Raw genomic sequence first — 62,195 nt, 5'->3', positions numbered from 1 at the left:
GTTCTAATTTCCTACTAACAAAAACTGGCTGCAATATGGGGCCAATCTTATTACTTAGGTCGTTAAATTGCCTGCGAACCGCATTGGCAGCTACTTGATCCTTAAAAGGAAGGATAATTCTGATCTTACGACGATTGTGAATCAGCAATGCGTTGTTTACTATTTCTCATGTGATCTGTGCGATGCAGATTATGTCGGCTATACAGCCAGACACCTTTTTCAACGCGTTGCTGAGCACAAGAACTCGGCAATTGGCAAACATTTTCTTGAAGCTCACGGGAGCAAACACCTATTGAATCAGGGCCATTTTAACATCTTGAGAAAGTGTCAGAGCAAATTCGATTGTTTGGTATTTGAAATGCTGTACATCAAGAAACTTAAGCCTTGCTTGAACACTCAAACGGACTCTATACGTGCGAAACTTTTTGTTTAACCGGTAGCATTCTTCAATGCTACTATTTTAATTAATATCTATTGTCCATTTTTATATTTATAGCCGCAATCTTGCATTTTTAATTTCACTTGATAATGATGTAATGTACATCGAAACGTCGTGTTTTTTAACCTTTTTATAATGTTTTTACGAAACGTTTTATCGCAATTTTTTATAGTCAAATTTTTAATAAAAGAGGTAAAAAAAAACCCATGACACTTCCCCTTTAATAAATGCTAAAGAAATTCAAAAATTTATGCTTAATCTTAAGTTATCTAGCAATTTCTTGAAGAATTGAAGAGTGTTCTGCGAAAAGGGCATACATTGTATAACACATGTGTAGCCATTAGAAGGATAACACAAAACAATTACTCTAAATTTTGCCACTGTATGGCCACTGCTGTAAACCTTTAATCCCTAATATCAAAGAACCAATTCTCCTATCCTGCCCCCACACTTTTCTTATAAAATTACTGGGGATAAGTTATTAAAATATCAAGAAAATTCACCTTGGGCAATTAGCATGCCCTTAATTCTCATGACCTCAGGGGTTGAATAAGCATTGATATTACAAGGTGTTAGGAGAAATTTTATGTTCATCACTGTTAGGGCATAGGTTAATGCATTGGCTGTTAAATCTAAGTGTATAAATCCTTTGAAATTCAGCTTTTGGACAAAAAGCAAATTAAACACACACACACAAAAATCCACAGTACATGTGAAAACTAGGAAAAATTTGGATAGCTTTTTCAATTTGTTGGTAAAGGAACCAAATCACATAATTATATATTGTACGCCCTTTTGATGCTATTATATTCTTAAATTATTCAGAGTTGGTTTATATGAGACTTATGTCCTTATGTTAGAATCAATGCTGAGTATAATTGTCATGATTACAAAATAATATTGAAAGATGACCTGGAACTTGTTGATGTAATAACTGAAATGCAAGCTCCGCCACAAGGACGTCTGCAAGCCGAACCTGAAACTGACAGATATCAACCCAGACAGCTGGGAAAAGCTTGCAGATGACAAAGATGGCTGGCGTCTTGCTGTACCTGATGGTGTCAGGAGTGGAGAGGAGAAGAGGAACCTCCAGCTGGAGGACAAACGGACAAAAAGTAAAGAGAGACAGCAAACCGTGGACTCAAACCAGCCATCCAACTTTGCGTGCAACAATTGTGTCAGAGACTGCCATGCTAGGATTGGACTGTTTAGCCACATCCGGCGCTGCTCTCAACAGAAAGACTGACCCAACAGGGCACACACCATTGTCTCGCGAGACTGAAGGATGGGCTACTACAGAACTCAACATGTCATGAGGAACTAGGATGATTGCAAGGAGCAACCTAGGCTTGAACAACCAACCCTCCAATCTTCTCAGTGACCATCTGATCGAAACTCAACACACCAACTTCTACACATCCTTGTTTCTACATGCCTAGTAGTAAGGGGCTTAGTTTAAAGTTGATCAATGCAAAAGAGTACATAAATCAACAGCCATCTTACCCAGCCCTTGGCTATCCTCTGTTACAACTCTCTCAAATATCACAGACACCATCTGTCTGACGGTTGCTGCGGCAGTCGTACAGATTGTTGCATCTTTGGTAAAGTATAATTTGAAACACAACACCATGGCCTTGTCAGGGGAAGAAAATAAAATAAAAGACAACAAAATTAATGTTTTTAAAAACATCAAAGAAACATCTACACAAATTGTCAAGCATGGGAAAAAGACAAATATCTGAGACCTAACAGAAAAATTTGAATTCAGGATTTCCCATACACCAGTCGTGATCAAACACTTTATTAACTACCTACTGTAGATTGAGTTACATGTACAAGGAGACTTGCAGTGAGCTGGGCGGTTGCAAACTACAGTAAATTTGAACATCTTATTAGGATAACAGGGTTAATTTCTAAAAAAACTGTGGTGCTGTGTTAGTGGGGAGTAGAAACAAATACATGTTTGGTTTTATCACGAGAGTTGATCAGGTAAATTGGCCACTGTAAAGAGATTTGAGTGCTGATGTTTCAATTGTTAGCCAAGACTTGCTACAAGTCGACCTCGCGAGTTGGGCGAGCAGAGCAAGCTTTTTCAACCTTGCGAGTTTGGCGATCAGAGCAAGCTATTTAATGAGCTTTTTTAGACCTCGCGCGAGAGACGAAGTCGCGAGAGGTCGAGCGACAAAGTAATAAACCGGACGAAGGACTTTTTTGAAAGTCGAGTGTTAGCCCTACAGGTGTACATCAGAGAGAATGATATGCTGTGATGAAGGGCTAACACTTGAAATATCAGTACTCGAATCTCTTTACGGTGGCCAATTTACTAGTTACATCGTATTCAACTCTGTTAATAAACCAAACATTTCGTACATCTTATTAGGATCAGCGTTCTATATAAGAAGGGTAGACAACTCTGCCATTTTTTACACAGATTATTGACACTACACTGTACAATCTTTTATTGGCTACATTTCATTGAAGACAATTTTTAAAAATAAATGTCATTTTTCATAAACGTTGCAAAACTATACTAATTTATGTAAATAGTATGCTAACTCAATAATACACCATGTCAAGTTTGCATTCAATAAGAAAGACTTCTGACAAAAACCATAAGTTCATCTGCAACAATATCGTTCTCGAAATCATTCCCTTAAAAACCTGAATTAATTATTTACCCAAATCATACAACTCAATACTGACCTTCCCAAGACTTTCTCCATGAACAATATTTGAGGTTGTGATGAGAAGAATAATGGTTTGAAGGATTCTTAGCTCTTCTAACCCTCCTTCCATCAACTGCCATAGTGCACTAATAAGGTTACCAGATGACGACTGTAAAAAAGATAAAATTAATATTTTATTGGAAAACATGGCTCACTCTCATGAATGACTGATGGCTGTATTTTTTAGTGATATGTTGTAAACCCATTTGGGATCATGATCTAAAAGACTAAATAAATTTAACTGAAATGTACATGTATTGCATTGTATTTAACAAATCAACGGCAGTTTTCTATGGTCTCTTATAGCCCATAAAATTATGTCATAAATGTTCAAAACTCAAGCGGTAGAGCAAGTGGTTTCACTGCCAAGTTTTGAACATTTTAATTTGTGGCGTCATTTTATGGTCTATAAGAGTATAGCCCATAGAAAACAGCCATCAATTTGTTTTTTAAAATAACATGGAAAGATTACTAGTGAAATTGGCTTTATTTTCCATTGAGAAAGTGCTGCGTTACACTTGACATCATTTTTATTGTCTGTACTTTTATAGACAATAGCTACGAAACAATCAGCACGCAGGAATTTTGACAGTCACAGTTATTGTAAAATATGTATTGTTTTGCTATTCCAACAACCAGTGCTAGCAAGAGTTATCTTCAGAAACTATAGAAATGTCAACAACATCAAGTTCATCTCAGTCTAATATCTGTAGTTCTGGATCCTAAACAACTTAGAACTGAGGTAAAATTAGAAGGATTTGTATGGAGTCATTGGAGCATAATATTGTCATCATCTCACCCCAAATAATCATTGCAATAAGATGCTGATTTTTGGCAAGTAGGGATTTTTCATCATGCTCTTTCCGCCAGAACATCTTAATAAATCCCACAATTTCACAAAATTCAAACATTTGTGACATCACACTTTAGTACTATATTTTTCTCAATGTAAATAATCAATAGAGAGGATAAGAATGACATTTACAGGGAACGGCAAACATGAGAAACACCCTGTATGACCATATTACCATGTTTATCCTATATTTGCCGTTTGCTGTTTTCAGATTTTCAGTGTCAAATCAAGTAGTTTTGTGTTAGCATCATTTAAAGCCAGAATTAGTTTAATCTACAGTCAACTCCCGATAACACGAACCTTCAAGGGAAATTGAAAAAGGTTTGAGTTATCGGGAGTTCGAGTTATCGAGGGTAAAATTATATAGAAAATGACCTGAAAGGAAAGGAAAATTGGTTCGAGTTAGCGCGAGGTTCGAGTTAGCGAGGGTTCAAGTTATCGAGAGTCGACTGTATTCTCATCTTTGACATTTCTGTACTCTTTATTTCAAGAAAACATAAACGCGAATCTCATGTTTACCATTTGCTGTAAATGCGATGCTTAGTCTCTCTAATGAACAGTGTACCAACCTCAGACAATGCTTCATTAGTTATGAGCCTTTGTAGAGCTGTCAGCGAGATCTGCACCACGCGAAGACTCTTTGTATCACAACCAAGTAAGAAAGGCTGGACTATCTCAGTTTCCTCTGCAACCACTGATGTGCAAGATAATATCAAACCATTAAAAGTACATAAAATAATTATCCCAACACATCCAAGGAACTAAGAGAATTTTCTCATAAACAGAGTCAGACACAAGTTAGACAAAATGTATGCCCCAGTCCTTCCTTACCGCAACCTACAACTATTCAAATGAAAGCTACTGAGCAGTACTTTCCTGTGGTGCTGTTTATTATGCTGTACAAGGTGGTTCAAACTTTGAGTTAGTGGATGAAATCCTAAAGTGTGGCCATTCAAATGAAAGCTATTGAGCAGTACTTTCCTGTGGTGGTGTTCATTATGCTGTACAAGGTGGTTCTTACTTTTGAGTCTGTAGATGAAATCCTAAAGTGTGACCATTCAAATGAAAGCTACTGAGCAGTATTTTCCTGTGGTGCTGTTTATTATGCTGTACAACATGTTTCTAACTTTTGAGTCTGTGAATGAAATCCATTCAAATGAAAGCTACTGAGCTGTAATTATCCCGTGGTGCTATTCTATTTAACAATTAGATTATGAGCTTGAAATTTCTATCGCGTGATAACTGATGAGAGCAAAGCCCAAATCAACTATCATGGGATAGAAATCGAGAGCGAATAATCTAATTGTTTTAGTAAAAATCTACTACATGTAGTCGTTCAAAACTTAACAAGACAGGTTCCATTTTCATTTTATGATATAAATAGGTCACACCACGCGTGGATAAATCTACTCACTATCTACAACAGAATAGACAGTGAGTAACATAGCCAAGAAGAGAACACCATTCATGATAGAACGCAAGTAGATTTATAGTACTAGGTGTTTCTAATTGTTGAGTCTGTGGATGAAATCCTGAAGTGTGACCATTCATATGAAAGCTACTGGGCAGTACATTCCTGTATGTGGTGCTGTTCATAATGCTGTACAAGGTGGTTCTAACTTTTGAGCCTGTGGATGAAATCCTAAAGTGTGACCATTCAAATGAAAGTTACAGCTGTACTGAACAGTATTTTCCTGTGGTGCTGTTTATTATGCTGTACAAGGTGTTTCTAACTTTTGAGTCTGTGGATGAAATCCTAAAGTGTGACCATTCAAATTAAAGCTACTGAGCAGCATCTTCCTGTGGTGCTGTCCATGTGTCAATTTTCTGACATTAAAGCAACGCTGTTTAAAATGTACTTTATGTGAATTATTTCATACGACAGCTGATATCAAAAATTTGCATTTTAAAGCCTACATATAGGGGAAAATGTTCGATTATTTACCCTTGTTGATTTTTAAGTTTCTTGTTTTGGCAGCACTGATAGTTCTGAGGCGTAAAATCCCCGCTTCTGCCGCCTGAAATAATCAATAAAAATTTATGAGTAGAAAACGCAAAAAAGTGCGACGATCATCAAAATGAGTTACATGATCAAATATATACGATCATCTGGACAATATATATACTAACACAATTTGTTAATATTCAACGGTTTTACCATTATTCTAGTATTTAGTTTTAAAGCACGGCATTTTAGTAACGAACAAAAGACTGTTTTGAAAGCATCAAACACACCCCTCACCTCTTTAACTGGTTGGAATTTTCGTCTCGTTTCGTTCGACAAAGCTCGAAGGTCAGCTTGTACGGCATCAATAAACTTTTTAGACCGTTCATCCAGTCCTCGCGACATGTCTAAAACAATTAACACCGGACAGTACAATAATCTAAGATTCTGTATCTTCTAGGGTTGTGAATATTTGAAGCCATTTGGAGTTTGTTTTGATTCGAATTTTCAAGAGTATTGAATGATCGGACAATGGGAGTAAGCCGCCATATTGGATAGCTGATGTGGCTCGTACCAGACTTCTGTATGTGAGTTAGGTAGAATCAAGAAGGACTGAGAATAGGGACAAAAATTTGGGACATGAAGGGGGGTTCTTTTCAAGAATTGAAAAGGAACATAAGTAAGGGGAGGGGGAAGGGGCAGAAAGGAAAGGAAGGCTTTTCTCTCCCTTTCCCCAGTCCCCCTCCCTCCTCAGGAAAGCAACAAAAAGCACCACAAGATATATTTTGACAGGAGTGGATTGAGCGTTGTTTTGGCGTTGTCTGTAGTCGAGCTTTGCCTTCAAAAGTTTCTTAGAAATATGTATTCGCAACACCAAAACTTCGCGAATTTCATGGAGAATCGTTTGACTGTATGTCTTCCATAGAGCTACTGTTCTCCCTGAACAAATTTTCATGATTAAAACTGTTACAAAAAGCGTGAAAATCTGATGTAGGTTACTGTATTTTAGCTCATGCCTCCGCGTGCGTCGTATATTTTTTAAGACACACTTGAGTTCCGTGCAAATTTGCCAATTATTAAAATTTCCATACAAAATAAGCTTAAGTTACTGAATTTCGATATTAGCTTCTTCATGCTTCAGTCCCTTCCCTGACAATTCAAGTCGGGAACTACTGAAACTTAAGCATTTCCTGAAGTAATCTGTCACTCATCAAAAATATTTCTTGCGTGACTTTAACTTCCTGTTATTCTGAGAGCTGTAACTGTTACGACTTCTTATCGTTCCAGAGTTCGTTACGGGTCGAAAGAGTTAGCCTGAAAAATACCACACTCAAAATTCTCGACCTTGGAAAAAGTCTTCCCCATGCGACATGAAAACGACTGCTACGACAGCAAGATTTTCCTACGTAATCGGCCGCGTTGCATATAACCATGGCAATTTCTAACGTTTATTTTTATTGAATGGTTTCAGCTGTTCTGCGACCGGACGTTTGTGGTTTAGCCATCGAAAGTTCTTGCGAGATTATAAATAAAAAGTGAAAGAACTCTTTTCAAATATAACGGGACGCCAATAACGTCTGTCTGTCAACTTTGGAAACTTGTCTCGACTTTGGAAACTTATTTCAACGTTGGAAACTTACTTCAGTTTTGGGAAACATTTCATTTGCGAAAGAAAAAAAAAAGACTCTGAGATATCAAAACAGGTGGTCATTAAAGGAAATTTCATTCTCAGAGAAGAATTAATTATTAACATACTTGTGCCAAATTTAAACAGTTTTTAATAGTATTAGACCAGCTCGCGATTTCTATGAAAATTTCCCGCGGACTTGACAGAAACGTTGGCGGAAACTGAAAGCAACACTTTTCGCTTCCCTACACGGAGTTGACGAATCCGTCCGCCTCTAGGAATAAACTCGTGTTGTACATTGCCGTGCCCGTAAATGTCGAGAAATTATCACATATACTATACCGTGTTACAAACTACATTGTATCCAATCGTTCAGATAGCTACGCGGTACTGGATAGTTCGCGCTGCTTTTAGTTTCTGCAGCCTGAATGTCTAGAACTGGCAGCGAACTGTACAGAGAAATGTTGACCTCGAATGCCAGCGTGAACGGAAGGAAAGCCTTGTAAGGGTAAATTAAAAGAGCCCAGGATTGCAGGAACCAAAATACATTTTGGCCTTTTCTGTTGACGGGAAGGGGAGAGATAGTACATTGCATTGGTCCGAATCAACAACATTTTTATTACGTTTAGACATGCCGAGGTTAAAATTTCACGTCCATTTGATTTGGCGCACTACAAATCCTCTCTCGTGGAGTATTATTACGCTGATTCCGTATTTTTATTTAATTATTTACCGAGCTTTGTTCTCAAATAATATTACTTAAACGAATTGTAACTACTCGAATAGGATTTCATTCACAGACTCAAAAGTAGAACCACCTCAGTTGTACAGCAAAGTACGGCTTCAGCACCACAGGAACTAGTACTGCTCAATGGCCTAAACGACGAGAGCTCCTTCATACTCAAGATTATAGAAAAGAGCAAAGGGAGAGTTGGGTCCAATACGACAAATTTAAACTATCTTATGGGATATTTTCCACAAGGAAATTTAATGAAAGATGAAGAACTGACTACAGGGTGATCCAGGTTCCCTTCCAAATTTTCCATTCCATTCCAATTTTTCATCGAAGGCCATCTCATGAATGTCAAGATATATTTCACATGTAATGATTTGACTGCGGTGTAAAATACTATAGATATTTTTGCCCACAGACGCACAGTTAAATTGCTTTGCCACAGGTGACGAAGGTAAGAATTTACATTTTTCAAAACCGTGTGTCACGCTATGTTGACGCATTTGCGGTTTTACTCCACAAAAATAACCTGCTTGCTTGTGATTTTAAGACAACTGAGAATGCAGTAGTTATTTGTTTTGAAACTAAACAATTCTCCAGGACAACTAAAAGCTTGAATTCCGCGGTTGTGTTAATTATTCAGGGTTACAAAAGGGCTGAATGTTTGATGGAAATCTTCAATTGTCACCATTCAAATGAAAGCTACTGAGCAGTACTTCCCAACTCTGCTATATTTTGCAAGAAATATAATTATTCCGTTTTTTGGATTACTGGCATTGGGCATAAAAGACTTGAATTTAAGCTCCAGGGACTGGCTCTCATTGTGTACATGTAATTGATATATCAGGTTGCTACAAAAATGTCTGACGCCATAGTTGGTTACCACAGATAGTTTGAAAATAGTCTGACAAAAAGCAGACTAACAAGATTTTCAAAGAAAATTCCCTCTAAAGGGAATATATTTTGTTCTGTTTCAATTGCTTCCTTTTTCCTGTGTTATGTTATTAATTATTAAGGTACCCGCGTTGAAAATATTAAAACTATATTAGCCTGCTTGCCGGAACAACCAATTAATGAGCTGCCAATAGGAGAGGTTCCTTGTCACTCACTAAACACAGATTCGATTTCCAAAAAAAAAAAAATGGCGCAATTATCTAAAATGTTTAATTCCCTAGAAATTCGAGCGATTCCTCGCATCAAACAATCTTAAGAATCGACTATGACAATATTGAAATCAATTCACTATTCTAAGCACGCTTCAGTTGATTTTCAATTTAATTTGGGCTTCTATATGCAAACACAGAAAGGGGAAGTAATTTAAATGCGTGACATGACGACTTCCTGTCGAAACAATAGCACTTCCGCCCACGCTAGCGCATACATTTGCTGACATGAAACAGGAAGTTTTAATCGGGTAAATAAAACGAACTCTGCTCAGCTTAAACGGCGTCATTTGTGTTTCGATACTCAGCTACGCGTCTGAAACTACGAGAGACTATCATTGTACAGGTAGGATTTCTGCGATTTTATAATTTTATGGTTTTTTATGTCAGTTAACTTGTGCACGCTAGCATGATTCAAATATCGTGACATTTTGGATGTTCGTGAGTGAAAATTATAATAAATGATCGCGAGAGGAGCAAATTTGTAAACTTAAACCTTGGTGAATCATGACGTGTATTTTAAAATTTTAGTTAAGTTTAAAACTTTGAAGCCAAAAGTTCAAAATGATGCAGTTACAGACGAGGTTAGGTCGAAGTTTATTCGTCTGCGATTTTGCAGCGGGAACTAGTCGACTTCTCGGAAATCTTGTAGCATTTTCCCCACATTTGCCGAATTTCTACAGAAAGCTATTTGGAAACATTCCAAAACGAACGGCGTGAAAGTACTGCTCTGAAAGTTGAATTCAATTGGCTCATTTTAAGCATTTAATCCACAAAAACTAAAAAGCGAGAGCCACCTTAACTTGAGCAACACAAGCCAGCACAATCATCACACAAGTGGTACTTTTACAATAGCTTTTATTTGACTTCAACCACCGTTTAACGTTTAAACAGACTCCCACATTTCATCACTTCAATACGTGACTATGAAAGGAAAGGCTAAAACGAAATCAATGAAAATTAAACAGAGTGGCTCAAATCGAAAGATCGAACCGGAATACATAGAAACTTCAAACGTTACCATCTAGTTGTCAGCTGAAGGAGATGTTAAAAATGTCTTCATATGATTCATTTTATTCAGAATCGAAAATAGAAACCTCTTTAAATGTCGGTTCTCGAAGTTAAATATCAGTGTTTTGGAAAATTTAGGTCTCTTCCTAAACTCTGGGAAGGGCTGATGAACATTCGGGAAGGCCGGAAGTCTTAACGGTAGCAAGGAACTGCATGCGTGCGGGGGTCACGAGAAATCTAACCTGTCCAATTTTCGAGATCTGAAGTCCACATTTCTGGGAAAGATTTACTGAATGCGATCTAGATAATTGCAAAGCTTCCAGGTAACTTTGTGAAAGGGACTCAAATAACAGATTGACTCAACAAATTTCAAGTTCCGCAATAAAGGATGACTAGCATCTTGTCCGTATTTTCAATGTATTTAAATTTTGAAATTCTTTCCCCTCGACTGAGTTTCCCACTGATCGCGAGGACTGTTTCAGTTTTCCAAAGACATGCTGGTATCTTCGGGACATTTTTATACTCAAACGAACCTTTCCAATATGATTTTATTTTCACCAAACATTTCGACCGGATTGCTTTGAATCGAGAAGGAAGCGATCGACTTTTATTGTTATTGCATAACAGATGTCAACGCAGGCTATGAAGTTCCTTCCGCTTTAGGTCGATTTTAACAATTGAACATTTTGCCACAAAACAACAACCCACGCGTGCAATGTAAATAGCAACGTAGTTACTGATGTAAACTCAAGGTACATATGCGACAGAAGACGTCATTAAGTGAAAATCAAATTCTGCTCACATTCGTAAAGAAGTAAGTTGTTGAAATGTTCATGCACAAACTCAAAAGTCAGAACCACGTTCCATGGCGTAACAGCAACACAGGAATTACTGCTCAGTAACTTTCATTTGAATGGTCACACTTAACAATTTCATCCACAGACACTTCAAACATTGATAGAACCACCTTTCAATTCACAGCATTATAAACCGTCGATTCAGAGACTTTTGAAAAGTTGACTGGAAACCGTAATTTAACTCTTTGCATTGGAAACCGAAGACTGCCTTGCCATCAGTAGCTGATGAAGGATTAATTCGTTCCTCTCTAAGTCGCAAGTACATATACATCAGCAAATGAAACAAATCTTACTGCTGTCTTATCTTGGCTTGAAAACTTAAAATTTACAAGCGGATTTACCTTTATGATCCTCATTTATTTTTGTTACAGAACAGGATATACAAAACTACTTTTGAGGAAGCAAATATCATGGAGTTTGGTAAGTCTTAGCCCATGTAATTATACTTCAGACAATTTAACATTCCCATTAATTTTCGTGTGCTGAAAATACGCAGTGAATCGACAGACCCGAGCAAAATGTTGCCATGTATTGTTTTTACGAGTATATCAGTAGCGTTTTTTCATCACGAAAATTTCACAAATTAAGACTAGCGTAAAATTGTAAGCGAAAAAAGTGTACGTGATAAAGCGACCTGTTCTCCTGCAATTAATATGCAAAAGTATTTTTAAGGATGATTCACAACTGTCAAAGATATGACCCTTAAACCAGTAAAAATAGAAATTCGTCATTATTTTTAATATATTTACTAAGATAAATATATACCGTAGAAGTACAAGACGGTATTCAAACAAGCTATCATAAAAAGACAACTCAATAAAGATTATTATTATTTTTATTATTATTATTATTATTATTATTATTATTATTATTATTATTATTATTATTATTATTGAAATGATTGAAAATGGGAAATGACAAATAGTTAGCACTGATTAAATATCTTTGGGAAAAAAACGCATTTTTTTTCGGTTTCTGACAAAGTGGAAAGACATCGGAACATCTGTATACTCCGCGCCCTCGCAAATTACTTCATCAAAGGAAATTTCTTGCCTTCCAATTTGTGTGATTTTTAAATTTAATAAAATATTACTTCAAAGTAATGTATAAAAATCATTTCTTTAAGTATTAACAAAAGCGCTCAACCACTTCCAAAATTTCACGATTCATTGCCACCGGAACATTTCAGGGAGCTTTCAAATTCTCAAAATGACGTTTTAGCGAAAATTTCCTGTTAGAAGCTGTATCCTTTATTGCTTTAGCACTCAAGTGATGTTTATTTTAAGCTATCCTATTTTTTTATCGAAAACCTTCCTATTAAGTGAAGCACGTTTCCCCTTTCAACAGAACACCTGCGAAAACCTTCCAAAACCGCAGTGCATCTTTGGGAGTTTCTGCTCGACCTCCTATTGGATGAGAAGAGTGGTCACGTGATTTGCTGGATCAACCGCGAGAAAGGAGAGTTCAAACTGAAGAACCAAGAGGAAGTTGCGAGAAGATGGGGGAACTTGAAGCACAGGCCAGGAATGAATTATGACAAACTAAGTCGAGCCTTAAGATATTACTACCAGAAAGGAATCATTAAAAAGGTATAAATTGTTGAATAGTTTTTACACAAAACTAGTAATAATCAAATATTAGATTATCTCGATCCCAGGCTCTTTGCCAAATTGATGATGAAGTCATCTGCCCCTACGCAGTCTGCGGGGGATGGCACATACGCGTCCCACGATCCATTCATTCGTTGATCAATCGACTGTCACATACATTCTCGACTGCACTGACGCAATTAGGATTGCGTTCTTTCTACGTCGAACGCAATTACTAGGCCACAAAACGATATTCCTCTTCTGCCGCCATTTTGTAAGTTCGTTTGCCGCAAAACTCCATAAGATATCGAAAACACCAAAATGTCGGCCATGTTGTTCTCTGAGTATACCCAGGATTCATGGTAGTGTTTGCTGACCAGATTCGTGAAGGCCCATTTCATGTGAACGAATTCATGATTATGTGATCATCATCGGATGATAATAATGGTGAACTTGGAGTGAGTTAAATGAACTGAAATTAATGCGGAGGCGACTTACAAACCTGTGATAGTCCAAAAATGGCGTAAACTGGATCCTATTTGTTGTGAAAGTTATTAATGTCCTATGTTGATTTCGTTTTATTCCAGGTTAGTGGCCAAAGGCTCGCTTACAAGTTCGTCAAACCACCTTTAGGTCAACAACCAAGTGGCTCCACATCACAAGATGTTCCCGCCAAAACAAGCAACCCGACACCAACCAAGACAACTGCCACAGAAGAAGATACGAAGAAGGCCGAGGTACCACCAAAGGAGATTGAGACCAAAGAAATGGCGGTCATTCCCGCGGTGCCTTGCGTGCGAACCAGCACCATCACGTTGCCCCAGACAACAGTCAGCAGCTCTTCGATGGGTATTCGAATCATTCCCGCGCCATTGGTCAGTCCAAGTCACATGACCTATCCTGTTTCTATTTACCCGTATGTGGTTCCTTACGTCATTCCAGCATGTCGCCAGATTGGGATCATCAAGTCATAAGCAACAAATTACAGCTGATTGGACAGTGTGCAGTGTGTACTGTGACGTCATTTCCTTACAAAATCTTTTGTTTGGCATCACTCTAAATTTATCAATCCTGATGACCATTATCGTTCTCACATTTAATTTTACTAGGTTGCAAATTTTGAGGGGACTAATTTGAACTTTGAATGCAATATTTTCTTTTGATAAACGTCAAATCACATCCTTTTGTTTAATCAAATCCAAGAGCGTTAAATTGGATTTCGTCACGATATTATCATTTTCATCATAGTTATGTAATATTTAGAGTTAGTAAATCTCACTAGCATAAATACGTTTTAATCGCTTTGGTGCGAAAGCCGAAGCAGTAAAAGAGATATCTTGAGAGAAATGTTTAAATATTACATTGTAAAAACGACCTATTAAGCTGTTATGTAATACTAATTATGACGCGGCCTGAAAAAAGTAAAATTAATAGAAGTTAAAACTGCACGCGAATTTTAAATCGAAGATGATAGCGACATTCTTTAATAATGAGACCCACGTTCAATTTTTACAAAAATCACCAACAACAACGCAAACGCAAAAACAAGGAGAGAAAAAAATTGCTGCAGTTAACGCCGCTCAGTCAGAGTAGCTTTCGTAACACTAAACTTAAGGGCATCACCCTCGATTTTTAACAATAGAGGCTTTAAGAAATCACGACGGCAACACCAACGAAAACTTTACTTGAAAATATAGATTTGCATTACTTTACTACAGCTTCTCGATTATTCCAATTCGTTCAACTTCGTACAATGTGGTCGAACTATCCAGTAACAGAACAGGTGGGAACAGAGAATAAAAAATTTCCGTCATGTGCTCACGTTCTCCACAAAACCTTGTTTGGCCGAAAACGGCGAAGAAAATGAACCAATTTTTAACGCACGCGCAGGGCCTTAAATTTCCGTTAAATCCTATTGTTCTGTGACGTTCTCGTTGACGACGCCGTAGTAGCTTCTTAAACTCCCTATTAAATGAAGACATTGGAAACTTAAAAACTTTTTTTTCGTGTTTTTATATTGTTGCAGAAACAAGAGTGGACGTTTTGAAAAATTCCTCTCGCGGAAACACTCACTGAAAGCTTCTCTTTCGTGTTTCTAATCCTATCAAACTTCTTCGAGTGTTTCTTTTAAATTCAGATTCTTCTTAATCGCCCAAGGAAAATTTACAGTGATTGTTTAAAATTGTTAGCAGAAGACTTTGCACCAATGGGAGCGCCCGATATAAGGACATAACTTATTAGGCTTTGAACCAATGAGAACGTGCGATAGAAAGAAATATATAACTTATTTTATAGGCTCAAAACCAAATTTTCTGAGGAATTATGTGAACTCATTATCTGAGTGTCATTTTGTTTATTTTCGCAGGTAAAACTGTAAACAGTTGCTGCTTATATTACACGACGAGTGTCTTTGAAAATGATATTGAAATTAGCTACTGTAAGAACATTTTTGTGGTAGTCGTTATTTTAGTAAAATACATTATTAAAAAGCGTGAAATATTTGACCAGGGAAGCTAAGTAGAAAATGTGTGAAATAAAATGAGTTCCTATTTTGTATATAATTTTATTTAGATGCTTATTCGTTGTAAATAAAGACATGCACAACCGCTCTTTAGTGATTTCTTGAATTAAGAACGACTTGTTTGAATTGCAACGAGATGGCTCAAAACCAATGGCGAAGCGCTTAAAATTTGACTAAAAGCGGGAGAATGAAGCCCTTAAAATTTGACTTGCAAGAAGAGAGTTTGAAGGTGAAACGCTTCAAGTTTGACTTACAAGGGGAGGGCGAAACCCTAAAAATTGTTTACAAGAGGAGAGTGAATTAAATTTGGCTAAGTCTTGGGTCATTTACTTCCCTTGCTGTAGTGATAAATGTGCAAGAAATCTTGAATTAGGTTTTGTCAGAAATCAGTTTGAGATCTTCGGGTAATGTTCGGAAATGTTTCTGGTGGTTTTCGGCAATCTTCGGTGGTCCCGGATAATCCCGAGTTCAAATATAACAGATGGAGAAGGAGATGCTGGAAAGTCTAACAGTCTAATTGTACGAATTGCATCCACTCTTCGCTAAAGTGCAAAAATACCAAAATACCATATTTTCTCAAACAAACATCCTGGATGTGTATTTCAAAACGCGTATTGTGCGTCTTCATCAGTCAGTAAGTTATTAGCATGAATAGCACTAAGGGAAAATGGGGCCAAGAATTCTAACATCGCAACTGACATAAAGGCAGAACAGTTAGCTATATTACAAGCGTGCCTGATTAGTTGTATTTGGGCGACCGTGAAACACTCGGGACCTCCCGACCCAAATCGAATCGGGGAAATTGAACCTGCGTTCACCACCCTCCCCCCTCTCTGGGCGCTTATTTAATTTTGGGCCCATGAGGGTGGGCGCTTATTCGAGGTAGGCGCTTATTCGAGTGGGGGCGGATGTGGGCGCTTATTATTTCCCCAACATTTTCACCAAGCGAGGACATTTTTAGGCGGAATAACAAAACAAGGGATAATAAGTTTATTTCTCACCAGCAAGACAAAACAAAGCGCAAAAGCTAACATGAACAAGCCATAAACAATATTGAAGTTCATTGCCTACCGTATCTAAAACCAATTTTGGACCACTGACAACTGACTCTCCGCAGACTTTAAGCTGGACTTGTACAAAAATTTTTTTGTTGGGAGGGGGTGGGGTGGGCGCTTATAGGCTACAGAAAAGACAATCACGCATCATACAGTGAAAGGAAGATAAAAAGAGCGCAAAGAACTTTTATTTCGAGGATTAGGTTGAGTCTCTATGGTTGATCATTGCAACCGACTTTCACTTTCATAAGTGTCTTACTGAGTGCTTACTGGCCGGATTCTGCTCGGCTTTGCTGCTTATACTAATTTGTTTTACCTTAATTCTGAATCCATAACCACAATACTCGATATAATATCTAATCTCCACATGGTTTAAATATCTTGAAAATCTGGCCATAGATCTTTTGCTTCAGTTCAGCCTCCAAACTTTATAACAGTCAGAGTCTTAGCCCAGGCAAAAAGCTCCCTTTCTATTTCATCATTTACCGCCAATTATTGGTTGGAATCGTCTATAATTATTTAAGTAACCTATTCATCCCGAGTTATAAAGACCATATGATTATCTTCTGGATGTTATTGCAAAGCGAAATCAGCAAGATCTAGCAATGTTTCGTGAATGTTTTTAATAAAGTAATTATTCCACTCACGCTTGTAGGATATGAGATGATAGATAGCCAACCACCTGAACCAACGCGCCTCGTTGGCTATCTATCCATGTCATCACGCCACTCGCGGAATAATTGTTAAACATTTTGGCCTCTATCTAATTAATAGTATGCTTAGTTATAATTTGAGCAATTTTTTTTATTTTTATCTTACGTTCGATGTACACTCGGCTTCATTGTGAATAAGTGTAAGCTTTATAAATTCTGTACCTAATAAAGTATCCCCCTCATCCATCTATCTACCTTCGCATTTTGCACTGTTTCTTTTCTGTATTTTGCCAAACAAAATTTAGGATGTTTGAACTTGACCGTCGTCACGGTCTTGTACAGTTGAATGGACAAAGTGAGCATTTCCTTATCCACTTAAACTCAGCAGCAGTTTTCTTCCGGTGAGCCGACCTGTTGTATAAACAATATAGACGAGCGGACGCGTTGCCAGCGCAACATCACGTATCAGCGATTAACAGCTACGCAAAGATGCAATCTCCTTGCCCTTCGGTTTTTTTTTTCACTCTGTCTGTCTATCTCCGTTATATAACTCTCCATCATATACAGTCCACAGAATACCTTTTGCCGATTATTATTTTTTAATACTCGACTTCCATGTCAGTCCTGGTAAAACAGTTTAGTAAAGTTACTGATTGGATCATGGAACCTCAAAGTGTCAATCAACCATCGACTATCTATCCCGGGAATCTATATAAGATTACTTAATTGACGCAATAGCTGCCTAAATGATCAATTCAGTCCTGGACATGGAAAGGCAAGTTAAGTTGAGAATGCGGCTTTCCCAATAAGACATGCGCAACGACCCGCGTCTTATGCTTGATGTACCTTGAGTCAGAGTAACGAACCCATGATGAGATTGCTAAAACAGATCTCTCCTGCGATGAGCACATTATGAATAATGATTTATTGTGTCCAACAAGCACAAACATAAATTAAACTATCAAACCAATAAGGCTTGACGGGATGACCGTCCCATCTTTCTGGTTTTAAGTCAAGCCCGCGAGGAGAGTAGTTGTTATGATAGAACAAACTTTGTTTGTTCTCACAGCCGGCGAGAAAACAAGGGAGCACAGAAGAAAGTACAAAGAGAGGTGCCCTCCGCGCGTCGCGCACGTATCCTCGTGGGATGTAATTCTCGAGCACGCTCGCTTGGTGCTATCCCTAAGAATGTTTAGGCGGAGCTGGCATTTTACATGCCGGCTGTTATCTTGTGCGTGCACGTGACTCGTAATCTAACAGCCGGCATGTAAAAACCCAGCTCAGGGAAGCCGACAGTTTTAATGTCCATAAAATTCTCCTTCCAAGCCAACATGGCGTTTTCTTGCAGTATTTACGTCAGAGAGGTAAAATGGCGCACTGGGGGAACATGTACAGTATAATTAAAAAGAACGCTGCAGCCAATACAAGAGCAAAATTACAAACTGTTTGGCTGTCTTACGACAAAGGAAGGTCTTTCCGCAGGTTGAATTGCCGGAGGGCGTTCTTTTGTCTGGGACAAAATAATTGACAATAACTATATATCGCTCCTTGAAACCTCCAGAAATTTCTGATAAGATAACAGTCCCACTGAACAGAAAACAAGCAAAACCACTGATGACCGGCGCTGATTTGTTGCAAAGAAGGTACAATGGTAGTAGCTTTTATTTGAATAGTAGTGCTTTAGGATTTCACCCGCAGACTTAACTGACTTAGAAACAAGTTATATCGGCCCAATGAACAGCACATTTGCTTTCATTTGCATATGGTCACACTTTAGGATTTCATCCACAGACTCACAATTAGAACCATCTTGTGCGGCATAATAAACAGCACCGCGGAAAAGGATTGCTCAGTAGCTTTCATTTGAATGACCTAAACGGTTGGGGATGAGCAGTAACATAAAAAACTGACTGCTTTGTTGCTTTCATTTGAACGTTCACACTTTTGGATTTCATTTACGGTAGACTCGCTCTTCCATCCGCAGCATATTAAATTGTATCGCATGAAAGAACTGCTCAGTGGCTTTCATTTAGGTGCTCTCATGATCACTCAAAGCCTTTATCCACAGACTCAAAAGTCAGAACAACATTATGAGGCTCAAGTAAGTTGAATCCAAGAATTCACAATTGAAAAAAATTCGAGTTAGAGCTTCAACATTCACACAAAAGTCGTGGCTTCATGACACAAGTCCGAGGTCATTCCATCAATCGCCTTATAAATCAGTCAAATTAAGTTGACCGCGCTTTTTTACATCTGAAAGGCAAACATCATTAGCTGAAAGGTACTTATGGCCGGAAGTGGATCTTATTTTCCGGTTCCTCAGCCATTTAGGGAAAGCGAGTTCTTGAAACTTCGTCAGCCAACCGTTGCCACGAAACGGTCTCTATGTGGTTTATAACTTACCAATGAACGCTGGTTATATGATAAAGGCCTGGACCTTCAGTTAATATAGATAGTACAGGCGGTACATCTGTCTCACGCCTCTAGCTCTGTATTCTTTCTGCAAAGAATAACTTCATAGACTCTGCTGAAGAGACGTTGAGGAAGGAAATTCGTTGAGGTAAGGTTAACTAAGGTTCCGCTTACTGATAAGGTTGCATAACAAGTTGGATTGGCTTTAATATGGCACGAGCTCAAAACGTGGCTTCTCGTAAAGTTCACGAGTCTCTCTTCAAAAGATTGAATACATGTGACAGAGGGAAAGTCAAAGACCTTATAGAAAATCGGATGCAACATTCTCTCGATTTGTGATATTTTAATTTTGTGATAATATTGTTCTGGAACAACACAGTGTGACCCGATTTAAATGAATAGCTGCTGAGAGAGTTCTTTAATTCCTGATTCCCTGTTAATTACGGTCAATACGGCTGAGATGACTCTAACTTTTGAGAGCAACCCTAATTAGAACTTTTGAGATGAATTAAAGCTAGAGGACTTTTCTGTGGCGTTTTTCATTGTTGTGTAGAGGGTAGTTTCTAAGTTTCGATTAGATTTTTGTGCCGGCACGTAATTATATTCTAGCATGGTGTGACCATTCAAATGAAAGCCGACTCGACTATTCTGAGCAGTACTTTCCTGCGGTGCTGTTTATTATACTGTACAAGGTGGTTCTAACATTTACGTCTGTGCCAACCATTCAAATGTAAGCTACTGAGCAGTACTTTCCCGTAATGCTGTTTACTATGCTGTACAAGCGTGTGGTCCTAGCTATTGAGTCTGTGGTTGAAATCTTAAAGTGTGACCATTCAAATGAAAGCTACTGAGTAGTACTTTCCCGTGGTGCTGTTTATTATGCTGTACAGGCGAGTGTTTCTAACTTTTGAGTCTGTAGATGAAATCCTAAAGTGTGACCATTCAAATAAAAGCTACTGAGCAGTACCGTGCGGTTTATAATGCTGTACAAGGTGGTTGTAACTTTTGAGTCTGTGGATGAAATCCTCAAGTATGACCATTCAAATGAAAGCTACTGAGCAGTACTTTCCTGTGGTGCTGTTTATTATGCTGTACAAGGTGGTTGTAACTTTTGAGTCTGTGGATGAAACCCTTAAGTGTGACCATTCAAATGAAAGCTTCTGAGCAGTACAAGGTGGTCCCAACTTTTCAGTCTGTCCCCATTCCGGCATGAAATTAAAGCTTGTGAGCAGCACTTTCCTTCAGGCAGTTCCTTAGTGTCGGATGCTATGACATCCGGAATTCTTTTTGAAACTTGCGTGAATAAAGCAGCACGCCCACGTTGTGTTGTTTAGCGAGTTTCTTAATTTTAATTCGTGTAATAATTTATTTGGAGCGAACAAGTGCATGCGTCACTACAATAAAAATGAAGCGTAAGTCACCTTAACTTTGAGCGAAAGGTATATGTATTACTGATTCTTGAAACACCATCATATTCTTCTAAGAAAAATTATCGATAAGTATTGTAATCAGAAGGGAGAAATTATCGTTAGAGCTTTGGATACTGACGGAATATTAAAGATTGAACTCTTTTTGCTCCAAAACTGACGGAAAGCTACCAGTTTAATCAAGAAGGCCGACCACTGAGTCATCATGAAACACGTTTTTTGTATCAACATCATTTTTATTTTTGCAAATAAGTTATTTTGGACAAACATAAATTAAAAGTGTACTAAAAGAGTGCCAACATCATCTATAATTGTGATGAAAGAAACTGTCTAACTTGCTACTAAAAGCAGCTGATAATGTTGGGCTTGTTATAGCTTGTGTTCAAATGTACATGTACTATTAAGACCAGTTGGCACAATTAAATGTTCCCTTTGCAAGCGTGGCTTGAAAGAATGGTCAAACTTTTGCTTTATGAGAAGGTTTGAAACAAAGTAAAAATGACGTTTTCAATCCTTAAAAAACAGGCAAAAACAACATTTACAAGTAATTGCGTGGAAAATATGACAAGTAAACCGCCTTGCCTTGACAATTCACCTTTTTCAAATGGCATGATGTTTATCAACCTGCCAACAGTAAAACTTTGTTGACTTTCTTCAGGACAGGTCATTCTCATATGACAATTGCAATTTTAAATTAGTTATACATAAACACTGAAACTTGGAAAGGTTTCCTTGGCCGACCACACAGTTCAAACAAATATGTATTTACCGAATAAAGACAGTTTCGACAACCGGGACCTGAGAAACTTGAAGTTGTCAACAGCGAGACTACAGCGTCATACGGAGAGAACACGAACGCTTGCTATTGGATCTCATAAGAAGCTGTGAGGCCAGGAACTTATCAACTAACTCTTAATCATAAAAATTACCGTAAAAAGTCAACTGAACGACTGCATCCGGTTACGGGTGCTGTTTCAACAAAATAATGACTTACGTAACTACTTCCTGTGTTAATCAGCAGGGGCATTGCCAACTGAAGATAACATTTTGCCTCGTCATATTTAAATGTAATACTATAAAGCCGGTGGAATGCAAATGACATCATTTTCCCGGGGTTTAGATAATTAGAATTACACGTCTGATCAGATTATTTTACAGACAGACCGAAAGGCAAAGAACAGAAGATGTGCAGAGCCAAATAAACAGTGAGACTTACATCGCCATTTTAGGAGCCTCACGAGAAGCCGCGATGATTAGCCAACACTTGTGAGGCATCGGCGTTTAGACCAAAACTCATTGCACCAGGTGGATTGAGAAACGTTTCGCCGCCCTATGCGACTGTAAAAGTTGGTCATTTAGTTTTCAGAAGTTCGCGAGAAGGCTTACAAAACTTCTGTCTGTACATGCAAAACCTGTAATTCCTCTTTGTCAATCACTCTGTCGACCAACTTTTCTCAAAGTGTAAAAGAAAGGAAAAGGTTGCAGTTAACTGCCATTATCATCTCCAAGTTTTAATATGATTTGTGACGTTTTCAAAAGCAACTTGAAAAAGTATAATTAATCAAAAGGATAGGTGGGACTACTACACAGAGAGGAGGGGTGGGGATGGGGCAATTGAGCCGTTGAATCCAGTCTAGCAGTAGGGGTGGGGAGGGAGGCAATTGAGCCGTCGAATTCAGTTTAGAAGTACTTTATAACGAATAGGTCACGCTATTTGTTTTTCAAATCACGCCTTCCCTCTTTCTAAGTCAAATAAAGTGAGATATTAACTTATTTAGGTTATTTTTTTTAAAAAAATGTGAACTTCTCAATTAAATCAGTTAAGGCTGTTTTTACAGCCAGCTCTCTTGCAAAGGAGGTAAGTTAAAACTACCAAGATTAAAGAATTCTGTCAAGGTTGGTGCAGAATATTCTTCACGGCTCACTCAGTACAAGACACCATTGTCTTAGATTAAAAAAAACAAAACAAAACAAAACAGGCAATTAGATTAACTAAATAGAAAAATCGGTTTATAAATGAAAGAAGAAAAGAAAATTATGCTTAAAGGTTTTAGGATTACGAAATCGACCTGGTGTTAGAGAGCATAACGGAAGCACATATTGGGTGGGTCGTCATTTGCGTCACAATACTTCCGCTACATGAAAGCATTAATTTTCTGTGCGTAGCTAGTGCACTGATAGCTGGCATTTTCTGAAAAGTATATAAAAAGGACTCGCTGTTTGAAAGCTAGCATATTAAAATTTGACTTGTCATTGCAAACTAGTCCAAGTTAGACGATAAAAAGAGGAGTTTTGCGTTTAAAAGTGGGTGACATTTTTTGCAGAGTTTCCTGAGTGGGTGGTAACACCGGCAGAGGTGTCGTTAGTAAAGAGTTCATAAGTGGGCGATCGACTGCAAGGACCTTTGAGGTAGGTGCAATCAAATTAACTCTTTATACCTTTTACTGGCTACAAATACTACCTTTATGTTACTTTCTGTTTAATTTTAAGTATTACAAAGTGCGAGCGTTTGCATAAACAGCGCTCCGATCTGTCTCAGTCACTGTTCAAGAAGACCAATTTAAAAATACTCAGCGTTCGTAAATTCTTGAGTGTTTAATGAATTCATATTTAGTTTGAGTTTTGAAGATTAAGACTCATAAAAAATTTTCTCAAAATAATCTCCTATGAGGAAGCTGTATCTAGCTTTAAAACACAAATTATGACTGCCGAAACACTATGCATGTTTGGTTGAAAATTTTTTCGTGTTTAAGCTTTGCTTGTACTTAGTCGAATTCAACGTGATTTTTCTTAATTTTAAATAGCTTCGATTTAGAATGAACAGGATATAAAAGTAATAATAAATGAATTAAACTATAGTTAAGCTAAGAGGAGAAATGTACAGCGCAGAGGTAAAAGCATTTGCTTCCTAAACGGAACGAAGAAACCCGGTTCCTGATACTCCGACCTCTGGGGCGCCATCAGTGTCAGTTCGTTCAAGGTACAAGTAACGACCCAGGCTGGTCGCAGAAAGTAATTTGGTGATTTAAGCTTTAATTTTGACTTATTTTCGGTTGCTGAGGTAAGCCTTCAACTATTATGGGGCAAAACGAGCACTGAATATAAAAAGAAATTATGTAAACTCATTTTACTAATTGGTAAAAAATAGTAACGAATTTCCTTAGGCCTCGACTGATTTTAACTACCATTTCTAATTCCACATGCTTGAGGATTTCATCAGTCCACCTTGTACAGTAATGCCAAAATACAGGGAAACGTAGGCCAAATATAAAGCTTTCGTTTTGAATAGTTGTAGAATATGAAGCTTTCGTTTCGAATAGTTCGAGCCGGGAATATCCACAGATTCAAATATGCGAACCATCATAGTACCATAATGAACTAAAGACATCAGAAATTAAACTATTCAAAGCTTTAAAGGTCAAACTTCAGAATTTTATCTCACAGATTCAGAAGTTAGAACTATCTTGTACAACATAATAAACAACACCACAGGAAAGTACTGCTCAGTAGCTTTCATTTGAATGGCCACACTTTAGGATCAGGTCATCCACAAGTTCAAAAGTACCTCAGTCGATTTTCGGTGCGGGAGCACCCAGCAAGCCAGAAGATTTATCAGTCTGCCTCTTTGGCTGAATTTTTAGGTCGCAGAAACGTTTAGGGGGCAAGTCCCTATTCCTCGAACTTTTGAGCTGCGGTTTGCCAGCTGACCTTAAATTCGCTCTCTTAACGACATTTAAAGAAATTAATATTTCTTCCTCTAAAGGTTTAGGTGACAAAATATCATAGAAAAGGCTAGTTTTTCTTCACAATTTAATCCAAATTTCTTAGGCTTTCTGAACACTAAAGATATGCACCGATTAAACGTGGACTGATCAATGGTTGCGCTCTCAGAATCCCTCAGTGCGCGCTTCGCAGACTCAAGACGCGTTCGAGCTCTCTAATATAACCTCAAGAAGTAGTAACGGCAAGAAGGTATTGCTAAATTTTGGGTTTAGATTTTCCCGAACACTAACCTAACCCTAATTTGTACGAACCACGAGCTTGTATTCGGCGACTCAAAGCTAGAAACTGCAAGGCAATGCTTCACTGATTTGTCAGTACAAGAATGTTGGCCAGTTGTAGCAGGCGCTTCCGAGAAACTCCTCGATCTGTTACGCTTGCAAACAGAAATCTTCGGAACAACCCAGCAATGTGAATTCAAGGGAGTTTCATTTTTAAGTGGTTTATTCAGTTGAGAAAAAGAGGAGTCCTGCAGAATTGCATTGAGTATATCCCGTTAGAATACATGTTCCACAGTGAAAGACATTTTCTTTCTCATCATCATCATCATCATCATCATCATCATCATCATATCTTTATTCACCCTCGGATTTTTTAGAGTAGCTTATGCAGCTAATATCTCCAAGCACTTACCCACCCAACCATGAGAGTATACACACAAAGACCATACCACATCACCGGGAACTACCTCCCCTACTCTTTTTCTAACAGTGAGTGGGTTCTTTAACGTCCCTCAGAGTTATTTACAAAATCCTGAAAACATCACTGAATTATTAGGGAGGTGAAGCGACGTCTAACGTCGGCAAAACGTCACTAGCAAACATGACTTTATATGAACACCTCCTCCATTATTCCAACTCGTTCAACTTGTTCAAAGTGGCCGAACTATCCAAGAACTGAATCAGTGTGAACTGCATTCAAATTAAGAAAGAAAATGAAATAAAATTAAAATCCTTGTGCTCACGTTCTCCCGAGAAAATCTTGAATGTGGTCATTCCTCGATGTTGTTTTGAATAAGCCGGGAAAGAAATCTACTAAAATTTATGGCGATAGGTGGTTTTGCTCATTAAAAAAAATCTATTGTGACTGAATGTTGTGGCGTTCTCAGTCGGCCGTTGCCGTCGTTGCGGCTTAAGGTTCCCCTAATGTTCAAGAACTACGTGAGTACATATAAGTGGCTAAAATAAATCTTTAAGGTAGCTTTAATTTTAAAGTCTTTCAATTCAGGAGTCAAGTGAGTTTGACCTGATTAGTGATGGCTGTAATATTGGCCAAAAATGTAACTACCAGCTGAGAAATATTTAAACGGCGTACATCTGAACTGGCAATCGTGATAGCCAAGAGATGACTTACTAATTTTAACTGATCGCTGATGAAAAATCCAACTGATAGGCAGAGAAATACAGCGTATTTTATCTGCAGCTCAGGATAGTTTCATGATCGGCCGAAGGACGACTAGAATTTTACTGGATCAACTGAGATTTCATCCGATTTCCAATGGTCTCTCTCCGCTCCATGGTCGAAACTCCTTAAGATTTAGTTTGATCAGCAACTTTTTATCAGTTCTTCTAAACGAGAAATTTTAGAAGGTCTTCAACAGAGAGCCAGTTCAGAGGGTGCTTAAGTCAAATATGTTGCCTGGAAAGTTTCAAAAATTAACTATATTTCAGTCTGTGTCCTTTGTTTTTGTAACTTCAACTTGCATTTTACTACACCAATTTGGATTTTTTTCAGCTTTCTTCATTATCAACTGACTACAATTTCTACTTATGATAACACACCGATGTCTTCTGCCCCCGTTCTGTGCATCTTGAATCAATTATAAGCTCTAACTTGAATGGCAATGCGAAATTCATTTATTGATGAAGTTACGAATAAAGGACAAACCGCGAAGGATGTTTATGAGCATTTTAACCGAAATTCAAAAAGGTGGTGCAGGTAGACTTTAACCAAAATGACCCATATGCAATCGTTTCAATCATGTCGTCTTTAGCTCTTGTTGTACATGTGGTCCCATCCATGCTTTTTTTTTTTTTTTTTTTTTTTTTTTTTTTTTTTTTTAAGGGTTAGGGTTCAGAATTTCTTTTGTGCCGAGTTTTCTACGGTTGAAAGCGGTTACTGTGGTCTTATTCCAGTGGGGGACCCAACAAGACTATTGAAGATTTGAGAAGATGTTGCTTTCCGTTTTCCAAGATCGTTTTAAGCTAACGCCTAATAACAGCTTATTAAATCTTTGTATGGTAGCATATCCATCGATCTGTTCAAATTCTTTCCGGGCTGAATTTTTAACTCGCGGAAAATTTTAAAGAACAAATAGCCTCTTCTTTGAATTTTCAAGGGCTCGTCTAAAATGCTAGCTGGAGTCGATTTCGCTCTCTTAACGACATTTTGTCGTCCCCTTAAGACCAAAATCCATTAATATTTCCATGTTGTTTTAGAAAGTTTTAAGAGACAAAACATTTCCGTTGCTTGGCACCGATCGGAATTCTGACCTACAGAACAATTAAGCGTTGATGAGTTTTGACTAATCTTGTACGTCTCGGTATGAGGTTTTGAGTTATGTATGTTACATTGTTCCTTAATATAGGGATATCATATATGACGTAAGCGAAATACTTCAACCGGAATTACGTGCCAAAGATTTCATGTAAGGTGACTCGCTCCCATTAGCTAGCTTCCTGTGCAAACGTCATTTGATCTTGCCTGGAGAACTGCTGATGATAGAACAGAATGGCGTGATGTGACAGACCTTTGCTATCGACTCGACTTTGCATAAAATACTCATTCAATTCAAAATGTTATCCTTGATTAATGTCACGCCATCTCCTGCCCATCAACCCTCACAATCCCGATGTTTGTTAGGAGGATCTGTGGCGAATTAGTTAAACGTTCTGAATCCCGAGAGCTAGAGCCCTCTGTTTCTCGATCCAAGACCTCACCGACAAAGAAACCCGGAGGGCTCTGGGGACGATATTGAATTAGAGTTTCAGGACATAGCAGCCTCGTTTCCAGGGTAACCTTCGTTACCGTAACGAGGCTCGTTTCGCGGTGGTAGAGTTCTCAGTTCTCGTGTAGTCAGACAAACCTCTTTGTAGCTTGGCTCTACGCCTTGTCTCTGCAGATAAGAATATCTAAAATTCAATACACGGCGTGGGGAAAAAATAAAAACAAAACAGACAAACAAACAGACCAACAATACGACGCACGTGCCACGAAACGAGATAGCAGTGTCTACAAATCATGTAGATCTCGACTATAGTAGATGATAGGATGTCTGTTTGTCGTACTAGCTAATTATCGCGACTTCCTGTAGTTGAATTAGTGTTGAATTCCTCAACGTACGTGCAAACGTTAGAGGTCATTGATCAAATCCGGGGGGAGAGGGAAAGGGAAGAATTCGAAGAAAGTGAGGTACGCTTTGGTACTCGACTGATGGCTATATCGCCACAGTCTCTTTCAAATTTGTTCTGTTTCAAATTCTTCTGTTTCAAATATACCCACAAAAATGTTTATGGTTCTTCTACACGAACTAAAATGCATCGAATCACGTCGTAAAATTAAAAAAAATTCTTTTGCTCCAATTGTCATTTTCACTGTTTTGTCTGAAGATTCAACCTAATCCCCATACATAATCAGATGGTCTGGCTGCATTGCTGGAAAGCCGATTATATGCTAATTAGATTTTAAAGTCTACCGTCAACTCTTATTTAAAATGTTGTAAAGAGATAAAGAATTTAACTAGCTTGTATTTCAAATCCAACTGGGGGAAACTTCAGACTTTTTCCTACCTGCTTAATTTACGCATGGTAGTACCAACCCTCCCCTCCCCCTTCCCCTTCCCCTGGTAACTGCACGTCATAAATTATCACAATTGAAGCTGAGGAAATACGTTTAGGAAGAGCTGAAGTTATGACGTTATTGCAAACTTTAAATAAGAATTTATTTTTAATTAGAAAGAAATTTCTCGATGGAAATTTCTTTGGTTGCAAATTAAAGTTAGCTTGTATAGACGATGAAACAATCTTGACAATTCAAGTTTTTAATTAGTGATATAAATAAAAACGAACTTGATGAAAACTTTGTCAGTTGATTTGTTCCGTTAGGGTTAGGGTTATTCTTTCATGAAATTTAAACTCACTTTTGCATCGCGTTTTTGATATTGGCAGTAGGCCAATGCATTTCCGTATGTACATGTATCTATTACCTTTAGATTTAAACATTGCGAGTATAAATCGCTCCATGCAATGAAATGCTATGCAACTTTGCTTTATCGAGTTTCCGTCACTGTGAGAAAATGGAACAGCAAAGAAACTGCTTTTAGCCTGAGCAGGCGAATGATGATTTACCCCAGAACTTTCTGATGAAAGTTTAATGAGTCAGGAACGGAACGGTATTTATTTCCTGTATTAGTCTCATCCATCATATCACATCACTTGTTCTGTAAAACGTTTTTTCCGTTTCGCCACTAAAATGTCCAAAAAACTATGTACTATTACGCTGATTACTGCGTATCCAAATCTCATTCATTTTCGTAACTCCTAAAATGTTGTCCTTTTGTTATTCCATTACAAACCACATGTTATATGTGATGAGTATTCCACCCCCGGATAACAACAAAAGAATAAGTGCTGATATCATACAAAAGTGGCTGACTCAGTGGTATATCAATTGGAAAAAAATAGAATGAATCTCCAACTCCCTAGTCTCACTAAGAATTGAGTTAGAAAAAACTCGTTAAGGCCTATATATGTGTAATATCACTGAAGTATAAATATTTGCGAGTTTTAAATTAAACAAGGAAATTTTATATCAAGTTATTAACCCCACGGTGAAACGGAAGCACGGATAGTCACGTCCGAACTCTGCACAAGGTAATTGTATATGAGCTTAGCTTAATTATGCATCAGAGAAGTTCAACAAAGCCATGACTTGAGCTGCGTTTAGGTGGTGCTCAAAGAGATAGCGCAACGGAAGAAAACAGCTGGGCGGTAGGCGTGTTGGAACAATTTCACTCAGGTATACAGTAATTTGTATTTAGTTGACGATTGTATTCGTATAATTTTTCGTAGTCTTTTGGTCTGCCTTGCGCGGCCGTTTTCTTGGCGCGAAATCAATGCTTTCGTAAATACAATGACCCGCGAAGCTATAACACGCTTACTTGATGTATCACAATCTAAATTTTAACCTAAAATTTGCCAGTAGACTGACATTGTTTTCGAAGGTCCGCAGTTAAGTGGCGCTGTGTGCTGTTGAAACGTAGGTACGTTTCTTAATCGCCTCCTTCAAAATACCTGAGACGTTAAACGTCTGAATGATCACAGTGTATCAGGTGTATCGTGATTCAACTGTGAAAACGTTTAAGAATTTTTCCTGAACACGACAAAGTCGATATTTTTAACGCAAGTCGTTCGTGCATAGACCTGTTTTTCATTCTCATAATGGGCCAAATCTAAGCGGCATTTATTTTTAATTGCAAAGTGTACATGTCGAAATTTAAACAATAGTGGGAAGGAGATACTGCGGAATAGCTAACACTGGTTTGTCACTGATCCACGAAATATCATAAACTGCACAACAGTAAAGTGTTGCTACGGTGCAATTAAATGGTTACTCTAAAGGGTTTGAACACAGAGCCAAAGTTAACCAACGACGTTGTGCAGCTCAATAAAGCGAGTAGTATTGTTGAGTAGCTTTCATACTGCACAGATGATTATAATTAGGCACCGCGGGAAAGTACTGCATGCTCAGGTCTCGTAGCCTTAAATGCTTTGTATTTGTGAATACTCACACAATGAGCTGCGTCATCCATAGACTCAAAAGCCTGAGAGCCAGTGTACATAAGCGAATCATCGTTATGGGTGCCTCTAAACTGATAATTAAAAATCACTGGCGATTCGCGCTGGACTTCACACGAAACACTTCATCGTTCAATCGTGCACCTCTGTCCGTTGAGTTGGTTCCACTTGAAAATGTTGTCAAGTATGAACATTTTGACAAGTCCAGTGCATGTAAAATAAGTTGATGAAATACATCTATCTTGAACAGAAAGTAATCCATGTAATCATGTAAATGTCGAAGAAACTCGTGAACGTCAATTCTCAGGTACAACTCTAGCTATGCAATGATGACAATTTTTAACTAACACGAATCAAGACATGTAGAACTAGATGAGTAGGTGTCAGTAGAGTTGATTGCACTTGTTTCCAGAAGTTTAATTTTCCAGATAATTTTAAAATAATTTCAAACTCGCAAAGTGCCAGTTTTGTACCAAATGATCAGCAATATTTTTGCACTGATTTCTAAGGACTATCTTGAGAACATCAAAGAATCCCAAACTGTCAAATAACAGAATGATAGCATATATAACTACAATAAAATGATTCACAAATGGAGTAAAGATACTGAACAATCTTGAACAACGCTGAAACTATAAATAGTTATAAAAAGTTATAAATGACTTGGAAGACATCATTTGGACATTTCCGAAAAGATGACCGCGACAGATGCCACGTCTTGACCTTGATCGATCATGAATGTTGCCCAGTTGAGTTGATCTTGCCAACATGAGCTATGAGGGACTACTCCACAGTCCAGAAGCACTGCTTAATAAGAAATCTACCTCCAATTGTATTTTCATATTAGGAGGTTCCAATAAAACTGATACTTGCTATCATTGCACCATGCACAGTCTTTATGAGGACGAAGGCCCAAACCTTATAAACGGCTTGGTTCTTCTTACTATCGTTTCTTGTCAGTTAAAAAAGCGAGATACGAATTATAACTGACAAAGGATTAAAACAAGAAGAACAAAATCGTGGTAATCTGGTAAGTCGATCATTTATGCATCAGCAAACGTGCACCGGATTTAGAAGTTCTGAGTATGCTTTGAGTTATTGATGCAGAGGCGTTTGCATAACAAGGGGGAACCATGATGTTTCGTTTGAGAGGAACACCAATCAGTTTCATTAAAAGCAAAATGTTTAATCTTTCGTTATTTGTTTTCCAGTAGATCATTTGAGAATATAGTAAAAGACATATTTGTCCAGCATAGCACAGTTCATTCTGCTCCGATTCTTCAGCTTAACTATGATATTGGAGTCACAGCGGACAATTTCAACAAACCGGAATCTCATCTCCTCTGACTACAATTGAAGGGTGCTGTTAGCTTCCCAAGAATCCTAATTACCTTCGTTATTTCTTAATTGAATTTAAGCGGAATATTTCTCTCTCAGGCTCGCTAAAGACAAGGAATTGATGCATTTTCCCATGCAAAGTTTGAGGTGACATTTCGCCAAAGAAATTGCAGGCATCTAAATTGTCACCTGAATTTCCAAGGCAATTGATTCATGAGAGCCCTGCATGGTTAACTAAACTGTTTTCTAATTCCAGGTTCCCTAACTGAGGAGATCAAACAGCTGCGTTGAATTCGTGCAATACTGAAAGAAGATAGCGATGTCTGGTAAGTCTGGAAAGAGTTAATTCTCAAATCATCAGAACATTTGACAGAGTTTATTCTCAAATCAACAGAACATTTGATGTGAATCAAAACGAATGTACAATTCTTCGAGGGTATTTGACTTCAGCTACAGCATTGTCACTCATCCCAAAATCCTTTCAGTTTGAGGAAGTCTTCCTCTAATACCTAATTTATAAATAAACATTGTCGACTGAGACTGTTATTCGAAACATTTCCTCTCTTTGACTGATCTGATGCATTACTGATAAAACTAAAAGGCTTTGACGTCTCTCATAATAATATTGGTGACGAAAATGTATCTATAGATGAACCAGAGATTTGCTGAAAGAGAAAACCTACCACCGCCGTGACCGACAAGCGTTTTAACACCAAAAAGTGAGAAACTAACATTTTCTAAGTTAACGTGATAAAATGGCTTTGCCATATCCATCTAATGATTTTGTTGGTTGTTCTTTAAACTTATTATTGTTATTATTTTGGAAGCCGTCCCTTAAGCTTGAAACCCCCAACTCGCCTTAAGAATCGACTCACTGACATGAGTTTTGAGAAGGAGAAATGTCACGTCGAACGTTCGACGCAATATGGCCATCCTTTCATTTCGATGACTTACATTTCGAAGAGATAACGATGTCGTTTTGTGCGAGGTGCAGCCTGCTAGGATTTTTCAGAAAGGCAATAAGATTTACTTTATATGATTATATGATTTATTTTTCCCCATAGTGTTCATCCATTTATAACTTTACGAGTATCCCTTGAAAACTACGGTCTGAATACAATATTGCTATTGCGGAACAAATGGAAGAACGCCTTTTGTAAGCAATGCTAAGAAGCCCGACGAAGAACAATGCAACATACCGCGATCATAAATATTGGAAAAGGACAACAATGTTTCCAATTGTCCGGGATGGTTTTGCGTCATTTGTCCAGGATGGTTTTGCGTCATATAGTTCATCAGTGGCCGGATACTTTCGAAAATTTTTATTTTAACCAAAACTCGGTTTCCTGAGGACATGTAAACTTGCATGTTTTTCTTTCACAAATGGTTGCATGGTCCTACTAGGATTTAATCGCCTACTTCAAGACTACTAGTTGCATGCGAGATTTAACTGGGAAGTTTTAATCCCAGCCTCGAGGGTTCAGAACTTGATTCGATGTGAAGGTACGCTGAATAAAGTATTTCTATATTCTGAGACCGTGGAAGAATTGCTAGAGTGCGACATTACGAATTAAAGCTACTATAAGCAGTGCTCAACTGAATGGTTGTTCAAAATGGCTCTGACTTTCAGTTGAGTCTGTTAACGAAATATCCCAAGGTGTGACCATTCACATGAACGCTACTGAGCAGCACTTTCCTGAGGTGCTGTTTATTATGCTGCAACTGCAGGCGGTTCTAACTTTGAGTCTGCTGACGAGATCCTAAAGTGTGAACATTCAAATGAAAGCTACTGAGCAGTACTTCCCTGTGGTGCTGTTTATTATGCTGTACAAGGTGGTTCTAACTTTTAAGTCTGTAGATGAATCACCCTAAAGAAAGCTACTTGGCTGAAGTGCTGTTTATTATGCTCTACAATTGCAAGCTGCTTCCTCTGTGGATGAAATCCTAAAATGTGTTACTCTCTACCTCCTTTACAAACAAGTCACAATCCAATCTCCACAAAGTTCCTCTGTCTACAGTGCCATCTTATTTTTCTAGGTGGTAGTTACACGGCATAAAGCCTACCTCCCAGCAAAGGCTTCTTCTTCAGGATCAGTTTAGACGCAATGAACGTAAAGTTTTGTAAATAAGCCTCAATTTAAACGTCGCTATTTCGTCGCCCTAAACTGGCAAAATTCTCAGAAAATCGGCCAACAAATACACAAAAAAGTTATTAATATACTTTACTTTATTGAGGTATGGCTAAAGTCCAACATCTATACCAGAGTGTAGATGAGATTGTCAGATGATGTGTCGTTTGAATTTGACGCGAATTTATCCAACATCATCATAAGTGAGCCTATTAAACAGTTGCAAAGGCTTTCTTTTGCCTTGGGTTTTTTATTAATTTCACACCGTTCGTTCAGCTAAAGAAAAGATTGTACAGAAACAACTAAAAAACAGTTAAAGAAAATCTGCTTTCTAGAATCCATTGCTGTGCCCTCAAATCAGTGTACATCATTCAAGACAACAAAACTTTCGATTTGAGCACGAGGGTATCCAACGAGAACATTTATTAAAATAAGCAATTTGTCTCCTGTATTCCTAGATCATTTGTGGCTTTTCAAAAGGCAAAAATTAATTGGTGTTAACTAGTTAACATAGTTTGAGCTGTGCGGATTCTTTACTGAACAATTGTCATTGTAGAAAGTCAGATTTTAGGGACCGACGGTGGATTTCCGAGCTGCGGTTGGCTTTACGAAAATGTTAGCCGGCCTTATTTCGAACTTAAAACGACATATTTCCTCCCCCAGAAAGTAAGGGGATTAGCTAATTTCAGCGTTAAGCCAGTCTGAACCGCCACTTTCAGAGGTAAAGAAAACGCGAGATTTTCTTCACAATTATTTCCGAATTTCTGAATACCTTCCGCGCGAACACATCATGACAGATATTTCACCGAAGCGAGCGAAACGTTTGATGCCCTTCTTTTAACATAATTATAGCGAAGGAAACATTGAGCTAATTATCTTAAACTAATAATATAGTTTTGACTGATAGACAAAATTCATTTAGAGTTAACTTACATTAAATATATTATCATGTACAAATGACTGGCTAAAAGTAACAGCTATAGAGAGCAAATATTGTCTACAGTTATGTCGTTGACTAAGAAATATAAGTAGCTAGAGTAATGAGACAAGATGGCAAGAATGAAACTATGACTGATACTGAAAGAAATAAGCTTTGTTTTTGAATTAGGAGAGTTAGTCAAAACTACTATACTCGAACAGGGCCCACCGAACCACAAAATATGTGGTGGCCTATGCCTGCAGCCCCTTCCTCAACCTCCAAAGATGTCACTGTGTTTCAGTATTCCATCGTAATCCCTCGAACCAGCAGTGAAAAATGACAGTGAGCTTCAAACCTCACTAGCTTTTCTTGTTTATCTAGCAATGCTGACTCTTGCTAGCTGAATAATTCTGTGCCAACTCAAATTTTAAAGCCAATAACATTTTGTCGGTAATGTTCATGAGATGGGTGGTGTCTTCAATAACCCTTTACCCCAGACAAGGCGGGTCCTCTTCGAACAAACTTGTTATAAAAAATTCCCTAATCACTCGAGAGGCGTTTCTAAAGCGGTGTGTCTGTACGTCTTATTCTACAGAACAGAAGACTGACCCCACAGCAAAACGGAAAGAAGGTCGAATCAACAACACCCTGCATTTGTGGGAGTTTCTCCTCGAGTTGCTTGAGGACGAGAGATACACTCCGCTGATATCATGGACAAGAAAGGAGGAGGGTGAATTCAAGATTAAGAGGCAAGAAGATGTCGCACGCAAATGGGGGAGGCTAAAACAGCGAGCGAGTATGAACTATGATAAACTGAGCAGATCCTTGAGATATTATTATCACAAAGGGATTATTAAGAAGGTGAGTCATAGTTCCAAAGCCCTTCTCGATTTCCTAATACACAGGGGACATATTTTGCGAGCTCTAATTCCCTCCAAGGTCTATTAACTATCCGAGCACTTTTCTTCCTTGTCTTAGGAATGTTACAGGATAGGCCCGCCACAAAAGCTTTTCAATCTTAAAGGGGGAAAGCGGGAATTTGGTGTTATATCAAAAACTCCAAACCGTTCTTTCTATCAACAGAAACCTAAAAGTATTGTAAATGTGTTGTAAACTATCACCCCAGTATAATAATTAAGACTATCGATGAGTGTCTCTGGCTCTGGCCACAGATGGACTGTGTTAGAATGAACTGCAACTTGAAAAAAAGTTAGACTAACTGTTTTCAAGTTCTCGCGTTTTCGTCCCCATAATGCACTAGAGCAGGTCATCAGTAGTTCCTTTCAAGACTTCAGTTGATTTCTTTTTCTCTGTGTTCTAGAATTATTTTGTAACCAACTGAAGGTGTTGTCGCACCATTCTCATCACAAAAGGTCAAAATCCTCGTGATACTTCCCCGTTTAAGATAAATCTTAATTTGGTTAATGGTGACCACTTGTTGAACAGTATACCTTCTTTCATGTTGTTCATTGTGCTGTTTAAAGTGTATGGTTCCAACTTTTGGATCTTTGTACGGATAAAATCCTAAAGTATGTCACAATCGAAAGGGATTGAGAAGTACTTTCCTGTATCACTTGTTACTATGCTCTAAAAAAGTTGTCTCTAGGTTTTGAGCCAGATGATGAAATTCTAAAGAGTGATTCATTTCTAGTAAGCAATACTTGCCGGTTGAGGGGTTTGTCCGAGCTTTTCGACCGTCGATGAAGTCCTAAAAAAAATAAATAGTGTATGGCCAATAATTCAAATGAAAGCTACTGAGCAGTACTTTCCTGTGGTGCTGTTCATTATGCTGTACAAGGTGGTTCTAACTTTTGAGTCTGTGGGTGAAATCTTAGAGTGTGACCATTCAAATGAAAGCTACTGAGCAGTACTTTCCTGTGGTGCTGTTTATGATGCTGTACAAGGCGGTTCTAACTTTTGAGTCTGTGGGTGAAATCCTTAAGTGTGACCGTTCAAATAAAAGCTACTGAGAAGTACTTTCCTGTGGTGCTGTCTATTATGCTGTACAAGGTTTTCCTAGCTGTTGAGTCTTTGGATGGAATCCGCAAGTGTGACCATTCAAATGAAAGCTACTGAGCAGTGCTTTTCTTTGGTGCTGTTTATTATGCTGTACAAGGTGGTTCTAACTTTTGAGTCTGTGGGTGAAATCCTTAAGCGTGACCGTTCAAATAAAAGCTACTGAGAAGTACTTTCCTGTGGTGCTGTTTATTATGCTGTACAAGGTTTTCCTAGCTGTTGAGTCTTTGGATGGAATCCGCAAGTGTGACCATTCAAATGAAAGCTACTGAGCAGTACTTTCCTGTGGTGCTGTTCATTATGCTGTATACGGTGGTTCTGGCTAACGTTTTAGTCTGTAGATGAAATCTTGAACTGTTTCCATGTGTCATTTAGCAATACTTTCTTTCAAAGGCTCTTTCCCAGTCAATATTTTAATAAGTCAGAACATCTGGCTCTTGGAAGATTGGAACTTAATAGTCGTCTTGGGTCTTAATCGTGTGCTTGGAATTTTGAGAGGTGCGAAGTAAAAGGGGAAACAGACTATGGACATCCCATAGAGCACCGCGACCTAAGTAAAAACTATCGCACTTCCCATAAACCACCATGATCAAGGAATAACTGAGAACACGCCGAATCTCCTATGGTTTTATTCGTTTTCTGGTCCTTTACACTGTATAAAATGAGATTTTTAAATTTGGGACTTTCTTGAACGACAGGTGGAAGCTCTTTCAATTAGGTAGAAGGAAAATATCCAATTGTAGTGAAACCCCGATACAGTGGAACCTCGATTTTACGATAGGGCAAGGGGGCAGCAAAATAGTATCGTTAAATCAGATATCGTTGTAAACGAACTCCCGATTTAACGATTTGGCGGTAAAGCAACCAAAAATATCGTTGTATCGGGATATGGCTCACAATTAATTTTTCAAAGTGCAATCAATAAAATTTATAAGTCTCCGCAACTTGATACCTGAACTGTATGTATTTTATTTAATTGCAATGGGCAAATGAATCACAAATGCAACAACGAAACACAACATAACGTCCTTCCACACTATGCGCAGTGCATATTAGCTCTGAGAATGTTGTATGCACCTACTCTTTAACGTATACAAAAGTAAAAGTTAGGAATCAAAAAGCCATCGAAGTTGAACAAGCTAAGAGAACTACTGAAAGACAGGGAAGACAAGCATGATAAAGCGGCTTAGACAGAGTATAAATAACCCATAGTATGACAAGCTGTTGACAGAAAAGCCAGCGTTAGACCCTACTGTATCTAAATAAAACTTTGTATAATTGCTAGGTGTTTGTCACTCTTTTACGGTATGTGATTTTAATTATATCGTTGTAACGGGAAAAACCTTTACGCCTGGGTTATTAGATTTCTATCGTTATATATACCGGGAATATCTTTGAACCGAATATTGTTAAATCGGGATTCTGCTCCAGGGACAGCTTTTCAACTTGGGTCTAGCTTTGTAAAAACGGTCCCGAATCCTTCGATTGGTAAATTTGACCACTATGGCTGGATGACTAATTGGTGTACACCCTGATTCTCCATTGTTAGAAGAAGGAATCCTATGCCTGATCGAAATATCTGTATCATTAATATCGACCTCAATCAACGCACCAATTTTCTTCACAGTTTCATTTGTATCCTCCAGATGTCATAGGGACTCCTCTTATTTCTAGACATTCGAGCTTGATCGTCAATGGCGGAGTCGTAAATCGCTGATCTCTTTCTTCATTTTAGCAGAATTACTTCTCAAGCGATCGCATTCTTGAGCAAGAGTCTTCGTTTCTTTCTCTGGGCCATCCATCTTCACTTTCATTGTTTCAAAAGATGTATTGAAGAAGGTCATCGATTCCTCCTAAGTCTTCAACTTTGCGTCCAAGAAGGAGAGAAGATGGCCGTAAGTTTGGATTCTAAGATTTCATCCAAAATAGATCTCAACATCGCCTCCATTTAGTTTTATCTTGCTCCATCTTATCAGTTTACCATTCTGGTACAATAGGTAATCAGGAAAGAACGAAAAATCACGAAGAAAATTAACTATATTGAAGAGTAAAATGAACAGAGTTGAGAAATACACGCCATGCTCGCATGACAACCGCTGAAGATTCTCAAAGATTCTCTCCATACAATATATTGTAACTTTTGCCAGGACACAGAATGTTGATCATTAAATGGAGGATATCGTTAGATCGACGATCATAAAATCGGGGTTCCACTGTATAACAGACCCTGTTTAACTAAGTCCCCGGTACGATATTCTTCAGCCCAGCCAAAGTCACAATAAAATGTATGGAACGGAACCCGGTATAACGAACCCCGGGGTAACGGAATGCCCGCATGATGAAGTCCCCGGTACACCCGGTATAAGGAACGATACTCTCCAGCCAAAGTTTCATTATAACGAACGACAATGCTCAATTCAGTCCGGGCAAATTACAGTTAAATGTATTGAACAGAACTCCGATATTATGAGATTCCCTTACATTGAACACGATCCAGAAGCATCTTTTCCGACTTAACGAATGCTAATAACGGATTTAAGTGCTTCCCAGCACTTGTAATTTGATGAATCATGACTACCACACTTTATGATTGGATATTATAATAATGGCATCAAAGGAAATGCCTAAACGTTGGTAAACAAGTTATTGTCATTTTTTTCGACTTACCTTGGGAGCATATGATAATAAGATTAAACAGTTTACAGTTTAAAATATAACGTGTTAAAAACATCCCTAATTTTAGCTTTAAGTGAATATAACTCAAAATCGAGCTCTGGGATTCTCATGTTTGACTATCGAATTGTGATCAGCGTGTTAAGACGAACGCTTTGCAAATAAAAACAGTCGGAGGAATTGGCTCAGAGCCACCTTAAGTTATCTAGTTTTACTGATTCAACTTTCGAATTCCTACACGCTCTCCGCTTGACCCTGGCAAACCCGTGTACTAATCAGTCATCTGCCAATGTCATAACAACCTTCGGTGACTTTCTCTTGTCTACATTTTGTGCCAACAGGTTCAAGGCCAAAGACTTGTCTACAAATTTGACAAGCTTCCTTACGTGTACAAACCAGTTAAGTACAACTGGCCTTGGAAACTCCCCAGTGAGGAGAAAGACGAAAAACCGGTCAAACGAGGCAAAAGTTCGCATTCCAAGGAAAAACACCAGTCCGCGATGCCTGAGTGGAGACTTCCAAGCTCTGAAGGACACGTCAAACCAGCTATAACGGACACTGTTACACCTCCAGTTTCCAAGGCAACGCCTTGGCCCGTGTTGTCTGCATGGAAAATCCCTGTCTCGAAACAAGACCTCAAACAAGTACGAGTTAAACCGGATAATGTTCCACCTCTGGTTCCCATAGCAACACCAGTAACCGTCGTGCCTGCAATGAATCCCGGGACTCGATCTCCCGTTCTCTCTGAAAGTGTTCCAAGATACCCTCAATATCAATCCGCATTTAGCAGCGTCAGTTGTTCTTCCCAGCGTCCTTCGCAGGTGATGTGCCGCAGCAAGATTATATTTCCGCCATGCAGTTGTATGAGGCCAGCGGTGTGTGGTGTACGCATGATCTCTGACGTGAAGTCAATCCCTGTTAGAGTGATCACGAGATTTGTGTGACTTTTATAGTTCCATTTAATTTTGTTGTGTAAAAACACTTTGCAACTTCAATATTACAATTTCTTGCGTACATGAAATCGCAAAAACGTTGACAAATCGGACATATTTTTTGGAGGATTTCTTACACTTTACGCTTAATCGAAAAACAAACAAAAACAAAAACACAAATCGTGTATTGTAAAGATCCAATTTAAATACTTACACTGCTATTTGATAAAATTAAAAAACCTTTTCGTCATGTACAGTTCCGGGGGTATTAACATGTATATTCTCATCACCATTTTGCGTCTGTTTTTTATGGTATTTGTTGGGAGAATGTTCTCAAACATCAAGGGTCAGCTATTAAAAGACAGTTTAGACGGTGTTTAACAGAACCACGTTCTAAGCCATTTTCAATTTTGCCAACAATCCGATTTCTAAACATTGTCTACTGCCGACGGTAACAAGAAGGTAAAAATCCCAGACTAGAAAACTATTTATCTACTTAAAATAAACCAGTTATAACCAGATTTGGAGGCCAACTGATTGTCTAAGCCGCGGCCTAAGTTAGACTCTGTTTAAATAACTGGCCCCAAGACTTTTCATCTTCGCTGGTCATGTCCCTTTTCTCTGTTTGATCCGCAAAAAGTTGTAGTGGGGAGAAATTGGATGCTAATCATCATTGGGGTTTATAGGTTTGTGCGTCAAAGACAAGACGTCGTTATTTTAAGACTGCAAGCATTTCCTTTGATTGATAATGGCGAACGTGAGCTGAAAAAGACCTCAAAAATAGTTTCTCCTTCAGATAACTGTTTGAGGTACACACATGCAGGCCCGCGAGAAAAATGCCTGCTTAGCCCGGAAGGGAGGGTGGGGTGAGGGGGGGAGGGCATTCAACAAGGTTTCCTACGTATCGAAGAGGTACTGAAAGTTCGAGAGAGCAAACCATTCGAGGGGAGACTTGCCCTCTCGGCTTTCAAGGCTGTTTTTGTTCCAAAAGGAAGCTCAAACATTCATTTACAGGCATGAAAGCGCGGTTAATTTTCTTTTGCGTTTCTTTTTTCGCTTTATAACCACGTGAAATAAAGGTGTCTGTCTGTCTGTATGTCTTGCCCGTTACTGATCGTCTTAAACGCCCTTTAGCTTTCATTAGTTTTCCCTTCTTCATTAGAAAGCGGCCAACCATCAAGGCTTTATAACCACATCAATGGCCCAGTTAACGTGTAACTGAAAAGCTAGGGGTAGCTGCCTCGTACCCAGGCGTCTCTCTAGCTTTTGTTGAATTGGTGCTCATGGTATTGTGGGACTATGTCGCGTGTTTCCTATCAAGCCCTACGCCCCTGTTTTCCCGCTCTTTTTGAGACAATTCTTTGGCCAATGGGGACGAGGCTGAGCTGTAGCTGAGTCTCCCACGCAGACGTCACGCAACACTCAGTTTTAGAGAAGTAGTGTTCATTCATTCATTCATTCTTCTTTCATTCATTCATTCATTCATTCATTCATTCATTCATTCATTCACCCAGCACATAGAATAAGTATGACAAAACTGCGTCTGGGGTTCATACCTTGCGAATACAAACTGGGAAATACGAAAACAGAGGTGCACCAATCCCAGTAGAAGGAAAAAGGTGTCTAGTCTGCAATAGAGGCTATAAAGGGAGGACGAACGGCACTTCTTGATGTATTGCCTTGAGCTGCATTCTCTCGTTTCAATAAACGATGTTTTTTTCAAAAACCTAAATGATGAGAATAAGATACGGTATTTATTTACCCTAGAAAATGAAACCACTTCAAAAATAGTGGGTAAATACACATATGTAATGTTTCAGAAGGGAAAAGATATCCTCAATTCAAAATATAATTAAATATAATAATTTTATACCAATTGTATTAGAAGTTATCGTATGATCTTTTAGTTAATTAGTTATTCTAGTAGATATCATAACCTTTATTGTAACAAGACCAATACCTCCCTTTGGGGAGTAAGGCGCAATAAAGAATTACTGTTACTGTTACTGTTACTGTTACTGTTACTGTTACTGTTACTGTTACTGTTACTGTTACTGTTACTGTTACTGTTACTCACTCACTCCCTCCCTTCCTCCCTCCCTCCCTCCCTCCCTCCCTCACTTACTCACTCACTCCCTCCATCCCTCCCTCCCTCCCTCACTCACTCACTCACTCACTCACTCACTCACTCACTCACTCACTCACTCACTCACTCACTCACTCACTCACTCACTCACTCACTCAATCACTCACTCATTCACTCACTTACTCACTCACTCACTCACTCACTCACTCACTCACCCATTCATTCATTCACTCACTCACTCACTCACTCACTCACTCACTCACTCACTCAGTCACTCACTCACTCACTCACTCACTCACTCGCTCGCTCACTCGCTCGTTCGTTCGTTCGTTCGTTCGTTCGTTCGTTCGTTCGTTCGTTCGTTCATTCATTCATTCATTCGTTCATTTATTTATTTACTTACTTACTTATTTACTTACTTATTTATGACTTCTCCTTTACTCTGCCCTCATCCCCTTAGAACTAAGCTGATGCGTCCATACATTACGAAATACATTTTCCTTGATTCATCCTCCGATTACGTATTGATTACAACGTCTCGGCTTAACCCGAATGAACACGAAGTTTTTCTCACGCACAACACGCTGTTTTCAACTATGAAAACTGGTTTAAAATTTCAAAAGCAAGCGGGACGGTTTTTGTGGAACCCCTCTGCCCCTCGAATTAATATGAACGGCTGATATTCCTAATGATAATTTTCGATGTTCGCCTTCTCTGCACAACAGATATACTGCGATTACGCATCATTATTGATTTTATCGAAGGTCAGATCTGGTCATTGATGAGCGCGCGATCTTGGCACGAGACCGCCAAAACTGTCTAACACCCAATACTGTCACGTAGTATCAGCCTTGCAGTTTGTGTTACAGTTTATTTTTGGCTTATTAGGTCTCTTGTAGATCCTACGTCAACTGACAGCATTATCGTTCGCGGTCCTTTGCAGTTTTCACGTCTAACACCCAAGCAACGCGCTTACGTCATGCCGGCGTGTATCACGCACGTGCTCATACACGTGTTTCACAGTTATGACGCGAGCGGAAGACGAATTCTACTCGTCTGTAAACAAGTTTACGTGAACTTGACATTCAATAAAGTTAGAACTTCCTACCCTGGTATGCATAACAACCCCTTTCACTATTCCACAATAAACCTACCTCACTTAAAGGAATGCAAGCCATTAGGTTTAAAATATCCTTCGTGGGCAGAGGGAAGCCACAGATAGAGGCGAACGGTATGGTTGACTGAGGCCCTTCGCCGGAGGCGACTGAACGGTCAGTGTTTAATGACTTTGTGTAAAACGCTATTGATCATGCAACTACTTAAGTTATTTTCTTGTCTGAATTTGTGCTACTTTGAATCATTTCAAGAACTTGTTCAACTGTGTCAAATTTTGAAGAGATTTCAACCTCTTGTGTCAATCCTTTGGCTTGCTGACCTAATGCGCTCTCTTCAACTCTGTAACAGTTTCAGAGAGTTTCAATCTGTTCATTGTTGAGAGAAGCGAACAAAGTTCAAATTAACTCTTCACTCGTCTGAGCGCCAAACCTCCCGCGGTCTCAAAGACACTCATCGACTCTCAAAGAGTTTAATCTACTCAAGAGTAGATCTCCAGGACTGAATTCAAACGCCCGCCTTCTCTCCCAGTTTGAAACCAAACTCTATCATCATTGACTCACATGCCCACAAAACGATTTATTATTTTATTTTTTTTTTTTTTTTTCTCGCTTGGTGGAAACGAGAAAAGACATCTTTCAAGATGAGTTGTTTATTTATTAGTCGCATATACATAAATGTACATGTCAAGAAGAGTTTTTGCCTATCTTTTAAAATAATTAAAAGGGAAGTCAAAATTGAACAAGTTTACACCTTTAGACTGTTTGGTTAGTTCTGGAGCATGCATTTGGTTGCTTAACCCATATGACAAAACTTTTTAAAGTTGGTTTCCGACAGAGTTACATGACAGTCTAGCTTTATAGCATTAACTAGCATTGTTGTCTGTCTTGCTTCATAACATAATTCCAGTTCCATTTTATGTGAGGGATGATTTGGATAAAATATGACAAGACATTTTTCAAAGTACGCCGTTCTTTGTATTCTGAATGATAAGCAAGAAAACCAAATATTAAAGTTTTGTGAAGTCAATCAAAACGTTTGATATCCTTGCAACTCATATAGTTTTTATTAATCGGTTCAGCAAGTTTAGAATCACCTGACCAGCATATTTGCTTTCCAATATTCAGTCAGTAATATTGGATTAACAGATCAACTTCATTCCATAAGGTCTGACATTGACACTTAACATGGGATTATCTCATTCAAGACCTTACTGAACATCATTATTATTACGAAGCATAAAACGTCATCCGACGAAGGAACGTTGTATATCGGAAAGGTTTTATATTATAAGGTCTTTAAAGCTATCAGAACAAAATGTTTGAATGCAGAAGAAAACACAGACCACAATTTCAGATTAGAACTAAATCGAATGTTTTCTGTTTCACTGTCTCATACAGCATTAAATCTGAAGTTCTCTGACTGATTGGACAAGTGTTTGTATCCCATTCTCTAATCTACCTTTCCAACAGCTGCAGTTTCCGATTCTACGATTTTAAAGAGTAGCCAATGCCCAACTATACTACTCGTCCGCTCTGCGACCTATTTCAGGGTATCAGGGACGATTTTACCTCGAGAAGATATTTTCTTGTAGCAAATATGCGACAGATTGTCAGTACAATTCTTCCTACACTTTGATTCTCAAGAAGCTAGCATTTTACAAAACCCTCAAGGAAGGATGTCTAGCTAGTTAGCTTAGTAAATCTTCGGCTTGGAAACTAGAGAACGTCTTTGCCCAACTTACAGATGTAACCAAATCGAAGATGAAACTCGCTTTTCTTTTCTACTGAAAATGTTACTCAACTATCGGGGGTAAGTTTAATGATAACATACAGACGCATTAAACAATTATCAATCACAGGAAAATTTCTGAAGATCTGATGAACGAACTTTAATAGCTATGACATAAATATGCAGTAAATCAAAACCACTTCATCTTGTTGAGTTACGTGTAAAGTAATTATCAATCGTCACTGGCGTACTGTAGGTTCATAGTTTAGCTTTTTCGCTACTGTAATACTTCATGTCTTTTCGGTCATGAAAAACCCTACTTGTTGATCTTCGAGTCTTCCATAGTGTGTGACTCTAGCTTTCGATTCTCCTCTTTTGTCAGAAGATATTCCCTAGTAACAATTATCCCATTTATCCGATACGACTCTTTCAATTCTGGGATTCTCTAGCCGATGTTTGTTGTCCTCGATTCTATGACGGTACCATTTGAAGTGTAGAGATAACAAATTGGCTGAGCCAAGCAAATGGTGAAAACTTTGAAAATGCACGTAACGATTCACCGTTCAATTCTACGATTGCGTGTTTGCAACATATTTATATAGAAGACGACAATTTCTGAAAATCTGCGAGGCACAGTTTTGAAATAACATTCACACTTTCGAGTAAATTAGAGGTCGGCTCGCTTATAGAAATTCCTTGCCGAACTAAGAATTCAACTATTACAAAGAACAAGAAATGGCTGACTCAGTATTCTATAGATCGAAAAATACAAGTGTAATTCATGTACAAAACAAACTTAACTGGTCATTAATCAAATAAGCATTTTATTCACCTGTGCTGGGACGCCTGCCGCTTGAAAATCACACATCGAAACAACTAACAGGATGAGTCGAGGCGATGTTACAGAATAATTTCTCCCATTTCATGAATTTGACCACTACATACTGCTGCTTCCTTCTATTAAAAGTATACGTGAGTGTCCCTCTCTGCAGCGAATTCTGTTCTTCTTCTTTAGGTTGCCGAGAAGCCGTTACGAAGTGATAGAGCTTGGTCGCCATGAATCCGATTGATTTCGACAGCGCCACCTCACCATGCACCTAATCGATCCAAGGTATTACCTTTTGACACATTCAGTCGCAGGCTGTTTCGTGTAAAACACTGAAAGACCTAAAATCATGAAATTCACCTTTTGAACTTCTTTCCAAGCCAGTACCTCGTTTTTTTTTTTGCGCCGTTTTCTTACCAAACAACGCGGGTTAAACGTCACTCTGCCGAAACTGCCCTTGATTGTGTACTGACGCACACACAATACAAAAAATGTGTTAAACGGCGCTGGCCCAATCAAGAACGAGTATCAAGCCTGCTCAGCCAATATGATATCGAGTAATTTTGCCCTCGATAGAAAGAAAATAACGAAATAATGTCCACTACAACAACCAATCAGCATTCAATAACTTTAACATACAGGCTATAAAGTAAACAATTCCTCGCTTTCTAAGCGAGGTCAGGCTTGGTTGCCCGCAGGCTCAAAGCTCGGGTATAAATTTACTTTGTCGGCCCGTAACGTCAGGTATAGCAATAAGTATTATTCCTAAGCGCGTCTTACAGCGACGTGTTCTTGAACTCTTTCTATAATTAATATTTCTCTGTCTCTATCTTTAAGCTGATCACAAAGCTACATGACAGTTATGAATTCTAGAAGTGCAACGCAAGGCATTAAAAACTACAACGGTCTTGAGTGGTGCGTAGATAACCATTCTTCGCAGACTACCCCGACGCCCACACAGAGACGAGAACACCGGTACAAGAACATGCTCCATCTTTGGGAGTTCCTGCTAGAGCTTCTAGCCGATGAAAGCTGCAGATCTATCATATGTTGGAGAAAGAAGGAGAGTGGAGAGTTTAAGCTTATTGACCACCACGAGGTGGCTAAAAGATGGGGAAAATTGAAACAAAAAGAAGACATGAATTACAGCAAACTAAGTAGAGCGTTGAGGTTGTACTATCAACAGGGAATCATTAGAAAGGTGAGTTATGAAATGATCACACTTTTCCCACTTAGAATGGAAAAATACACGTCTATATAGAGACAATCATAAAGGAAGGTTTCTCTTTGACAACTTTCATTTGAATTATGTAATATATATAGATATATATATATATATATCTGATTGCGGCTCAATTGCAACTGAGAAATGGCACCTGGCATTGCATAATAAACACCAGGAGTCGCAGGAAATTCAACTCATTAGATTTGATATAAATTGGTGTTGGACAGACTCTTGGAATTCTCTTTGCAAACTCAAGAGCAAAAACCACAATAAAGAGCACCCTATGGAAGTGCTTCTCAAAACCTTTCATTTGAATGGGCTCAGGAGGCACTGAAATAATTAGTAGCTTGTCGTCAGCTACTTGGCCTGAATGTGCTAACATCGTACGTTTCTTAAGTAAAAGTGCCGTCTTCTATAAGGAATCACCCAAACACCGATGATAGCAATGTGAAGAAAGCAAAGTAAATTCAGCCTTAAGGTTAAAACGAGATTGACTAATAACACGCGGACCAACTCCAGCAGCTTAATAGAAGCAGACGAGGGACAATCTTTATTTTCACGCTCTAATAGAGTCCACCCACATTCAACAGATGTTGTCAATGGGCAACTGCAACGTTACATTTGTCTACAAAGGCTTGTTAATCATGGTTTAATGGCGACATTGGTGTAGTCATGAATTATGTACAAGGCGTACGTACTTAAAAAGTTCGACATTTCGAATGACATTTTATATTCATTGACAAGTGCAATGCCTTAAGGGACCGATCTTTAAAGAGGTTAAAAGCCCGTCAGTTACGAGCCGAAAATAATTTAATCTTTTCATACTGTTTCCATTTGTTTCGTATTGTCCGCTTAATACCTGTAACATTTCTTCCATCAGGAGTTGCTATTTATATAAAAGTACAGGTGGCAAATTAGCCTTTCATAAAGAAAAAAAAATACAGCCCACTTAACAGAGCGTGATCTACGTCGCCGATTTTACTAGTAATTTATTAGCTATTCAATTTCTCTTAGCAACTGAACGGTCCTCGAAAAAATCGCTGCCATTGCTTAATGGCCTAAATGGTGTTTTCACTTTTGATGCGAGTTTCAGAATAATTCCCTCAAAGACATTCTCAAATGTATCTGGGAAAATCACTTTTCTTTCCCAAATTTGAAACAAGTTTTAAGAAATATTAAATCTCCCCTTGTTATGATTCCTCCTGCTATTATTAATTTGAGAACCAAAATGGATTTTTCAAATCAGAACGTTTGAATAAGAGATGTATTATTATTCCACCATTCGATTAACCTCCACAGGAAGGATTATAAACCAAGGTATATCCGACACAGAAAACAAACAAACAAACAAAGAAAATAATAGGAAAAAAAAAAAAACATCATAGGAAACGCCAGAGGTTATCACTATCTGGGAACTTCTTTACAAGTTCAAGATATATTAATGAAATATAAATTTTCAATCCGTGTAATTGAATGAAAATAAGAATTCAGTATTTAAGCTTCACAGAGCTCTCTTTGTCAACAGTAGTCCCATCAGGTATTTCAAACCTTTCGTCGTATTCAGTTGCCTATGAATGTCAATGGAGGTCATACTTTGGGGACTTCTTGTCGATTCGTTTGAGGGCACCAATGTTTCTTTAAAGATACAGGGGCAAGAAGGAAACATCAGATTTCAGTGCCTTGTACAAAGGACCAACATAAGTGAATTACACAATTAACCCTGTCTTCCAACAAAGGGTTTCCCTGTAAGACTTACTGGAAAAACATAGAAGGGAGGACTGTCCCATTGTGAAGTAGTTCTAACATAGAAGGAGGATTGAAAGACAAAATGTTCCAAGACACCATGTAAGTCATCAAACTGCTAGGGAGAAAATGGTTAATGATAGTAATATCAATAACTCAAAATATATAAAATGGTGATAGAAATAGTAATGTATCCTAATCAAACTTAAAATTGTTTCTTGTAAACAAATAAGGAAAAACATTAGCATTTTTTTTTAAAAATTAGAAATTTTGATTTAACTTTACTTTGTCCACTTTTCCAGAGGAAAAAAACTGACTTTCAAGTGACTCTATTAAGAGTTTTTACTGGTCAAAGTTTCTGAATTGTAAAATTTTGAGCTGTCCCCTTCCATTTATATAGCAATGAATTGGAAGAGACGTACCTTACCTGTGGTACCTTGCAGCTGAGCAGTACTTTCCTGTGGTGCTGTTTATTATGCTGTACAAGGTAATTCTAATTTTTGAGTCTGTGGATGAAATCCTAAAGTGTGACTATTCAAATGAAAGCTACTGAGCAGTACTTTCCTGTGGTGCTGTTTATTATGCTGTAAAAGGTGGTTCTAACTTTTGTGTCTGTGGGTGAAATCCTAAAGTGTGACCATTCAAATGCAAGATACTAAGCAGTACTTTCCCATGGTGCTGTTTATTTTGCTGTAGAAGGGGGTTCTAACCGCTGTTATTCTGTTGATGCAATCCTTAAGTGTGGCTTTTCAAATGGAAGCTACTAAGCAGTATTTTCCTGTGGTGCTGTTTATTATGCTGTTCAAAGTGGTTCTAACACAGTGTGATTCTGTTGATGCAATTCTTAAGTGTGACCATTCAAATGAAAGCTACTAAGCAGTACTTTCCCATGGTGCTATTTATTATGCTGTACAAGGTGGTTCTAAAATGTTATTTTGTTGATGCAATCCTTAAGTGTGACCATTCAAATCAAAACTACTGAACAGTACTTTCCTGTGGTGCTGTTTATTATGCTGTACAAGGTGCTTCGAACACAGTGTGATTCTGTTGATGCAATCCTTAAGTGTGACCAATGAAAGGAAAGATACTAAGCAACATTTCTGATACTAGTTTTGCACGGTTTGTTTTGCTGTGGTTCCAACGGTTCACATTCAAATGAAAGTTACTGAGCAGTACTTTCCTGTGGTACTGTTTATTATGCTCTACGGGGTGGTTCTAACGTTTGAGTCTTTGGATGAAATCCTAAAGTGTGACCATTCAAATGAAAGCTACTGAACAGTATTTTCCTGTGGTGATATTTATTGTGCTTTACAAGGTGACTCTAACGTTTGAGTCTTTGGATGAAATCCTGAAGTGTGACCATTCAAATGAAAACTACTGGGCAGTTCTTTCCTGTGGTGCTGTTTGTTATTCTGTACAAGGCGGCTCTAATGTTTAAGTCTGTTAATGAAATCCTAAAGTGTGACCATTCAAATCAAGCTACTATTCATTACTTTCCTGTGATGCTGTTTGTTATATTGTACAAGGTGGCTCTAACTTTGGAGTCTTTTTGCAAAATCCTTGGTGTGATCAATCAAATGAAAACTGCTGAGCATAGTACTTTCCTGTGGTGCTGTTTATTATGCTTTTCGTGGATGGTATAACATTGGACTGTGTCATTGAGACCAAAACTACTGAGCATGCGCGGTACATTTATAGGTCCGTGGTTACCCACTCTTAGGTGCTAGGGTAAATTCAAAATTGTGACCATTAAAAGGCCACTGTCACGATGATTTTGCTGTATTTTGTCAAAAATGCTCAAATATTTGACAAAGAACCAGTTGTTTTGTAACATGAAATTGCTCTTACAACGTATTAAGAAGGAAATATTAAGGTTTTTCTCGTAGGAAGAACAAACTATAATTAATTTTTAGTGACTTCTCTAAAATATGCAGGAAGAACTTGAGAAAATTGGCCAATTGTTCAAGTTGTAATCTACTTCTATCCTAGCCATCCGCAGCCAAACATAGTTAATAGCAGTTTCTGTGCACTAGTAGGGTTATTGTTAACCAACCTCAACCAATATTTTAACGATTCTATTGAAACAAAAGTATTTTTTTGGCTATTCATAGTGACACTAAAAATAGGTGATACTGCCTCTTTAATAGTGCAAATTGACAGTTCTTTACTGTGCTCAGCTGTACTATTTCACTGTTTTGCTAAAATAAAATAAGGTTCGTTTTTAATCGTTGATTTTGTTTCATGGCCGATATATCACTTGTTGGGATAGGAACGAGAAATTATTTTAATTATAGCTAAAATAAATAATAATTTGTAATATTGATTTCACATTCTCTAACCCTCATTTTATTTACACAGGTGAAAGGCCAGATGCTGGTGTACAAGTTTTACAATCTTCCCTATAAGTACGAACCAGGAGTCACTAGATCAACATATCAAGAACATAAAAGAAAAAACGCAGGCCTTCATCACCCAGAATCACAAAAAGCCAAACCTTTATCGCCTCCGATATTCCCTGGATCTTTAACTACAACTTCAGCAATTTTCCCCAGGAGGACCTCCCTCGGGAAACGTTTTCCCTGGCCAGTTGGTCCCATGCCTTCTCCACAAGTTTGTTGGTGCCCAGAACCAGTGCACTTTGCGTCTTCATTTTGCTGTTCCAAAAGTAGAATTTTTTATCCAGTTCCATTGCGTTCAGAACCGCTTGACCTGTCAGCCTAACCAGGAATGAAGCAAACTATTTTAACCACAAGCTTAAAAGTTAGAAGCACCATGTACACTATAATAAGCAGTAAGTTAATGAGCACTGCTCGGTAGCTTTTATTTGTATGGTCACACGTTAGGATATCATTCACAATCTCTAAACAGGTTAGAACCATCCTGCAAAGTAAAATAAACTGGGACAGTACCACTCAATGGGCGGCTTTCAATTGAATGACCACATGTTAGGATTTCATTCACAGTTAGAACCACTTTGTACAGCATAATAAACAGCACAACAGGAAGTAGTGCTTGGTAACTTTCATTTGAATGGTCACACTTTAGGATGTCACCCACAGACTTAAAAGCTAGAACCACCTTGTACAGCATAATATACAGCACCACAGGAACTGAGTACTGCTCAGTAGCTTTCATTTGAACGGTCACACTTTAGAATTCCATCCACAGACTGGAAGTTTAGAACCATGCGGTGTAGCTTAATAACTTTCACGAGTTAGTTTAATCTAATTTTCTTTTGGCTTCATTCAATCACGTTTGCATTCTTTATTTTAGAATTAATACAAAATTAACGGAAATAGACAATTAAAGAACTTTTTTTCTTTGTGAAGATGTAAAAATTTTCGTACCTTTTGATATCATCCAGTGTATTAATGAAGGATTCTGGGCAATTTCGAACTTATGTTTTGCATAGTACGGATCTAAGCTTTACTTATCCAAGAAACGAACTGTACAGTATCGTCATTTTATGAACTTTAAAAACAAGATATGGTACCTCAATTACTGAGATACAACAGCCTTAACTATCATTAAAGTAATTTTTGTAGTTCTCACTCCCAGCTGTCCTTGTCTTTGTAAACATGGTAATATGGAATACTTGGTTGTTATTTGCTGTTAAAACAATTAATGACTTCTTGACATTTGATTGCATTTCCACATGCTTTGTGTCTGTCTGGAGAAGGCGATTTTTCTTTATTTTTCAATCCATAAATAACGTTAACTGAGTTTCACATTTTTGCTGAAAGTGGTCAAAAGTAAAAGATGCGAATTTTCGTAACCACTGCCCTCGGTTGTTCGAAAGCAGATTAATGCTGGCAAGCTTTACTTATCCAAGAAACGAACTGTACAATTTTATGAACTTTAAAAACAGGATATGGTACCTCAATTACTGAGATACAACAGCCTTAACTATCATTAAAGTAATTTTTGTAGTTCTCACTCCCAGCTGTCCTTGTCTTTGTAAACATGGTAATATGGTTGCTATTTGTTGTTAAAACAATTAATGACTTCTTGACATTTGATTGCATTTTCCACATGCTTTGTGTCTGTCTGGAGAAGCCGATTTTTCTTTATTTTTCCATCCATAAATAACTGAGTTTAATGTTTTTGCTGAAAGTGGTCAAAAGTAAAAGATGCGAATTTTCGTAACCACCGCGCTCGGTTGTTCGAAAGCAGGGGCACCCAACGACAGTTTTCTGTTAGATGCTTTGAAACGCTATTTGAGGCTATCTGGAGTGCCTATAAAGCTCTATAGGTTCATTTTAGGCCGTGTTATAATATTTTTATTTGTTTGGTCATTCTAGGGCAACCTGAGTCTTTTCGAAATTACTAGGGCGTCTTTGTCCATTTCCCGAAAACATAGCTCTTATTTCCTTTCCGAAAATCTTAGCTGACCTTTTCTCGGTACCCGAAACGATATTTTTATCAATCCAAAACCACTAGGCCTTAAATTTCCCATATCGCGAAAGTTCGAGGTGAAAATTCCCTTCAGAAAATTGTAGGGGATGAAGGGCCTTCCGAACAGATAATTTACCGAAACGATCTGTCGGGTGCCTCTGTCTCCTTGTCTTGGTGAATATGTACAGCTGTATGTATGGTGACATGAATTGCTTAGTTGCTGTTTGTTGTTAAAAACAACTGGTAATAATCGTAGATTAGAGAGTGCGTTCGATGACAGCAGGCCCCATGCCAGTTGTTCAAAGAGCAGATAATTAATTTTATCCACTGGATAGGACGCTATCCGGCAGATGAAATGCGTGCAAGACTTTTCCCGATAGCCCTATAATTTGTGGATAGAGTAGAAGCATATGTCAAATTTAAATATGGGAATGTGTGGAAAACTTGCCAAAAGCATTGGTTGGAGTACATTTGCTCCGCTGGATAGTGACTTATCCAGTGGATAAAGTTATCCGCTCTTTGAACAACTGGGGCCAGGCTTTTGTCCTTTGGCTAGTTGATGAACAATTAATGACTTCTTGACATTTGATTGCATTTCCACATGCTTTGTGTCTGTCTGGAGAAGCCGATTTTTCTTTATTTTTCAATCCATAAATAACTGAGCTGAAAGTGTTCAAAAGCAAAATATGCGACTTTTCGTAACCACCGCGGCCCGGGTTGTTCGATAGCCGTTTAATGCTGATCCCCGATCAAAAATTAACCAAGATTTTCATCTTGCTTATATCAAAAATGTTTTTGAAAGCTGATTTTAGGTCAATTTTGGTGGTAAAGAAAAGTACAAGTCAAAACTGAGGAACAAGAATCTTTTTGAAGAGTTTTCATTGATTAGTAATTAAACTCGAATCAAAATTCACGTTACCCGAGACCAACAAAACGTAGCCTTAGCGCAGACGTCTCCCATTTTTTAGCAGAGAGAAGAGACTTCTGCTCTACTCTGTTGCTAGTTGTGTTCCATTATCTGATAACCTGATGTTCAGGTTTTAAACTGCGAATGAATTACGTCGTCACATGCTACTCCATGCTTTTCAGCGCTTCATGTCAGTTCCGTGCACGTGTTTGATCTGCTGGACTTTGGACTGTAACTTTTAAAACAATACGGGGCCGCGAATCGCGGTCATCGATCTGATTGCTTTGTCATCACAGACCTGAGAGCTAACAGGAGTAATGCAAATTGTTCAAAAACAATTTAATTTGATTTAATTTTTTTAACGAAAGTTGATACAAATGAGGTCTAAGTGGTGAACTGAAACTGTTCAGCGAACAAGAAAGCGATTAATACAAATGAACCCTCCTCGAGAGAAGCCCATGTTTTCCCACTGTCCTTTCCAGGTGTTTGAACCTTCTTCTTCACTGAGAATGATGTATTATTCAGTAATGACACAGGCAAACTGGGAAAAAAATTCCAAGTGCTCCTATCAGGAGTCGAACCTTAGACCTGCCGATTACTAGCTCGGATGCTCTACCACTAAGCCGTACAGGAGACTCGTGGGAGCTAAGGCCATTAAACTTGGTTCATGGGACAAACATCTATGCTGAATACTGCTAGGATTGGAATGTCAATGCACGGCATATATGTTTGTCCTGTCTTGAAAGTTTTCAATATCTATATTTTCGTCCACAATTTTGTATATGTAATCGCATGAGGCCGAGTAGAATAAAAAATTACCGGATTACGTGTTTATAATGTAGAGGGCAAAATTTCTTTAAAATATCGAGACACTTCGTAAAATCGTCAGTCCTGGCCCGGAGTAAAAAAACCCGTGAGCAAAACAAACAAACAATTTACCCGTTTTTAGCGTACAAAACAGCCAAAACGAGAAAAGTCGATTGTTATAAACATATGTAGTTTGGAGAAAATACAAGTTTAATTCATGAGCAAACTAACAACAATTAAACCAATTGGCAGACATCAACAATTTTGATCCACCTGCACTGTGAAGCTTTCTACCGCTTGAAAATCACACGTTACAGATCGATAAAAATAGCAAACCGTGGGTCCAACATACATACATACACACATTCATATACACTTTTAATCAAGGTATCATAAAAATAAAAATACAAAAATAACATCCTGAAAAGGAAGTTAAAGAGGTGGCCCCTCTGTAAATTAACTTCTTAGAAAAAAAAAATTGAAAAAAAACATTGTCCAAAAGGAATAAAAATTTCCATAGACAAAAATGAGCTTATGAAATACGCATATGCGATTTAAGAGTAGCTTTCAAACGTCTTAAATTTCCAGCCTCCATAACGTAGCGGGGCAAATTGTTCCATTCGCGCACGATCCTAACAAAGCAAGAGTATTTATAGCCGTTACACCTGTCTATTTTTACTTGTAATTTGTAGCTATGATAGGATCTGGTAACCTTTGAAGCAAAACGGAGATTGTTTAATTTAAATACAGTTTTATAACATTCAACCAAGGAAAAGTATAATCTCTTATCTATATCACTCACCGACGACCAACGCAGGGCTTCATAACAGTCTTCATAAGGCATTTCAGTCGCCCCTTTGCTGACCTAAGGCCAACCGCGATGCTCTTCTCTGTACTTTTTCAAATAAACAATGTCTTTGACTAGAAACGGACTCCATACAGGTGATGCATACTCAATTATTGGTCTAACAAGAGATTTGTATAAACTGGAGAAAATGTTCTTGTCTGCATAACCGATTGTACGTTTTATAAGACCAAGGACCTTATTTGCTTTGTTAACCACCTCAACAACGTCTGAAGGTCGTGCGAGATTGTAATATCGAGGTCTTTTACAGAAGCCACTGAATTTAGATGTTCTCTATGCAGGACGAGTGTATAATTCGGGACAGATTTGTCTTGCGCTGGTGTTAATCGCATAACCTCACATTTGATCACATTGAAAATTAGTTGCTTTGTATCAGACCAACCCTTGGACCTGAACAAGTCAGACTGAAGGGCGTTCGTCTCGTTGATAATGACCAAACAAATCCGATCACGTTTTTAGCTTATGACAAATAGTCTCTTGCCGCTTCTTGTAAGAAACGAAGATTCACCTTTGGAAGTTTCCTTTGAAGCTGTGGCACTTGATTTCCAAGTATTTTTGGCACAAACTCCAAAGAACCTGAAAGAAGTCGTTGTTGTCACGGCACAAATTGAAACCATGCAGCAAAATGTAGAAATGGCGTGCTCAGCCAATAAGGAGCAAGTATTTTCGCCGCTCGACCAATCAGGACTGAGTAATTTTGCCCTCGGTAAAATGCCCTCTGTTTCGACCAATCAGCATTCAGTAATTTTGCCCTCTATGTTATAACACAAGTTATTGTATTGTCCTTCACCCTTCTAGTTCCTCTTTTATAACCTTCTACTGGCGCTGCACGGTTAACAGACATACGGTGATGTAGAGTGAATGTATGTACAGCACACTCTGAAGTAAGGTAGGATTTCTTTGTGTACTTTAAATCACCCCCAACCTTGAACTATTTTTCTGTCGCTTTGCTTTACGATAGGCGAAAAAGACAACACAATCACAGTTTTGATCTGCCAATGGGAAACCCCGCAGAATTTATGTCGGATAAATTATCTCCATTATCTCATGATGACGCCCAAAAAGGTTGATTCTAACAACGTCTATTGTAAAGCGACCAATTTGAGGGCTTTCCCAACAAACTGGGAAGCACAAGAACTTAATATAATAAGCAATGACGCAGCATAGACTTCTATTATTTCCTCTCAGTGTACAGTCTAACAAAACGCTATTTTTGGACCATCTGCAATCATTAAGACAATATATGCCCTGTAGCTCTATTTGACCCCTATACTATTTGCAAACAGTCACACGTTGTTTGAATAGGTTTTATGATCCGTAACGTCTGAAAACGAGTTTAAAAGCAATCAATCACACCTGCGTGCCCTTACAACAGTGTTCAAATGAGTAATGTACATTAAGAAAAGGATTCTGAACAATTACTGAAAAAAAACGTATATAACAAAACAAATGGAAAAAAAACGCGCCTGCCGGCAAGTCACTGTTGACTTTGACTTGACTTCCATTGGATAAGGAAGTGAAGCGAATTATTTTATTACCAATCAGAATGCAGTAAAGCAAAACCAGCGAAACCCCAAAGTGGCATCTAACACTTAAGTGAAAATCGTCCAAAAATAGCAGCTACTCGGTGCACGCTATGATTAAACAGTTTCCCTTGGAAATTTGATGTCTTACAACTCCATGCACCTTGAGCTCTCAAGCTTCGCCTCTCGAGAAAATGTTCGTTTCAAAGAACCTGAAATTTTCGTGCGTAACTATTTCCTAACAGTCCCCCGAAGAGGGTTTAATTTTAGCCAATCAAAGTCAGCGACTTGTGAAAGTCACATCGCAAGCTTTTTTTAAGCTTGAATTTGCACATAAATTGGTGGAAGTTTTTGTCAGTTGCCCTACCCAACGCGGGTCGCGATAAGGGTTGTCAATGGAAGACTGCAGTGAAAGGCTTTTTTGCATCTTAATCTTCGTCTATTTACAAGTTCTTTCAGGTTTGAAACGGAAGGGGGCCTGAGGGTATTTTTGGCCCATCGATGTTCGCCGCTCGCAATGACGTCACCAGCACACGAACAACGCTTTAGTTTTCTTAAGATACGTGTAATAAAGTTGCTAAAGCCGTTAAACAGTGCTCAATACACTTTTTCAGTGTAGAGCTTTGAATAAGAAGGTATAACGAAGAGACCAAATTCTCTGTTACTCCGAGTTTCGTGCTCACGTACTCGTCAGACAGTATTTAATACTGTCTGATGAGTACGTGAGCACGAAACTCGGAGTAAGTATAGACAGTATTAAATACTGTCTGATGAGTGCGTGAGCACGAAACTCGGAGTAACAGAGAATTTTGTCTCTTCGTTATAGTCGTTTTCTTAAGATAAAAATAAGTTAACCCGGCACACACGCTTACGCACACACACAAAAACTTTTTATAGTTATTTTTGCTTATTATGTAAAAGTTCCTCAAAAGTCTTACAAACTTTTTATTCCAGTAAACTCTTTCTGTATTGAAACGTACAAAACAGCTGTTTAAACCACAAATGTGCTATATACGATCGACTCAGACGTTTTACAAAATAAAAAAGAACACATTTTGCTGCGTACCCAGCGCATTCAACGGGTGTCTTTGCACAAACGACGGGTCAACAGCCAGCCATTTGAAAAAAGCAACAATTAATTATTCGATCAAAAGGTGCTGTTCCTTTGTATATACAACCACGATATACAAAACATAAACTTATTCAATGATAACGTTCCTCACAGCAGGCAATTTCCTTTCAGTTCCTCTTTGAATAACACGACGACAGTTAGACAACTTGAAGCGGCTGGAATAATCGTATTTTTAGCAGTTGCAATGCACAACTGTCAACATCATGTAGACCTTTCATTTTCGTGAACAAATCTAAAACGGTTTTACATATCACACGGCATACATTATTTGGACTATTTTCTTAGCTACAATATAATGAAGTGCCCTACCAATTCCTTGCGCAGATTTCACGCGCGTAACACGTGCACTGGTTCATAAGTGAAAGCATTATAACCTTACCTTTCTTCTGTTAGACGTAACGGGTGATTTTTGCGGGTTATTTCTTTCTTTCTTTCTTTCTCTTTATTGTTTCACCTATTATATTTGGTTTAGTTTCCTTCGAAGCAAAAGAACAGGCTAGCGCTCAGTATCATCATCACCTGTTGTCTAGGCATCACGATCCGGGTGGATTAAATTAAAACTGAACTAGACTGCGGTTTTCTACTTACACATGTTGACTAATGCCATTGTCTCCAAAGCTTTTTAAATTAATATTACAGTCTTTAGACTATGATAAGAGTAACTTTAGCAAATACCCATTCTGGAAAGGACAAAGAACACAAAGGAATAAAGCAAAGAGCAACAGTGAAGACTTGCCTAGAGTAGCCGACGAATGTCTGCCGCAGTGATTAAGTATTCTGACTATGATGTATGAGCGCCGGCAATAAACGTAGACTGCAAAGGGCCGAGGAAAGGACAAAGAAAGTGTTAGCTTAAAATTTAGTATTTTCAATGCAATGGATCCTTATTTTGGAGGTTGCTATTAGTAGCGCAGTCGCTTTAAACGTTGTGTGAACACTTTCAAAATACCCATCAGGGCAGGAAAGTTACCAGTACTTTCGAGTAACGGATCAACCAATGCGAAAAATTGTGGTACGATTGATTCTTAACCGGCTATGGATAAAGGACGAAAATCTGAGCTCTTAGAATGAAATCGTGTGCTTTTCAAGACATCGTTTGTTTTAATTCTTTTGCGGGTTTTTAAAAGTCTTTAATGTACAAAATAGTCCTCCCTTTGTTTTTTTGTTGAAATTGAAGGTCTCTAAGCTACCAAATCTTATAAGCAACCATTTTTCTTGGGTGACAATTTAATGAAATATGGTTTCCAAAAATCAGTTTAATTAAAAAGTGTGCAATCTTTCTCGTCTTAACGTTCAAACGCCATTCTTGATGAACCGAAGGTAGTCGCTTTCACGAGGTACAAGATGACGAACATTTCATTTTTCAATTTTGACCACCATAGACCGGTCACTTGTAGGAAAGGAATCGGCTCTGGAGATTGAATGACAACACCCATCATTAAACATTTTGCCCGGGGACAAGAAAAAGAGTAATAAAAATAGACCTCAATTTTTAATATCAAGAACATTGCGTCAAAAGCGACCGCAACAAGAGACACAGGTGGGTGACCGATTTAAAAACGTTTCGTATACGGACTTCCCGTAGTGGGTTTTCTTGTTACATAAGCAAGCTTTCTTGTTGCATAAGTATTGCAGGGCATTGATTTCCTTTGTTGATTACACCAGCAACGGTTAAACTTCAATTTTATTTCAGTGCGACACATAATCTTCTGCCAGTGAAAGAGAGGAACTTCTACCTTGCTTCAAAGCGCGAACAAGGTGAGTGGACACAATAGGTACAGTTCTGTTCAATTTTATGATTAAGCTCTTTGCAACAAAAGTGTAAAATGACAAATTTACAAAATGAATTGATAAACAAACAACGCTAAAGAAAGAAATGCGTAATAGCTTTCATTTAAATGGTTACATCCGCGGTGTAAAAACTCAGGACCACGCTGAGTTTTACAGAAATTAAACGTGCCGGCCAACACAGAAGTCCCTGAATCAGTAGATTTCATTTGAAGGTCGGAGCAGCCCTGTTGCACAGCTGGTCTTAAGTTTGAGTTCACACGAAACTGGAGAATCGAATCTTGTTCTTTGGGACTAAAAGGTCGTAATTGTTTATGGGCATTTAAAGATTGACGCCTGACGCAAATTTCTGGCACTTTTTTCGGTAATGATGGCTAAATTTCAGGAACTCGACCCATTTGAGCCAAACACTCACAATCGAGGGAAAAATTGTCCTCGTTTGAGAAAAAAAAAGAAAGTAATTAAGTATAGGTTAAGGTTTATCAGTGATGCTATACCATGCTTTGCCCTTCCTACACCGTGCACAGTAAAATGATTTCCTCATCAGGTATCAATGGGGTGACCGTCATTGAATTTTGCCTATTCAGGCGAATGATGAAGGTTTTAAGAGTTGTTGACTGAAACGGGCGCGAAGACCGGCCACCAGATTGGAAAAATATTGTTCAAGATTCCAAAAGACTAACGAGAGCAACATGCTTTCAAAAGAATACAGGCCTAACTAGCTAGTTCAATTCGAACTTTGTTATATATTATAGTTTTTTTACAAGTTTGCCGAGCATCAAAGCAAATTTCTAGGTCTGTTGACATTAATAAGCGCACGAAACGAAAGTTGCGTGCAAACATTTGATGCCATTTAGTAATGAAAGAGTGAATGTCTAGTTTCACAAAATGTTATATAATGTAATGGGGAAGACTAAAGAAACCCTAAACGGGTTTTCACAAAGTAGTCCCCCTCTGATTCAACTTAAAATTACCTGAAGCTAAATTTATTAGGATATCAGGTGTGGAGTACACCATGACTAAACAAAAAACATTTGTTATCATTCATTGTACACGAGAAGGAATTGATGTAACATGTATAGACAAAGAACGCTTTATTCCAAGGGGAGTTCTACTCCACATATATTATCTTACTTCCGAAAGAGTATTTTTCCATAGTTAGTTCTTAATATGAATATATGAAACATATATTTGAACTGCGGGTGAACAATTGAGATAAGATAAGATAAGATAAGATAAGATAAGATAAGATAAGATAAGATAAGATAAGATAAGATAAGATAAGATAAGATAAGATAAGATAAGATAAGATAAGATAAGATACGATACGATAAGAAAAGATAAGATAAGATAAGATAAGATAAGATAACAAGTCTTTATTTCAAAAGCACAAAGACCCTAGCAGTCAGTTACTCAGTACTTTACGTACGCAACTGTTTGTGTACCTTAAATAACTGTGAG

General features: G+C 38.2%; 5 protein-coding genes across 15 annotated transcripts in view; 4 read left to right on the top strand and 1 right to left on the bottom strand.

Annotated features, from left to right (window-relative positions):
* Nucleotides 1–1,904: 1,904 nt before the first annotated feature.
* Nucleotides 1,905–6,609, bottom strand: LOC146485912 (protein MON2 homolog). Its single transcript, XM_085102774.1, has 5 exons — nucleotides 6,261–6,609; nucleotides 5,964–6,036; nucleotides 4,588–4,712; nucleotides 3,143–3,274; nucleotides 1,905–2,072 (listed from the first exon to the last, which is right to left on the bottom strand). Exons 1-5 carry the CDS (start codon nucleotides 6,366–6,368, stop codon nucleotides 1,905–1,907), a joined length of 606 nt encoding a protein of 201 aa, XP_084958900.1. The 5' UTR covers nucleotides 6,369–6,609.
* Nucleotides 6,610–9,699: 3,090 nt separating this feature from the next.
* On the top strand, nucleotides 9,700–15,551 carry LOC146485911 (uncharacterized). 3 transcript variants are annotated; one of them, XM_085102887.1, is made up of 4 exons: nucleotides 9,700–9,832; nucleotides 11,726–11,774; nucleotides 12,702–12,943; nucleotides 13,531–15,551. In XM_085102887.1, the coding sequence occupies exons 2-4, from the start codon at nucleotides 11,765–11,767 to the stop codon at nucleotides 13,915–13,917; spliced, it is 639 nt and encodes a 212-aa protein (XP_084959013.1). In that variant the 5' UTR covers nucleotides 9,700–9,832; nucleotides 11,726–11,764; the 3' UTR covers nucleotides 13,918–15,551. The 3 variants fall into 3 exon arrangements, with proteins under 3 accessions (XP_084959013.1, XP_084959014.1, XP_084959015.1); XM_085102888.1 differs by lacking the exon at nucleotides 9,700–9,832 and adding an exon at nucleotides 11,230–11,311 and having other exon boundaries at nucleotides 13,531–14,004; XM_085102889.1 differs by lacking the exon at nucleotides 9,700–9,832 and adding an exon at nucleotides 11,298–11,613 and having other exon boundaries at nucleotides 13,531–14,004.
* Nucleotides 15,552–19,589: 4,038 nt separating this feature from the next.
* Nucleotides 19,590–40,849, top strand: LOC146485910 (uncharacterized). Of its 4 annotated transcripts, none has more exons than XM_085102894.1 (5): nucleotides 19,590–19,732; nucleotides 23,336–23,420; nucleotides 32,181–32,250; nucleotides 35,568–35,833; nucleotides 40,003–40,849. In XM_085102894.1, exons 3-5 carry the CDS (start codon nucleotides 32,244–32,246, stop codon nucleotides 40,603–40,605), a joined length of 876 nt encoding a protein of 291 aa, XP_084959020.1. In that variant the 5' UTR covers nucleotides 19,590–19,732; nucleotides 23,336–23,420; nucleotides 32,181–32,243; the 3' UTR covers nucleotides 40,606–40,849. The 4 variants fall into 4 exon arrangements, with proteins under 4 accessions (XP_084959020.1, XP_084959021.1, XP_084959022.1 ...); XM_085102895.1 differs by having other exon boundaries at nucleotides 19,596–19,747; nucleotides 23,347–23,420; XM_085102896.1 differs by lacking the exons at nucleotides 19,590–19,732; nucleotides 23,336–23,420 and adding an exon at nucleotides 29,033–29,181.
* A 2,945-nt stretch (nucleotides 40,850–43,794) lies between these two features.
* Nucleotides 43,795–53,209, top strand: LOC146485909 (DNA-binding protein D-ETS-3-like). Of its 5 annotated transcripts, XM_085102913.1 has the most exons (5): nucleotides 43,795–43,950; nucleotides 45,539–45,604; nucleotides 46,539–46,634; nucleotides 47,187–47,550; nucleotides 51,676–53,209. In XM_085102913.1, exons 4-5 carry the CDS (start codon nucleotides 47,203–47,205, stop codon nucleotides 52,036–52,038), a joined length of 711 nt encoding a protein of 236 aa, XP_084959039.1. In that variant the 5' UTR covers nucleotides 43,795–43,950; nucleotides 45,539–45,604; nucleotides 46,539–46,634; nucleotides 47,187–47,202; the 3' UTR covers nucleotides 52,039–53,209. The 5 variants fall into 5 exon arrangements, with proteins under 5 accessions (XP_084959039.1, XP_084959038.1, XP_084959040.1 ...); XM_085102912.1 differs by lacking the exon at nucleotides 45,539–45,604; XM_085102914.1 differs by lacking the exon at nucleotides 46,539–46,634.
* A 3,895-nt stretch (nucleotides 53,210–57,104) lies between these two features.
* LOC146485908 (uncharacterized) overlaps nucleotides 57,105–62,195 on the top strand; it is an 8,817-nt gene continuing 3,726 nt past the window's right edge. The window contains exons 1-2 of one of the 2 annotated variants that reach the window (XM_085102897.1): nucleotides 57,105–57,180; nucleotides 60,640–60,704. The gene's annotated coding sequence lies outside the window, so the exon portion shown is untranslated. Of the gene's footprint in view, nucleotides 57,181–60,270; nucleotides 60,487–60,639; nucleotides 60,705–62,195 lie in introns of those variants that run through there. The other variant, XM_085102898.1, reaches the window with a different exon arrangement.

This window comes from Pavona decussata, unplaced genomic scaffold (assembly GCF_977016875.1).
Source record: "Pavona decussata unplaced genomic scaffold, jaPavDecu1.1 SCAFFOLD_24, whole genome shotgun sequence".
Taxonomy (NCBI): Eukaryota; Metazoa; Cnidaria; class Anthozoa; order Scleractinia; family Agariciidae; genus Pavona; species Pavona decussata.
Note: the sequence above shows the minus strand (reverse complement) of the source record. Positions and strands in the feature narration are given on the sequence as shown.

Bases quoted from the DNA above. Each gene is read 5' to 3' on its own strand.
- LOC146485909 (XM_085102916.1), top strand. From the start codon at position 47,203: ATGACAGTTATGAATTCTAGAAGTGCAACGCAAGGCATTAAAAACTAC. The intron at 47,551-51,675 runs GTGAGTTATGAA...TTATTTACACAG, and splicing joins AACAGGGAATCATTAGAAAG to GTGAAAGGCCAGATGCTGGT.
- LOC146485912 (XM_085102774.1), bottom strand. From the start codon at position 6,368: ATGTCGCGAGGACTGGATGAACGGTCTAAAAAGTTTATTGATGCCGTA. The intron at 6,037-6,260 runs GTGAGGGGTGTG...TGATTATTTCAG, and splicing joins AATTCCAACCAGTTAAAGAG to GCGGCAGAAGCGGGGATTTT. The intron at 4,713-5,963 runs GTAAATAATCGA...CTTGCACATCAG, and splicing joins AAACTTAAAAATCAACAAGG to TGGTTGCAGAGGAAACTGAG.
- LOC146485910 (XM_085102894.1), top strand. The intron at 35,834-40,002 runs GTGAGTCATAGT...TTGTGCCAACAG, and splicing joins ACAAAGGGATTATTAAGAAG to GTTCAAGGCCAAAGACTTGT.
- LOC146485911 (XM_085102887.1), top strand. The intron at 12,944-13,530 runs GTATAAATTGTT...GTTTTATTCCAG, and splicing joins AGAAAGGAATCATTAAAAAG to GTTAGTGGCCAAAGGCTCGC.